The sequence below is a fragment of the Cucurbita maxima genome, unplaced genomic scaffold (assembly GCF_002738345.1).
Source record: "Cucurbita maxima cultivar Rimu unplaced genomic scaffold, Cmax_1.0 Cma_Scf00013, whole genome shotgun sequence".
Classification (NCBI taxonomy): Eukaryota; Viridiplantae; Streptophyta; class Magnoliopsida; order Cucurbitales; family Cucurbitaceae; genus Cucurbita; species Cucurbita maxima.
Genome location: NW_019272029.1, coordinates 4,304,402 through 4,375,970, shown reverse-complemented (window position 1 = coordinate 4,375,970; position 71,569 = coordinate 4,304,402). Strand labels below are relative to the sequence as shown.

General features: G+C 35.3%; 7 protein-coding genes and 1 long non-coding RNA gene across 18 annotated transcripts; 3 read left to right on the top strand and 5 right to left on the bottom strand.

The window, feature by feature from the left end:
• Positions 1 to 5,890: 5,890 nt before the first annotated feature.
• LOC111488635 (metal tolerance protein 1-like) lies at positions 5,891 to 12,345 on the bottom strand. Its single transcript, XM_023136493.1, has 2 exons — positions 12,220 to 12,345; positions 5,891 to 7,295 (listed from the first exon to the last, which is right to left on the bottom strand). Exons 1-2 carry the CDS (start codon positions 12,232 to 12,234, stop codon positions 6,024 to 6,026), a joined length of 1,287 nt encoding a protein of 428 aa, XP_022992261.1. The 5' UTR covers positions 12,235 to 12,345; the 3' UTR covers positions 5,891 to 6,023.
• Positions 12,346 to 18,452: 6,107 nt separating this feature from the next.
• Positions 18,453 to 21,435, top strand: LOC111488705 (B-box zinc finger protein 24-like). Of its 2 annotated transcripts, none has more exons than XM_023136613.1 (3): positions 18,453 to 19,017; positions 19,736 to 20,035; positions 20,995 to 21,435. In XM_023136613.1, exons 1-3 carry the CDS (start codon positions 18,835 to 18,837, stop codon positions 21,220 to 21,222), a joined length of 711 nt encoding a protein of 236 aa, XP_022992381.1. In that variant the 5' UTR covers positions 18,453 to 18,834; the 3' UTR covers positions 21,223 to 21,435. The 2 variants fall into 2 exon arrangements, with proteins under 2 accessions (XP_022992381.1, XP_022992380.1); XM_023136612.1 differs by having other exon boundaries at positions 18,456 to 19,017; positions 20,992 to 21,435.
• Positions 21,436 to 24,819: 3,384 nt separating this feature from the next.
• LOC111488688 (RHOMBOID-like protein 13) lies at positions 24,820 to 26,507 on the top strand. 4 transcript variants are annotated; one of them, XM_023136585.1, is made up of 2 exons: positions 24,820 to 24,904; positions 25,019 to 26,507. In XM_023136585.1, exon 2 carries the CDS (start codon positions 25,353 to 25,355, stop codon positions 26,166 to 26,168), a length of 816 nt encoding a protein of 271 aa, XP_022992353.1. In that variant the 5' UTR covers positions 24,820 to 24,904; positions 25,019 to 25,352; the 3' UTR covers positions 26,169 to 26,507. The 4 variants fall into 4 exon arrangements, with proteins under 4 accessions (XP_022992353.1, XP_022992354.1, XP_022992352.1 ...); XM_023136586.1 differs by having other exon boundaries at positions 24,821 to 25,018; positions 25,328 to 26,507; XM_023136584.1 differs by having other exon boundaries at positions 24,821 to 25,240; positions 25,328 to 26,507.
• A 2,933-nt stretch (positions 26,508 to 29,440) lies between these two features.
• Positions 29,441 to 43,119, bottom strand: LOC111488533 (flowering time control protein FPA). Of its 3 annotated transcripts, none has more exons than XM_023136310.1 (6): positions 42,567 to 43,119; positions 37,674 to 37,919; positions 37,383 to 37,475; positions 35,593 to 36,608; positions 32,931 to 34,330; positions 29,441 to 29,758 (listed from the first exon to the last, which is right to left on the bottom strand). In XM_023136310.1, exons 1-5 carry the CDS (start codon positions 42,852 to 42,854, stop codon positions 32,950 to 32,952), a joined length of 3,024 nt encoding a protein of 1,007 aa, XP_022992078.1. In that variant the 5' UTR covers positions 42,855 to 43,119; the 3' UTR covers positions 29,441 to 29,758; positions 32,931 to 32,949. The 3 variants fall into 3 exon arrangements, with proteins under 3 accessions (XP_022992078.1, XP_022992079.1, XP_022992077.1); XM_023136311.1 differs by lacking the exon at positions 29,441 to 29,758 and having other exon boundaries at positions 31,105 to 34,330; positions 42,567 to 42,813; positions 42,891 to 43,117; XM_023136309.1 differs by lacking the exon at positions 29,441 to 29,758 and having other exon boundaries at positions 31,105 to 34,330.
• On the bottom strand, positions 38,884 to 42,550 carry LOC111488786. The gene is made up of 2 exons (XR_002719270.1): positions 41,043 to 42,550; positions 38,884 to 40,915 (listed from the first exon to the last, which is right to left on the bottom strand). It is a non-coding gene; the product is annotated as an uncharacterized LOC111488786 (long non-coding RNA).
• A 1,057-nt stretch (positions 43,120 to 44,176) lies between the features above and the next one.
• LOC111488574 lies at positions 44,177 to 48,252 on the bottom strand. 5 transcript variants are annotated; one of them, XM_023136394.1, is made up of 5 exons: positions 48,169 to 48,252; positions 46,741 to 47,705; positions 46,298 to 46,561; positions 46,079 to 46,170; positions 44,177 to 45,258 (listed from the first exon to the last, which is right to left on the bottom strand). In XM_023136394.1, the coding sequence occupies exons 2-5, from the start codon at positions 47,668 to 47,670 to the stop codon at positions 44,379 to 44,381; spliced, it is 2,166 nt and encodes a 721-aa protein (XP_022992162.1). In that variant the 5' UTR covers positions 47,671 to 47,705; positions 48,169 to 48,252; the 3' UTR covers positions 44,177 to 44,378. The 5 variants fall into 5 exon arrangements, with proteins under 5 accessions (XP_022992162.1, XP_022992160.1, XP_022992161.1 ...); XM_023136392.1 differs by lacking the exon at positions 48,169 to 48,252 and adding an exon at positions 47,913 to 48,156; XM_023136393.1 differs by lacking the exon at positions 48,169 to 48,252 and adding an exon at positions 47,944 to 48,156.
• A 6,355-nt stretch (positions 48,253 to 54,607) lies between these two features.
• Positions 54,608 to 55,762, bottom strand: LOC111488339. The gene has a single exon (XM_023136032.1). The coding sequence runs from the start codon at positions 55,760 to 55,762 to the stop codon at positions 54,608 to 54,610; it is 1,155 nt and encodes a 384-aa protein (XP_022991800.1).
• Positions 55,763 to 60,208: 4,446 nt separating this feature from the next.
• LOC111488338 lies at positions 60,209 to 61,966 on the top strand. The gene has a single exon (XM_023136031.1). It carries the CDS (start codon positions 60,209 to 60,211, stop codon positions 61,964 to 61,966), a length of 1,758 nt encoding a protein of 585 aa, XP_022991799.1.
• The last annotated feature ends 9,603 nt before the right edge of the window (positions 61,967 to 71,569 follow it).

Below are 71,569 nucleotides of genomic sequence, written 5' to 3'. Positions count from 1 at the left end.
AAGAGGTTATGTAGGACCTATTAGCGAGCATTAGCCTATGTTTTACTTCTTTGGTCTTGAGCCACATTTAGAGTTCGTTATGATGACATGGTCGACTAGGTCTATGTAGGGACGAAATATCTAATCGTGAACTCATCTTGACTAGTGAGAGTCTACTTAGTATATAGGTATGAAATGTCACCAACTTAAGACCGTGGCACATTAGAGGATACTACTAAGGTAGCTCAAGTTGAACCTAATAGGATACTGAATGGCGTAAGAATAGGGAGCATTGTTAGGTATCATTAAGGGAGCTCCCAACTATCACTAAGATACTTAAGAAAGTTCTACTTGTGCCTACTAGTGAGTTGACCTCGCACTGTTCTAGCTTGTAATGATGTAGCAAGACGGAGCATTGTTAGGTGCCACTAATAGACCCAACTAGACCCTATTGCGAGCGAAAACTGCTGCATACTTGTTAGATTACCTTTGAGCTTGAGACATATGAAAGTATCCCGACCTATGTGCAGATAGCACGAAAGACTTGATGGGCCTTATGATAAGGATCACGGTGTTTCAAATGTTCTAACTGGATCTATTACATGATCCAAAGCCAAGAAGATTTAGCAAGCATTCATTCTTCATCTATAAAATTGGATAGGCTCGGTTCAACAATTATTTCATGTGTTACAAGCTGATTTGATTGAGGAATGACCATTTGGAGCATCAAAAGTGAATATTTGCATGGTGAAGTTGGGGATAAAGTTGCTATAAAGTGCACTTGATTGATAAGTTGTTAACAAAACTTTATTTATCATTTTTAATTTCATAATTCTTGTAATGGGCAAAAAACGTGGAAGTTATTGGTCAAATTGACTTCTGTTTTTGTGAAATTTAAAGAATCCGAATTAAATTATGGCTACTAACTTTTTAGTGGGCATCTCAATGATTGGAAGTTTGTAGGGAGACTGTAAATACCCACAAATTATTATGTAAAAGGCAAATTTTGGAGGAATGAAATTGAGATCTCAAATTGAGACTTTTACTCTTAAAAATTCTTCCATATTTTTGTCATTTCTATGTTTCATACAATTCTTGTGTTAGATTGTATTGAGTCATTCAATGAAACCCTGATCAAGTTTGAGTGTAAAACGACTCAATTTAGAGCAAGATTTCTAATATTGCTTCTAGATCTTTGATCTTAAGAGGTAATCTAATTCTAGTGTTATCTCTTAGTTGATCCGAATTTTGTAAAATGAGGTGTTAATTTCTTTGATTGGTTCTTGCTTCAACAAAAGCTTGTATTGTTGGACTAAGGATTAGAGTTGTCTTATCAATTTGGTATCAGGGCCTAAATTGCATCATTGTGCCCTTTCTCTATAATTGATTTTATCTTTCATGTATTGTTTTTCTTTTCTTCAAATTTGTCCATGCCATTTCCACCATTTTTTGTCATCTCACTTTCTTCTCATTTTCTTCCATAATTGAATAAGTCCATAAGAAAGAGGAGGAATTGGAAGATAGAGTCATTTGACACTTATTACAAGAATACTTCTTAAAACTCAAGATATGGAGAATGATGTTGATGATCAAAGAGACAACTTGTTCCACACGCAGTGTATAGTCAAGGGGACTCCATATAGTCTTGTCATTGATAGTGGAAGTTGCACCAATGTAGTAAATACCATGTTGATCAAAATGTTGCAAATTCCAACCCAACACCATACTAAACCTTACAAGCTTCAATGGCTCGATGATATTGGTACAATGAAGGTAATTTCCCAAGTTTTAATATCTTTTACTTCGAGAAAATATAAATATGAAGTTATTTGTGATGTATTACCAATTCTTGTTGGAGGCATATTGTTTGGTCGACCTTGCCAATTTGATAGGATTCTTTTATAAAATACAAAATATGGTAGAAAAACTATTGTTGTACCTTTGAGTTCTGCAAATGTATTTGATGATCCACTAAAGTTGGAGGAAAAAAAAAAAGAAGTTTGAGGAAAAAAAATTTTGAAAGAAATGCGAGAATGGAGTGAAAATATAGAGAAAAATCAAAGAGAAAAAAATTATGAAAAGAAAATGAAAAAAGAGATGTAATTGAAAAAGAAAGGAAGTGAGGTTATTTGGCCAGAGTTGGAGAGGTGAGAATGACAATGTTTCCACAAAATATATCTTTGTACAAGGAAGGATATTTGATCTCTAACTATAACAATTTGGTTTTGGCTTAGTGTATTTCAATCTCTTGTATAGGAATTTGAACCTAAAATAGACTTCATTTGGAGTTGTCATTATTAATGAGCTAGTTTATAGATTCAATCCCACTCCGACTAAAGAAATTCAAAGGCAAATAAAAAAACTCATGGAGAAGGGCTATTTACGAGAAAGTTTGAATCCATGTTCTGTATCTCTTATTGGAGCCAAAAAAAGATGAAACTTGGCGCATGTGCTTGGACAATAGAGTCATCAACAAAATCACTGTAAAGTATCGACATTCTATTCCTAGGCTAGACGATATGATCGATGAATTGCATGGTTCATGTCTATTTATAAAGATTTTTTTGAATGGTTCCTACCATTACATTAGAATGCATGTAGGAGATGAATGGAAAACAACTTTCAAAATTAAGTATGGATTGTACGAATGGCTTGTTATGCTTTTTGGGTTAACTAATACTCCTAGTGCGAATAATATTTCGAGAGAATATCTGGAAAAGCATGTTGTTGTTTATTTTGATGATATTTTAATTTATTTAAAAACTTTACATGAAAATGTGGAGCATATAGAGAAAGAGAAATTTTATGCTCATTTTAATAAAGGTAGCTTTGAAATATAAAAAAGTTAAATTTTTTTACTTAATATTGGTAAAGAATGGAGTAGAAATATATAAAGAGAAATTTAAGTCATTAGGAATTTTCCAACACCAAAAAATGCAAGTGAAGTTCTAAAGTTTTCATGGGTTAGCTAGCTTTCTACCAGAGATCCATAAAAGATTTTAGCACCATAGCTACACCAATGACTTAATGAAAACGAATGTTGTTTTCAAATGGGGGAATGTAAGAGAATGCATTCAATGAGTTTAAGAAGAAATTAACCAATACACCATTACTTGTCTTGCCTAACTTTGATAAATCTTTTGAAATTGAGTGTGTGCAAATGGTTTGAACATAGGTGTTGTTTTGATGTAGGATAAGAAAACGTGTATTTTAGTGAAAAACTAAATGAGGCAGCATTAAACTATCCTACCTATGATAAAGAATTGTTGAATTGTTCGCTTTAGTTCGCACATTATAGGTGTGGACAACACTACTTATGGCCTAGAGAATTTGTGGTCCACTCTGATCATGAAAGCTTGAAGTATGTTAAGGGTCAAAGCAAACTGAACCGTGGACATGCAAAGTGGGTAGAGTTTATTGAAACATTTCTGTATGTCATCAAATATAAGCAAGGTATGGATAATATAGTATGCATCAAAAGTAGGTTAAGGGTCAAAGCAAACTGAACAGTGGACATGCAAAGTGGATAGAGTTTATTGAAACATTTCTATACGTCATCAAATATAAGTAAGGTATGGATAATATAGTATGCATCAAAAGTAGGTTAAGGGTCCAAGAAAACTGAACCGTGGACATGCAAAGTGGGTAGAGTTTATTGAAACATTTCTGTATGTCATCAAATATAAGCAAGGTATGGATAATATAGTAGCTGATGCATTATCTAGAAGGTACAATTTCTTTACTTCTGTACCTAAAATATTCTTGAACTTAAACACATTGAAGAATTATATAGAGATGACCAAGACTTTGGAACTATTTATGCATCTTGATGATTATTATGTGTTTCATGAATTTTTATTTAAGAAAAGTAAGTTTTGTGTTCCTAAATGCTCTATAACAAATTTGTTTTTAAGAAAAACACAGGGTGATAGCTTAATGGGACATTTTGATGTTTATAAAACTTACAATATATTGCATGAACACTCCTTTTCGCCGAGGATGAAGCATGATGTTCATAAGTTTTGTAGTCAATGTTTTAAATGCAAAAAAGCTAAATCTAGATCACAACTCAACGGATTGTATACTCCTTTGAATTTAACTAACTAACGTTAGACTAATATATCTATGGATTGTGTTTTTGGTTTGCACCACACTAAAAAAAAAAGTAAAGATAGTATTTTATAGTGTGGTATACAGATTTAGTAAAATTACTTACTTTATTGCATTATGCAAAACATGTTGATGACTTATTCTTTAATAAGATTACATGGAATCTCTATAATAATTGTTAGGGATGAAATATCTAGAATAATTGTTATGGACAGGGATGTTAAATTTTTAAGTCACTCTCGTAAATTAGGTAACAAATTGTTATTTTCAACGATATGTCATCCTAAGACTGGTGGACAAACTAAGGTGATTAATAGAACATTAGGAGTTTTGCTTAGGACTATTATTTCTAAGAATATTAAGTCTTGACGAATGTTTGTCATTCGTAGAGTTTGTATATAATAGAGCAATTCATAGTACCACTCATTGTTCTATTTGAAGTTGTTTATGGATTTAATTCATTCATGCCTCTTGATTTGCTTCTTATTCATTCTAATATTTTTGTCCGTGGAGCAGCCACAGGTAAGGTGGATTTGATCAAAACATTGCACCAAAAGGTGAAAGAGAGAATTGAGAAACAAAATTTCAAAATTGCTTCGAGAATTAACAAAGGTGGAAGGAAGTCATTTTTCAACCTAGTGACTGAGTTTGTATACATTTTCGCAAGGGGCGATTCCCATCTCAAAGGAAAACAAAGTTACATCCAAGATGGGATGACCCTTATCAAGTTCTTGAAAGAATTAATAATGATGCCTATAAAATTAATCTTTTGGGAGAACTTTCAATACATTCTACTTTCAATGTTGCTAACTTGAGTCCTTTTGATGTACATGATGATTTTTGTGATTCGAGGGTGAATCCTTTTAAAGAGGGGGAGGATGATAAGGATTACGATATTCCAAATCTTTCTATTACACGATCCAAGACCAAAAAAATTCAACAAAAACATATGCTTGTTCATGTGTTACAAGCTAATTTGATTGATGAATGACCATTTGGAGCTTCAAAAGTGAATATTTGCACGGTTGAATTAGTGGATAAAGTTGCTATAAATTGCACTTTATTAATAGGTTGTTAGAAAACTTTATTTAACATTTTTAATTTTATAATTCTTGTAATGGGCAAAGGGGAAATTACCAGTCAAATTAACTTTTCTTTTGCATAGATTTAGGAGATGAGGATTAAATTATAGTCACTAACTTTGGGTATGGAAAGAAAGGAAAGTTTATTAAGTTGAGAGATTATAAATACCCACAAACTATAATGTAAAAGATAGATTTTGGATGAATGAAATTGAGATCTCGTTAGATTGCATGTGAGTCATTCAATCAAGCCTCATCAAGGTCGATTGTAGGATAACTCAATTTAGAACCAGATTTCAAATCTTACTTTTACATATTTGATCTTAAGAGGTAATATAATTCTACCGTTATCTCTTGATTGATCCGAATTTTGTATTCAGAGGTGTTACTTATTTCAACAAAAGCTTGGAGTGGATTGTTGGGCATGGTTACCTTGTCAATTTGGCATCTTACTCCAACAAAACTTGAATGGTAAGGTTGATAATTATGGTTACCTTATCAATTTGGTATTAGACCCTACATTGTATCTTTGTAGCCTACTACAAATAGCATTATTTCTTGGTTGATCTGAATTTTGTATCGAATGTATTAATTTCTTTGATTCAAGGCATCTTGCTCCAACAAAAGCTTAGATCGTTGGGTGACGATTATAGTTACCTCCCCTAGAGAACAATTTACCACCAAAAGGCGAATCGTTAAACAAGTTGTACAAGCACATCTAAACGATCCTAATAAACTTTCATTCAATAGTAACTAATTTTCCTTCTTATGAGATAGAAGAGGATGAAAAAGAAGCGAAGATGAAGACATTTAATACTTGAGAATCCAAAAGAGATCCCTACTAGCATTTATCTACTGGCGCTCAATCTGAATGGTGACATGGCTAATGTTGTACTCTCTTCTAATATAATCAATAACATTATCCAATACCATGTCTGCATTAGCCTCCGGCTTTATTATAACATGGCATGCCAATAGAATCTTCCCAACAGTTATGGCCCAGATGTGCAGTTCATGTATTGCAACTACCTCATCCATCTCGCACAAACCCTTCTCGAGCTTTGTTGCGTCAATCTCTCGCGGTGTGCTCTCCATTAATACCTCAAGGATATTTCGAAGCATTTGAATTGTTGTGCACAGAACAATTGCAGAGAAAATCAGGGCGGATATCAGATCAAGAATCATGTATTCGGGTTTATACCATATGATTGCCCCCCCGATCATCACCCCAATGCTTTGGATCGAATCTCCGAGTACATGAAGATAAGCCCCTTGTACATTTATATTTCGTTGCTTCTTTTGCATCTTGATAACCTTTGGTGAATGACTTCTTCCATCTTCACAGCAAACCTCAAGCAAGGATGTAGTTACTGATTCCTTGTGAGCATGATGATCGCTGGCAGCTCCCTTTCCTTCTTCATGATGGTGGTGGTGGTGCGTAGTAATACTTATCCCATGATGATGCCCATGACCTTCACCGCCATGTTCGTGTTTGCCATGACCATGTTCGTGTTTTCCATGACCATGGTCATGCGCGCCATGTCCATGACTGTGACCATGAGAATGGGCATGACCATATTCGTGACCTAGCAGCAGAGCCATACCTATGTTAACAACTAACCCAAATGCAGACACAGCGAACATGAGAAACCCCTTGACTTCACTCGGACCATTGATAAGTCGGACAATAGCTTCATAAACAAGGATTCCAGCAAGAAGCCAGATCATTTGAATGGAAACGAGAGCACCAAGAATTTCGATGCGGAAGAAGCCATATGACTGACGCGGAGTTGCCTCCCAACCAGAGGCCCAGAGTGAGAACAAAGAAATGGCAAAAGCAGCAACATCTGACAACAAATGAGCAGCATCAGTCAATATTGCAAGACTGTTTGCTTTAATACCTCCCACTACTTCTACACTCATAAAAACAATGCAGAGAACAACTGCTATGGAAAGCCTCCGCATGGATGCAGCTCGCTCCTTTGCATCATTTGAACTATTGTTTGCATCAGAAAATCCACAAGAGGGTGCATCCCCACAAATTTTACTTCCCACAATGCTAGGCCCTACAGCTTGCACATCCCCACATACTTCAATTATGTGACCATGATCTTGCACTTCCATCTGAGATTCAATAAGAAAAAATGTTTACAGAAGAACTCAAAGATATCGAAATAAAAATATGAAACACAGACTAACAAGCTAAAACAATCATATTTACTTGGATAGGCTCATAGGCAAGGGCATAAAATCTCGGTTGTGAATAGTATTCTTAATCCTACAAGAATTTAAGATGAGAACGATGCCTACTACATGTATAACGTAACAATGCATCATGATTCATTTAGCTCATGATAAGACTACTATGTCAAGGCAGCTGAAAGGATGATCAATTCCATCACATATATAAACCTTACATTCCATCTCTTACCCCATCAATCCAAAGTAACTTAAAACAATTCCTTAGTAATTTTAAAATAAAATTAAATCAAATAAATTCACCCACAAATCATTGCAAAGGGATTTCAAGTGTAAAAACACAGGTAAAGATTTGAGGGGGGAAAAAGTGAGAAACGTGATAAAAATCAAACGCATTCAGAACAATCAGACAGGAAATTTGAACTACAAAAACATAAAGTCACTGAAAATCATAATTTCAAAATCAATTCAACATGCCAAAGAACTTCATTAGGCAGAAGGCAGTTCGAAAGGAACTTGGTGCTTCAGATCATGCAAATAAGTTATCCATTTCCGATTTCCGATTTCCAATAAAAAAGGCGGGGAGATCTATAGGAAAGATACAAACACATCCTTCACAAGCAAAGCATTTGAAAGGATCCAACAGTAGAAACACTATTATGCAATTAAGTTTTCATAACGATATTGGTTAGTTACACAGAAACTAATGCAAACTATATACATGGGATACCGTAATCGTGAAATGTACTTTATTTTAACAACAACCATTGACCAATGTAATTTGCAGTGCATATTGTTTGTTGATCAAAATTCATTAACCTAGTTACTATCTCAAAATAATTTTAAGCAGTTATTAAGTCAGCACTAAAGTAGAATCAAATATCATTTGCTTCAAATGCCAGAATTTGGGAAGGGAAATGAACAGGGAGAAAGGATCCGTTTTCTCATTGGACTAACAGCACCATAAAAAAACTAGGTAAATATGTAATTCTAACAATTTCTTTTATATTTATGAGTGTCTAGGCCAACTTGCACATACCTGGACTATTCTCACAGGATAATTGTCTAACCCCCAAACACAGCACTCGCATGAGGAAAACAACCAATGTACTGACAGAAACAGAAATTTTAACCGACCAACAAGCGTAGAGGACAGGTGAGAAGAATAATGATGGAAATTGGAAATGCATAAAGATGAACATAGCAAACATTGCATGATTCCTTAGTAAACTCACAATTCTCTATTAAAAGAAATGTTGGAGCAAGGGTGTTCAGTTTCCTGCATGAAGGGCATTGCAACAGTAAAATAGAATTTTACGATATTCAATTCACTAGAAGGGATTTGCAGTTGGAGAATCAATAAGTTTACGTTCAAAATCCAAATTAAAGCAATCTACATGGAGTTTGTTGTATTCCCTAGTAGACAACTCTCCTAATAAAATTATCATCTCCTATAAATGCATAGAATTATAAGACTACTGGGTGAGCTACCCTTCAGCTGAACAAACTACAAAGCTCAATGTTAATAATCCACTCAACCCCCTTTTATAAAATCCTACTCTTATAGTTTGTGTAACATATTTTTAGTTATTATAGAGAATATCATTTTTGAGAAGAAAACAAAAAAAAAAAGAAATAACAGCTAAATTCTTTTTTTTTTCCCCATCCTCAAGCATTCAGACCAAGAAAGAATTACATAAAGCTCATTATATTAGAGGCAGAAGTTCATTAAAAATGCAAACAAAGAGAGTAATTTTCAGCAACGAAAAAGAATAAAAGAACAACTAAATCAGAATTTTAAGGAACAAGGCAAAAAGTATCATAACAAAATAACAATAAAGATACTCAAGGGCCAAAACCTAACATTACTACTCGATCAAATCAACAAAGCAACCAATGTAATCCAAATACTCTCTGACAAACGACTATCATGGCAATTCATGTTAGAGATAAGAAAAAATAATAACTCAGGAAAAAAAAAATGAAAAATGCAACACCCAATACGATTATCCAAAAAGGATTGCAAACGAATATCTGCAGAATCCCCAAAAGCCTAAGCATCAGCAAAACGAGATTGATTCCATATGATAAAATAAATAGACAAGAGCACAAAAAAGAACACCCAGAGGAAAAGCGAGAGACCTTAGTAAAATGTTGATATACCCTGAAAAAGGAAGAGAATAGGCAAAAAGGGTACCACTAAAATGAGTGCAAAGAAAAATGGAGGAGTCAGACTTTTTGGGTTTCTTGTAGGCACAGTGTGTATGAGATTCAAACAATAACTTGATTTCACCTTTTATATTTTGGAGGGAGAAAACCAAATAGTTGTGGAAGGAGGCATAGATATAAATATGGCAAGGACACATTTATTAAACTATATATTGTATATATACAAAATAGGAAATTCAAAGTCAAATGAGTTTATGTATCTATATGCTTAGAAAAATGGTTTGATGCATTTCACTAGAAAAAAAAAAAAAAAAAAAAAAAATTGTCATCTATGTGTCTATTTAGCATACTTAACAAGTGTTCGATGCATGTCTAACAAAGGTTGGACCTATTTTCACTTGGCATAACTAGTATCTAATAACACATCTATTGCACTATCAAGCCCAATACATAAGGAAGAAGTGTGGAGTGTCCAAGTTTTCAGCACGGACATGTTAGCCAAACTAAAGTATTCTAGCTTCTAAGGAGAACATTCAACAAGATCAATGACTCTAGAGCCAAATCTTTACAAAAGTTGGGAATGATTCATTGAAGAGCCAATTTGAGAGAGGTTCAACCGTTCTCTCTAGAGGATCATATTGACTTAATCAGAGAGAAATTTGACTAAGCTAATCTTTTGTTTTTGTTTTTGTTTTTTTTCCTTCCTTGAAAATGGCATGGTCTATTTGGCACGTACCATGCTCCTTACTTATTGACATTACATTTGAGAATACTTATGTACCGTGTCCCAATTTGTCTTTAACGTGATCAGAGATAGGACCAATACTTCTTTTGGGAGGTTAGGAGGTTGGGGATAGACCCTCATGTCCTTTGTTTCCCCATTTATATCAATTGTCTTCATCGACAAATCATACGAAAAACTCTATTCTTTCTCTGGCTGAGACTCCAATTCTCCTTCTTGGGGTTTGTCTTCCATTGACTAATAGAGAAATGACAGATGTGTTGGCTTTGTTATCCTGCAGACTTTTGTTTCATGCTTCATATAGGGGATGTCCGTCTTTGAGTCCTAGCCCCCTAGAAAAGCTTATTTTGCAGCTCCTTTTGTTGTATGGCTAGCCCCTCTCTGTCAAAGGACTATTTTTTCCTCCATGTGGAAGGTTAAGTTATTTGTGTTGCAAGTTATGCATGGAAGATTTAGCACCTTAGATCAAATTTTCTTCTTTGTTGTATTCTTTGCAAGAGGGCCAGGAGGATCTTAATTATTTACTTTGGAAATGTGATTTCACAAAGTTGTTTGGGCTGGTTTCCTTGAGGTTTTCAGTTTCAACTTTGTTAGCTTGTAGAGTTGTAGGAAGACAACCGTGGAGCTTCTTCTTACTTGCCTTTACGTGAGAAATGGTTGTTTTCTGTGGCAAGCCAGAGGTCTATTCCCTTTTGTGGAGTTTTTGGTGTGAGAGAACAACAGAATCTTCAAGGGACAAGAGATCGTTTAGCAATGTTTGATCCCCGATGACTATATGTTTCCCTAATTATTTGTTTGGCCTTATTATATGGGATCGGAGCCCTTGTTCATAATTTGGGACCTGGCTTCCCCCTTTTTTGGTGAAATTCTCTTCTTTTTTTGTATGTCCTTGTATTTTTCATTTTTTTCTCAGTGAAAGTTCAACTTATCATTAAAAATATTACATTTCTTGTTATCTAAAAAAGAATGAAAAAACTTGTTGATAACTATTTATAGTTTAAATAGAATTTAGTACATATAATAACAAGCTGAATGAGACCTCCCTCTCTAGAAAAATATTTAAGGCACATTAGATGTGGAATTCTATGGTTCTTATGAATCGAGAAGCTATTAACAAGCTGAAATGGTAAAACTGCGAAGGCAATCAATAGCCAGAGGAAGAAACCACAATAATACAAATCTCGAAACAGGATCTCTACGAAGCATTATGATGAAACACACACCTTAAGAAGGGAATAAACGGTTAAACAAAACAGCATACAACTGACAAAACAAAAGGGAAGTAAACAAAACACTGTTAAATTACACTGCTAAGAGAACACATATTATGAATGTAATAGAAACCAATCCCTAAATTCACGATAATTCACATATTACACTGCTTAATCATAATTCCGTATACATGTTAGACAAAATCATAGCCAAATCAGTAAAAAAACCAAAAGATAAACCAACAGAGCTCCGACATAAGGGATATATATATATCTAGAGCAGCAGTAGCAACGCAAGATGTGTAAACAAAGGTAAAAATTGTCAACTTTCCGACCCAGAAAACGGATTGTATTTGATTATATGAATATGGAAAAAGAAAATCTAAATAAAGAATAATGTATGAGGAGAAAACGCCAAAAACAGAAAGGAAAAAGGGTTATTGAAGATCATTTACACAGAACACAGAAACGGGAATAAATTATCTGAAGCATACACAGTTATACGATCAAACCCAAGGCCATGTAATCGGATACTTGCAAGTGAAAATCGATTATTATTCCATGCATCAGTTTTGAATTCAAGAATCAAAAATGGTCGTTGAAGATTCAAACTACGAAAATTCAAAATATTGGTTGGAAGAATGAGAGGCACACAAAGAAAGAGCGCAAAATCGAATTGAATCGGTGGAAAAGAAAGCCGAACAGAGCTTAATCGAAGAAAGATTACCTCTCTCTTTTGCATGTGCGGCCAACTTGAGAGGAGATGAAAGCCGCGAAAACAAAACCACAGAAACGTCAAGGAAAGAAGAGGCAAAATGGAGAAAGTGAGTTGAGCCTTTAAAAAGAACTATCAAACAAAACAAAAATTAATAAATAAATAAATAAAGTAGCCTTTTTATTTATTTATTTATTTGTTTGGTTAGATTTTTTTTTTTTTTTTTTTTTTTTTTTTTTTTTACCTCATTTTTAACACATGCATGTATGTAATGCTCGACCGACAATATTTTAAATTTTTTTTTCTCTCACTAATATATTTATATATTCTATTACTAATAAAATATATAAATAGACTTTCTTTTTCATATGTTTGTACGTTATCCATCAAGGTTGGAAAGCGTTCGAGAGCGTAATTAAAGATGAGATCGTTTTGAAGAGTCAATTCGTCTAGTCTTTTGTATTTCATTTTGCAATAAAGTCGTGCGACTATAGAGGACGGGTAGATCCAAGCCAATTTTTATTTTGTTTTCCTTATATTTTTCATGCTTATGTAGCCGTTGTCTTTGTAACGTATTTCTTTTGAGTACTTATAAATAAGATTAATATGTAACTATTTCACTCATCTTCGGATTTAATAGATATTTTTTTATTAAATCTTTTAAATATGGTGTATTTGGTAGAGATACGTGGCTTCAATAATTCACAAACATATACATTTACTATATATTCTAATTATATGAGTGTAGGGTAGCCCATAAGCATAAGGAGTAAGTTAAAAGCTCGAAATACTATACATCTAGCTACACTTAGGAATGAAAATAGAGTCCCGATCATGAAATAGGGTCCCTTAAGTCATGTTGAATGTAGTATGACTTGATTATTGTATGTGGCTCGGAGAAGAATGAGCCATTTAATGAAATATTCATTTTTTCCTACATAAAGACGATATCTTTGGTAGGATGTTGGTTTTTATGGGGACCATGGAAGACTATATTTTTTCATCGATGCTTTTTGTAGGGGTGTACATGGGTCAAGTCGAATTGGGTTGAGGGATTTTCTTGGACAAATCTAAAAGTTTAGGATGGTTGGATCGTTATCCCAACTCAATCTTCAATTTTTGGGTTGGGTTTGAGTTGGGCTGTTAGGTTGTTAAAAAAAAATTAGTTTAATGAAGAACCGACGATGAAACTGCAAACTAGAGTTGAAATGAAGAAGAACGAAAGAGTGAAATTGAGTAGCAAATAAGTGAGATTTTCATGTCAATCTCGATGAGGTGAGTCGTAAGGTGAGTAGCAAAGAATGAAAGAATAAACTGAGTTGAGTTGCTAAAGAATAAAAAGAAGCAACTGGACGAAGGAAGTACGAGTGAAGAAGGAACGGGATGAACGACAAAGACAAATGAAGAAGAAGAACTAAGAAGGAAGGAAGAAAAAGCTAGACCAACGATAAAACTATTAGATGATTAGAAGATAAACAAAGAAGGACAAACGACAAAGATGAATGACGAAGAAGAACTAAGAAGTAAAAGAAGACTGATAATGTGACTTTGAGAAATGCATTGCAGATAGATGTTTAACACATCAAAACAAGTGCACGTGCAGCACAAGGTAACTGACACCCGAATCTTGACCCCAATAAAGTTGGGCACCACACTTATTCCACACTTGACAAGTGGGAAACAAAATGGATAAGGATTCCAAGATATTTTGTGTTTTGGACCAAGATTCCGACAAAAGTAGAATCAAGTAACGGAAAGAGAGATTGAGAGACCAATTTTCTAATCTAGTGGAGGAGGGAATATGGATAAGGAATGGACAAAACAAATTAAATTATATTTTAACTTTAATTTAAATTTAATTTCTATAGTTTTAAAAGTGTTATTATATTCTCGTTTCGATTAAGTTAATAAATCCTTCTAAATATAATAAGTTCCGGTTACATATTTGTTTTATAGAACTCTCTATCTGGTTGAGAATATGGTGTGTGCTGGTCTACTTGTTATCCATGGGAGGTTAGCTGGCGAACTCATCCCAGGGATCATCTAGTCACCCAAAGTTGGGGGAGCGACCCCCTGTGCGTGCTAACTTTAATGACTATCGCATTATCCATGTCCCACTCCCCCATAGAACGAATATGTTGTGCAAGGTAATCTAATTGAACTTTCAGGTCACACCCCCCTAATCGGCCCTATACCTAGCTCGACAATACTGAAACTAGAGTGGAAAGGGAAATGGAAGCTTTGTAGATGTCGTACCAACTACCATTGGCCTGGACACTACCTTTGTCTTCCTAGGTTGTCGTGGTGGTCTTCTAGGTCCCTAGAGTGGCTTGGTAGCTTGGACATGGATTCATATCTCCAAGATTCTCTATTATGACTCCTTGAATCTAGCTCGTGCAAAGAGCATTAGAGATTGGATTCATTGATCGTCACTCATGATCCTAAGGTGCTCGGACATTCTGTCCTAAGTCATTGTCTAGCCAAGATGTCTCTAACGTCCTAGTTTTATTTCATTATTGAGACTTACACTCAACATGGAGATGATACACTCAATCACTTGGAGCTAATGTTCAAATTATGCAAACAGTCAGACATTATCAACAAGGCGATAACATCTAACCATCAGAGCGCTGATCACAAAATTCTCATCCTTCTTTCTAGCTAACTATGTACTAAGTCGTAGTAAATAGTTTATAACAACATTCAAGGTACATTTCTGAAATACCTACATCAAGTGTGACTAATTATAAGCTTAACTAGTAACTTTAATTTCTAATCCGGCAGAGAATATCGACCTAAGGTTAGTTATACTAGCATGCATGAATATCCAAGTGATCCCTTTAAGTATTACGTACCTTGGATCTTGTCCTTGAGACCCGCAATGAAGCGACTAGTCCTCATCTTCTTAGTACTAACAAACTTAGGAGCAAATCTCCCCAACCTGTTAAATTCAAGGTCGTAATCTTTGACCAATCTGTCTCCCTATTTCAATTCTAAGAAGGCTGTCTGATTCTTGATACAGGTGACTATGGGATAGTACTTTGGAAAAAACATCTCCACGAACTAACACCACGATACGAGACCCTCATTAGGACGGAGTATCTTATGGACACTCTTCCACTGTAAGTGTGCTTTGTCTTTCAGCATAATCCATCGAGTAGTTTATATAGCAAAAGGCTGTCTCGACAACCTTCAACTAGTCCTCAAGTGCCACTAGATAAATCTTTCTACAGTCGAAGGAAGAGAGGTTAAACTTTCGAAAGTTCCTCAAGTAACGAGATTCAACTGTCACACACTCATTACATTGGAGGCTACGTGTAAACGACTAATTGGTTACCAAAGGCTACAACAATTAGTTGGTCTGAGCCTGAGTTTCTAACGTGGACTTCATGAAAGTCTTTAAAATCTCCAAGGTGAGAGTTGTGGATGGCTGAGTGGGCGGCACTTCAAGGATCAGTACCGGTGCCAGCGGTACCTTCCTTGACACTGGTACCTGAGGATCTGCCTCTGAGGGATCTCAGGTCAGGGTCCTCTACCTAACTCTCCTAGGCACTTGTGCCTTTGACATAGCTCTATCGGCATCAAGAGGAAACTCTCTAGCCTCATTCTGAGGTGGGCACTTGTGCCTTTGGCATAGTTCCAAAATTGTAGTGCCATCTATGGCTCTTCACCTAGCCCGTCTTTGGTGCAGACTCGATTACGGTCCCTCTTCGCTTAGGATCCATTATATGTCATCAGAATGAAGATTCTTAGGTTAATACCATTCTGACACACCATTAAATCAATTAAAGCATAAACGTAACCTAAAATAATTGACTAGGTCACATGGCACGAACTCTTAAAAGTTTATTCTACTACTCAAGTTCATATAACTTATCTAACCGTGGTGGGATGTATCGGCAAGTTGAGCCACAAAGGTTTATGACTCTATTCTAAATGTCTATAGGACCTAGAACCTGACTACTCTGATACCAATATGTCACCATCGAAGTTTCGAGGCTTCAAAAAATAGATTGAGACCAACCAACTAGGATGTGAAAACATGTGTTGATGAAATCAATGAAAATTAGGATCAATTTCAAGTGATTTAAAATCAATTCATCACACTTCAGAACCGGTGTAAAATATTTACAAGTACATACATATTAGGTGTTTACAAAGATGAAAATGAGTTGAGGATACATATATATTAGGTGTTTACAAAGATGAAAGCGAGTTGAGGATACATATATATTAGGTTTTTACAAGGATGAAAATGAGTTGGGATACATGAAATACATGATATTACACCCTATATGGTGTGCAGACACACTAGATGCCCTAGGCCAACACTTTTCTGCGGCTACATTGCTCCTAACATCAACTCACCTCGCCTCGACCGACAACATCATTGACCATACTAGTAAGCAACATACTTGTATGCTCTCATCATATCCTTAACCTAGTAAGCTTTTCTTTAGGCTCTAGGTGTAACTGTTGCTACTCACAGACTTAGGTAGCTAGCTTAGCCTATGTAGCGATTAGCCAGTGTCTGGGTTGAGGCGCTATCTCCTAGAACTCTCTCGAGTGAGGACAATATGATTTGTGCTAGCTTGGTCATCATCAAAGTTGGGGGAGAGATCCCCTATACATGCCAGCTCCAATAACTACCCACATTATCCACGTCCTCCCATAGGACGTATCTACCATGCATAATAATATCTAATTGAATTGTTAGGTCACACATCCCTAGTCAACCCTATACATGGCTCGAAAGTACTAACATCAGAGTGGAAAGGAAAGTGAAAGTTTCGTAGACATTGTATCAACTACTATCGACTAGGAAGCTACCTTTGTCCTCCTAGTTTGCATGGTGGTCTTCTAGGTCCCTAGAGCGGCTTGACAGCTTTGACATGGATTCACGTCTTCAGGTTTCTCTATTCTTACTCCTTTATTCTAGCTCGATCGAAGAGCATTAGGGATTACTAGAGACATTCTATCCTAGGTCATCATCTAGTCAAATTGTCTCTAACACCCTAGTTTTATTACGTTACTCACACACTCAACTTCCTGAACTAATATTTAATAAATCAGGTTCGGATTTTAGATTCAAAGCTAGTTAGGGCCATATTTTCCTCATATTTCTTCTTTTGTGATTTTTTTTTCTTCTATTTACCTCTATTTGTAGCAGATTTGTTGCCACTTTTGATCGATTCTCGACCCTTTTGATGTCAATTCATAATAATATTTCCTAGAACACAAAAGTTTTTGGTATTTATTCTTCTAATCCAAATCGAGATAATTGTAACCAAATTTGTGCAAATTGAAGAAAAAAAAAATTGAAAATGTAGTTTCTCCAAACGACAATCATTCCTTTATCGATACGTTACGTATATTATTGTGAATTCTATGCATTCTTACATCATTGCTACACAACCAAACAAATTTTTTGCACCGATCTTGGAAAATGTAATTGATCCAAGTGGAGCCTTAGAGTTCCAACTCAATCACGAGATAATCGATCCAACTAATGTAGCTAATCGGGTTAGAAACCCAACAAATGTTATTCATTTAGCGAAAAACAAAACCATTAACAACATATGCTTATGGAATACTTGCAATACAAGCGGCTAATTTTGATTTAAAGCGCCAATTCCATGGACTACCTTCAAAAGATCCTCATCGGTAGAAATCCTTCTTAGGAGTCAGTGATTCTTTAAAGTGTTTCAGATATAGAGAAGGATGTAATATAAGGGATTCCCTAAAGTCATGGTTGAACATGCTATGTCTCGGACCGATACTTTCCACCAACCAAGAATGCTAAGTTCAAGAATAAAAGCGCAAAACCCAAGGAGATTTTAGCATGACGGGTCAATGATAGTTCAAGCACAAAGAAAAGATGTCCCACCACCTTTGAGTGATCTCATAAACTAATTTTATTAGCTAATCTTCGAGTGATCTCATAAACTAATTTTCTTAGGATCCCTAAACAACGCATACACTAAATCGAGATGAACACAAAAAAACAGTAGAGATAGAGTAATATAACCGATTTAATTTAACTATATAATCTACCGAATATATATATATATATATATGGATCTTATTAAATATGTTTTCTAGATACGTGTCATATATATTTATACCATATCTGTTAGGCATCGGGTTCCATATCCCAACCTATTTAAGTATCACAAACAAATGGTTAAAGCTCCTCTCTCATCAAAAAGCAAACACGGGTGCAGAATCCTAGCATTGCCTAATCTCTTAGCCTTCCAAAGTCCTCAGCCACAAACCAATCAAGCTCCACAGCCACACAAATGGCCTCCACTCTTTTCCGCCTTCTTGTCTTCACCACCTTTCTTCATCTTCATTTCCCCAAATCTCTGCCCTTCCTCTTTCCTCTTCAATCCTCCACCATATACTTCCTCTTTCTCTATCCCCTTCCTTCCCGATTTTTCTCCTCTAACACCCTCTTTACCTTCTTCTTGGATTTATCCGGCGGCAGTGTTTTACCGGCACTGTGGCGCTTTGAGTTGCTGCTTTTCCTCCGAATTTCGTGGAGTTGATGATCTCGGAGTAGGAAACGGGAGAAGAGGGATTTCCGGGAATCTATTCTAGATCGCGGTGGTAATCTGGAGTGTGAAGATGAAAATACAGTGTGATGTTTGTGAGAAAGCTCCTGCTACTGTGATTTGTTGTGCGGATGAAGCGGCGCTTTGTGCGAAATGCGATGTTGAAGTTCATGCTGCTAATAAGCTTGCGAGTAAACACCAGAGGCTTCTCCTTCAGTGCCTCTCCACCAAGCTCCCCAAATGCGACATATGCCAAGTAATTTCGATCTTTTGATGCTGTACTTTTGATTTATTGCTCGTTTATTTGCTAGTTTCGTTCATCTCATGGTGTTTGGTATGATATAATGAGTGTAGATTAGCGATTTCGAGAGCGTCGATGAGTATCTCAATAGCATTTACTTAAATCACTACTAAATCCGAAGGTTTAAGTTTATTTGTGAGTTTGAAATTTAGAAAGAGCCTCAACAAGTGAAAGAAGTTTGAACACAGGATCTTCAGTCTTTACTTCAATTTTAGTAATAGGGATTTGGATTTAGAATCTTTGATACCGATGACATCTTAATTTATCTCTATACTAAAAGATTTAAGCTTATAAGTTATGGCAAATTTTTTCCTTAACATATGACATGATATGATATCAATTCAAATCTAGTCGTTTTATTGCGTGGTTGCTGTTCCCTAGAGAATCATTTCCTCTGGTATCTGATCAATTAACTCTCCTGGATTGCCAGTTGATGCTAATGAGATTGATTTTTGAACGGCTTCAAGATCCAGAATTGGTATTTGTTTTGAATAACCAAGAAAATCAAATAAGTAATCATACTTTGTTCTTATGATACTTTGATTGTTATAAATTATCATTGTTTGTTAGATTCAAATAGTTTAATTGTAGTGAGTCGGTATTGAAATATTCAAATTTTGCTCGAGGGATGTCATTCGGTATGCTGAGTATTCTATATCTCATTCGGTGTCAGGACAAGGCGGCTTTCATTTTCTGTGTTGAAGACAGAGCACTATTTTGTCAAGATTGTGATGAACCAATTCACTCAACTGGTAGTCTTTCAGCAAACCACCAGAGGTTCCTAGCCACTGGAATCAGAGTGGCTATGAGCTCAAGTTGCATGAAGGACGTCGACAAGGTGAAGATGGAACCTCCGAACCCGAAGAACCCCCAGGTTCCTGCTAAAATGTCTCCCCAGCAAGTTCCTAACTTCACATCCCCATGGGCTGTTGATGACTTTCTCCACTTCTCTGATCTCGAGTCCTCTGACAAGGTAAAGAAAAGCTAGATACTTCACCTTCTACGCATCCATTTGTATGTTTTTTTGTTGATCATAGTGCAACAAAGGAAGTGAGCTTTTTGTTCTACTTTTCATGAAAAATAGTGGAGATGAAGTGAAAAGTAGTTTATACCCACATCTCCTGTTTAATTAATTCTACATATTTAAAAACCATAACTTTTTGAACCTTCCTGCATATGTTCAGAGGTACTCTGGCATTTTCTCCCAAAGATGAAACTAGTTTAGCACAAAGTTTCTAAAACATCTAATCATCTGTAACGGCCAAAGCCATTGCTAGCAGATATTGTCTTCTTTAGGCTTTCTCTTTCAAGCTTCCTTCAAGTTTTTAAAATTCCTCTACTAATGAGAGGTTTCACATCTCTACAAAGAATGTTTTGTTCTCCTCCCCAAACTAGATGTGGGATCTTTCAATCCACCCCCTTCGGGACTCAGTGTCCTCGTTGATACTCGTTCCATTCTCCAATCGATGTGGGACCCCAATCCACCCCCTTTGGGGCTCAACTTTCTTGCTGTCACATCGCCTTATGTCTGACTCTGATACCATTTGTAATGGTCGAAGCCCATTACTAGCCGATATTGTCTTTTATGGGCTTCCCCTCAAGGTTTTTAAAACGCATATGTTAGGGAGAGGTTTTTACACCCTCATAAAAAAATGTTTCGTTCGGATCTCACAACATCGGTTAGTTCATATCGTACACCGTTTTCCAAAATTTGGTTACTCTGATGCAAAACTGAATTTCCAATGGGAAGCGGAATCTCCAAAACAATAATAGAACATTGGCTGGCTTTAGTTTGGATCCATGCCTGTAGTTTCTTTAGAGATTTCTGTTCCTTACTCTGTTTCTAACACAGAGGCAAACTTTTCACGAAGAATTGTGTAATCATGATTATTGGGTTGTCACACTTATCCCCAAGTTTCATTACCGCAGCAGAAAGAACAACTAGAGTTTGGGGAGTTAGAATGGCTAGCAGAAATGGGACTCTTTGGCGAGCAGGTTCCTGAAGAAGCTTTAGCTGCTGCTGAAGTTCCCGAGCTTCCTACTTCGCACGCAGGTAGTGCATTCACATGCAGACCGACAAAGTCGAGCACGTCATACAAAAAGCCGAGGATCGAGATGGTAGACGATGAGGAGTTTTTTACAGTTCCTGATCTTGGATGAACGAAGAATGCACAGATGTTGAATTGGTATGCTTGTGAAAGATAGAGTTTATAATCTTACAAAATGTTTATGTATAGTATTGTCGCCATGGGCATGTGATAGTATGCGTTATAGTAGTTTGCTTTGATTTTGTACCTTATTATAACTTTTGGATCTTTTATGAAAAATATAAGATTATGATAAAGAATGGTGACTCGTGTTGTAAAGATTAAAGGGTTGTTTGGTTTGATATGTTTGAAATCATAATATTTGAGAATAAAATGCGTAGGTTATTTCATTTAAATAAATATATATATTTTTTTTTTCGTTTCGTTATTATATTATTTAATTTTAGATAATTAATATTTGTTAAACTATTTTGTATTAAGTTAAATTATTAAAATAATTTTAACTAATGTACCATATTAGGTTTTTGAGTTTAGTTTACCATCAATTTTAATAATTATTTTCAAATAAATTATTTTAACAAAATTATATAAACTTTTGATTGCAAATACTTATTAATTGTATATAATTATTATAAATTATTACTAAAATAATTATTATGATAAAATATTTAATTAATTATAGTTGATTATTACTAATTTTAATTTTAAATCGAACCAATTAATTATGTTTTAAAGACATGATAAACTAATGAATGAGCTAATTAAAATTAGTGCTAATAAACAAACGATTATAATTATTCAAAACCAACTTTTTTATTGAGGTAAGCCACTAATTCTAATTAAGATATTTTTAGCTAATTAATTAAGAATTTAGTAAATAACTAATTCATTTATTTAATATAACTTTTTATGTCCAAATGAATTAAAAGATATATTTAAATAAATCACTATTGATTTATTGTAATTAAATAATTAAATATATTAATTTTGGTAAATCAACGTGGGGACTTTAAATCATGGATTTAATTTTCCGTCCAATGCGTGTTTGACACTCCTGCCCTCTGCTATTTGTTGGGCATGTTTATATCTATTAACTAAATATTTGATAAAAATCCGTGTGTGACGTTCAGAATGGTTGGAATTCCACGTTGACTAATTAGGAGCATGGATATGTAAGTAAAAGACACCAAAACAAAGCCGAAGATTCACTCCCAACATTTTGTAATTGGTAAATTCCTTCCAACGAGACGTTCGTCTATCTCGATCCTTATAGTTCCATAACTTATTTACTTCGATTATGTAGCTTAGTTTCCATTTGATCTTTTAGTACAAATAATTTTCAATGTTTATCGAAATTGGATCCATCAAGCTTCTCGATTTCAATCTTTGAGCTTTTCATCTTTACAGATCGTGGTGAATTTTGTCTAGTTCTGATATCAGTTGTTAAAACAACACAACAACTCACACTCGATATAGATGAACACAAAGAATATGAGAGAGAAAATGCAATGAGAAATGTTAGATTTAGGTTTATATTGATAACTTCAAGTATGTATAGTAATAAAGAATACAAAGAATGCAAGAAGGTGCATCTTCAAAACACTATCTAAGGTATATATATATATACATATATAACTGTTCTAGATATCGTCACTTTACTATACATGTCATTTTCCATATATACAGACTCCATAACCTTTGACACTCCTCTCTAATCCCCATACAATAATAAGTTAACCTCAAGTCAATCTTAGAGAATATTGACACCTTGAACTAGTTAAACAATTTATTTATTACGGAGAGTAATTCTTGATAATGACCTTATTTTACTCGCTCTAATATATGCTCAAACATTTAGATCCATATTTCTTCTTACAAACTACACACGAGCTCCCCAAGACGATATGGTAGGTCATATGTAGACTTATTCAGCAACACCTTCAACTATTCTTTTAGTTCCTTTAATTCCACGGGTGCCATTTTATAAGGTGCTTTTGAGATCAGTGTGATTCCTAGTTCAAACTCAATTTCGAAGTTGTGGTACTAATGATATTGTTCGCTCTATTTTGTTGATATTCGTGACACTAGCTATACATGCTCATGCATCATAGCTTATCATCTTCTTGGCTTTCAAAAAGGTAATAACTTTAATGGTACTCTTGGAATTAATCCCTTATATGTGAACCTCTCCCCTATCGAAGGTCTAAAGGTTACACAAGCATTAAGTATATCAAAGCGTGGTTTTCATCTAGTCAGTCTATCCTTAGGATGATCTCGAAGTCTTGCATACTTCAGGACAATCTGTGTTACCTTTAGGACTCATCTTAAAATTGTCACACCATCTCACTTAACTTTATGAGTGACCAACAACAACTTATCCACATTTATCTCTTAGAGATAAAAGAGTGCATAGAACTAGAATCAAACAACACAAATGCTAAATGATCAAAGATGGGCACCGTATCTATTACTACTTTGTCGGACTCATCTGCCTTCTTAGTCATAGTTGTAGGGGCTATTGATGGCCTATGTTGCTGAGCTTCCCAACCTCTCAGTTTTACATTACCAATGGGTTGGCGTCTTGATTTTTTTGATATGGACACTTTACATCTTTGTGGCCTTACTTGCCACATCCAAAATACTCTATTGTGCTAGCAGCTGCACGTAGGGCATGTTGTTCTGCCCCATCTAGTGCTCGACCATAATTACCTAAATGTCTGTGAAAATGTCGGTCAAACTTAGAGCAGTTCCCATCTGACCTCCTCCTTTAACTTGAGGAAGCTTGAACAGTCTCTATCTACTTTCCCTCATGCATGTGCATGTCCATCAGGGTAGCAACGCAGTTCCTATCTGCTTTCCCTTCTAGCATATATATGGCACAGTACACCTATTACTTTTCTAAGCTGTTCATATATTGGAAGGTTGTCTCTATGGCCTCTAACCATGCTTTGATCTACTTTCTCACCGTCGAAAGAGTGTGAGTTGTACTTCTAGAAGTCCCTCACATAATTGGATCTGTGGTCATTCCTCTTGATTTTTTGGGGACTTAAATTGTCTGACTGGCTGCCATCGTTTATAACAGTTGGGTGGTCTGGGTCTCCAATGTAAACCTCATAAATGACTGGACTCTAGCATGGAAGTTACAATAGGCTATGTCAGTGGCACCTTTAGGGTAGGCACTGACACTTAAAGATTCCCCCTCGCTGCCTCTTGAGGTTTGATCGTTTCAACCTTAAAGATCTTTGCAGTGCCATCTACAACCTTCTTTCTACTCCTTTTAGGTGTTACCCTGTCAATTGATCATTCTCTTAGGAGCCATGGTCTATTAAAAGACAACAAGTTTGGGTTACAACTCATCCTAACACGTCAATTAATTGAGAAAATGAAAATTGAAGTACTATCTCATGAGACTTAACCACTGTTCAAATTTTGACTTGCTTACCTGGTCGAAGCTAGGCATGTCGTAGTGCTAGGGCATAGTGAATGTACGACTCTCTACCTAGACAAGTTTACAATATCTAAAACTCGATTGCTTTGATACCAATCTATTTGAAACTTCAAATTCTGAGTCATATCCATTGAATCAAAATTAAAATTTAAGGAAATGACTAATAAATCCAATGAAGCATGCCAAAATGGATATGACACGATATGAACTTAAGAAATAAATAAATAAATGACTATTAAGAATGTTAATCTGAGGAATAACAAAAGGTGAAATAAAGGGAGAAATGCACATTTGGGAGCAAGCCAAGTCTTCGAGAGCCTTCACGAACGTGAATGTGTGCTCCCAAGTAAGAAATTTCCCGAAACCCTAATTTTGCTCCTCTCCTCGAATCCTTTTCCGTCGATAATACAATCTGAATCTTCGCATTCGCCCATTGCTCAACTCTCCAATTTCCGATCAGGTTCTCCTCTGTCGCAGATTTGAATTTCTTCTCACCGACAGAAATTTCTGGAGTGGTGCCTTTTATTTCTTGGATATTGTTCTGTTTTGATTTTATCGTTCTGTTCTCGATCTGGTTGCCTTTCAGTCTCTTAATTTCGTGATTGGGCTTCGATGAAGAAATTGGGAAATTGCGAGAATTCTTTTATGATCTGATATACTTCAAGAAGTTACTTAATGGCTGGTACTAAATCTTTGTTCATTTTCTGATTCTGATGAAGAAATTTTAGTCTCTGTATGAGTAGTATTGATTTAGGAATTGTGTAAACAGGGGAGTTTTGAAGGGCAATTTTCAGATGGGGAAGCCTTTATTTTACGAGATTCTTGAAAAACCAGCCACAAGTGGGATTATAGGGATTTGCTGTGCTATATGGTTTTACATTCAGAAGAAAAACATTGGATATTCACATGTGGGGCTGAGTTATGAAACTGCCATGGAAGGACACCATTGGAGGATAATAACTTCTGCCTTTTCTCATATAAGTGTTATTCATTTGGTTTTCAACATGAGTGCTCTTTGGAGTCTTGGGGTCTTGGAACAGCTTGGGCATATGGGCTTAGGTGTTGCATATTATCTCCACTACACTCTTGTTCTGGTCATACTCTCTGGTATCCTAGTGTTAGGAATGTACCATCTCTTAATTCAGAAGTTTAAGCTCGAATACTTTCGGCGAGTTACCGCTGTTGGATATTCTTGTGTTGTTTTCGGGTGGATGACTATACTTTCTATGAAGCAACCATCTTCGAAGTTGGAACTCTTTGGCTTTCTTTCGTTACCCATCAGCTTTGCACCATTTGAATCACTGATCTTTACTTCCATTATTGTCCCACAAGCAAGTTTTCTTGGACATCTATCTGGAATAATTGTTGGATATGCTATAGCTTGGGGTTTGATCCATGGAATGAATAACTTCTGGGCACTTTCCATGCTAGGATGGGTTGTTCTTGTCTTTATATTTAGCTTGAAGAAATCTAACACCTACGACTTCGACTTTCTGGAGATTGAATCTGTGACGGACCCTTCATTGCCGTCTGTTCGATTTCTTTCAGCTGGAAATGGTAGGACCTTGCAGATGAATGCATTGCCAACAGGAGATGTCGAGATTGTATGAATTATTAGGAGTCATTTGCGTACTTAAGATGTTGAAGTTGACCGTCGAATCCTGTTGTTTGTGCCAGGATAATATATTCGGTTTCGAGATGCACTCTGTTTGAGATCTGTTCAAATTAGCAAGGTTTTATCATGCTTACTGGTGTGCAATTCTTCCATTCTTTGGGATTGAATTGACTGGGGATTATCGGTTGTATGGATTAACAACAATGGTCCAGCCAAGAAGTTATACAGAAATTTAATTTGTCATTCACATATGTATCATAATTTGCAATGCTTGAGGCTGAAATTTCATCTTTGCTTATTTATTTCATTTATTTATTTATTCCCTTCTCTTGTAGTTTAGCCCCGTGTTGTGTGGATTATTGTTCAACATTTGATATCACTGCCTAGCAACAAGCTCCCTTGTTTAGAGTTTTTGATGATTTTTAAAGGGCTTTTCAGTGAGAATAGTTTGGGTTCTTTTATGGTGTTTTCAAGTTTTTTTCTTTCAAAATTTCCAAATTAAATGCATTTCTAGTAATTGGCGAAACAGCGTTATGAATTTAAGGTTAAATTACTATGTTCGTGTCTAGTTAGCATATAGAGAGTCAGAGCTTGGCTTTGATTTGGTGTCTGGGGGATAGTTTCATACCTTTGGTTATAATTCCTATAGGTTGGTTAAACTTTGAAAATGTTTGCGCTGCTACTAAATGTTTAATAGTTTGCTTAAGGTTATATGAAGTGTTTGAATGTAATTGAATTTTATTTGTATGTAATAGATATCTAAACTTTAGAGGTGTTTGATGGATCTCTCAATTTTTAGTTGTCTTGAGCCATTTTTTTTTATATATTCATCAATTTTTTATAATGAGTGATTTTATTATACACAACTTTTTTTTATTTTATGTTTAAATATTCGGAGATCTATTAAGAGACATTTCATATATTTTTCAAAAGGCGTAATTTTCAAGAGATTATGTGAGAATTCTATCTCCAAATATTTGTGTAATTTCTTCACATTTTCAATCATTTTGAGGGAAAAATACAAAAATTGCATGGGAACATAGGGCCTTAATGTAATGACACTTCCAAACTTTTAATTTGAGTAACCATCTTTCAAGCTTATGGAATTCAATTAATAGTCAAAGGCCAGCTCTAAATGGTAAGGATCGGTAATATCCACTCCTCCGGGGAATGCATCAAACCCAAAAAAATAGAAAGTCTAGACCATTCTATAGAACCGAACAAGTTTAATTCGAGTTTCGGATTTCAATAGATTTTTTGGGCCAATGTTGACACAACTCCAATTCGAGTACTGCTTCGATCTTTTGAGAAAAGAAAATTGATAATTGAATTTATCATTTTAGTTTCTAAAATGAATGATAATAATTTATTTATCTGATTTTTTATTCTTCAATTTTTGGAAAATTGCAGAGGCCTATGGAGTTCTTTGATTTATCAACTTTCAGGAAGCCTTTGTTGGTCGAGAGTTGTTTGTTGTCTCTGTTGGAGTTATTTGTGGTAGTTATGTTCATGAAGGAGATTACCAATAAAGTCGATACCATTAATGCACAAGCTGCCTTGATGGGATACCCAACCACGAATTGATGTTGAAGGTTGAGATCCTACAAGACAAACCCATAAGCATATGGATAGATCAACCAGACTCTATTGCCTAGGAGAGGCCTGCTAAGAGTTTAGACAACTCCCAAAAAAAAAAAAAAAAAAAGGGAAAAAAAAAAAGCGATTATTTAGACAATCTCTCAACTTTCTGAAGATGTAATCGTTGTTCTTGATATAGTTTAGATTGAAGTGGCATATTTGAGAGCGAGATGACCAAACCCTGATAGAGGGTGCGGTCCAATATAACAGAGTCAAAGTACTGAAGCTCAAATCTAATTGGCCTAAGAATCAAAAAATCACATTGACAACAATAGATCTAATTGACGATGCAAAGTTGTAGTAGATATCTAGATGTATGGACATTCCAGACAGTCGAGGTATCGTAGATAATTGAGAGAGATTAAAGGAAAAAACTTTGTTCGAAGTTTTGCCGATGAACGTTGAGAGATTTGAAATATACCAGGAATATCTAACTATGTCAAGCAGTTCGGACGTGTAACAAGCATGTGGGCATGTGTATGAGCGCATGAGGATGAGGATGAGTTTCTCCAACTTCTTTTTGCTTTTTTTTTTTAAAAAAAAAATATTTTATTTTTATTTTTTTATTTTTATTTCAATCTCAATGACCTTTCTAATTCGTAGGACATTTTGGAAGAAATCGAGAGAAATTAAAGTAAGTTCGGGACTTTTTTTTTGCTTTTTTTTGTGTGTAAAAACATAATACCTATACGTATAAGTAGCGGTTTGGTTTAGTCTATTCAATAATTATTTGTAATACATGAATGTCATGTTTTATTATTCTCTCATGTCTTAACCATGTTAGAAGTTGAACTTAAATAACTTTGGTTGGACTAGTTAAGTGTATCGACTATAGTAAAGTGCTAGTTTTAAGTTTAACATAGTGGTGTTAGTATAGTTCATATGATTCATGCTATAGCATGCAATTAAGTAAATCATATGATAAAGGAAGGCTTGTGTTATATTATGTTTCTTGTAATGTCATATGTTTGTGCGTCGTGATAGCTATAGGTGGATTGTTAGACAATCTTCTATAATAGATTCACTACTAGTGATGAGAACCATTATAGCACACAATCTTAGTAGGATGTGGATGCACTTAATAGTGCCCTACGATCCCTATGTAAGTGCGATTAAGAAGTTATCAACTAACTTGTTAGTCGTGCTCTTGCCAGAGCCGTGCAAGGGACCACATAGAGTCAACAAGCATGAAAGTTGCTCCCTCTGGTGTCACCTTCGTATTATTAGTTTATTTGTAGCAGTAAACATACTCCAAACCAACAACTTCACCAGAATGTGGAGACAAAATATTCAAAAGAAAGAATCAGACCATGAGAATTTTAAATCGAAAAAAAGTACCGCTCAAACTGAAATTAGAACCGTTTCAGTTCCAAAGCAACAAGAATTAGGTGTCAAAGTTAAAATCCAGATTGTTATACAGTTAAATTATTACAAAATTTGAACTAAATAGACTAAATTTTTAATAACTAAATTTTTGAAAGTTAGATAACTTTCAAACTCTTCCACTTTTCACATATCCTTTACCAATAATAGATAACCAAGAAAAACTCATATTTCCATAAAATTTAAAAAATAAAGTAAACACTAATGGTATGGTTAGGTGGCGTCGGCGCAGCATGAAATAACAACTTAGAAAGTGGGTTTTCAAGCCATCTTCAGCAATAACCAAAATTAATTGTGGAAGTTTAAGAGTAATGTTTGTAAAAACTACTAAACTATGCTACATAGATTGTAGAAAACTTAAATTCCAAAAATTGATAATACAATCGCACGAGGTGTTGATGAACGGGCAAATGAGAAAGGCACCATGCGACACGTATGTACATTAGTTTGAAAGGAGAAAACGAAGGTGTGCAAGAACGGAACGAGCGCGTGCGTCCAGCCATCGACTTCTTCTGAAACGAATTCCATAACTAAACTTGTTTCCCTTTCACCCTCGCACTTTACCTACATGCATTTTCGCTTCATTTTAGGGGAAAAAAAAAACATTTGAACCATTTCAACTTTGCTAGGTAAAAGAATCACAGTTTCATCACTACAAACAGGCACATGCCTACCTAAATTAAAGGTCGATACAATACCCTTTTTATAATATCGAAAATTTACTCCTAAATGCTATGTTTTTTTAGATTCAAGAGCAGAGAAGTTAGGCCCGAAAGATAGTTCAACACTTGCTATGCATTAACCCGGTTTAATACTCGTCTCGACTTTGAATCACTCCACTCAACACTTTTATCTACTCAATCAAAATCATGCATATATAATAGCTCAAAACATTCAAAGTGTGTACCGTATACGACGAACACTATTCTAAACAGAGAAAGTCCATGTTTCCTAGTTTTCAAGGGATTTATTTCTTTCTCCCTTCCAGGTAGAACCAAGTCTGCTCAGAAGCAAAACAAGATCTCCAAAATGTTCACAAAATCTCACTTTTTTCAGCAAAAAAAAAAAAACAAAGGAGAAAAAGAAATAGCTAATAACGATGGGCGCAAAAGATATCCTCCATAAAATTCGTACGCAATTACCACAGCTAATTGATGCATTAAAACCTTACCTCATAAAAGAAAAACGGTTGCCCCCTGCACAGTACAATGGAACAATTGCAAACGAAGACTTGCAGGCTAGCTAACACAAATTTTATCAACTTTTTTGTTTTTTTGTTTAATGTAAATCAACAAGTCAGAACAACGAGATAGCATTGTCAAAACTAGCCAACTGTGAACAAAGAAGATCTTATGCTTACACGGAACTCTCACGAACTAGCAGTCGAAATTCTGAAAATTCGCATCGATATTTTTTAATTCATGTTACGTAAATCATTGTGAAAGGAAGTCCTGTTGCCTTCTAGGGTATAGAGTAATGGAGGTTGGTTTACGAAGGTAAGGCTGTCAAGCTAAGGATTCTACACGAGATTAAAATAGTGCTCCTGGTTGAGTTGATTCAATCTAAGAGTGATGAATATATATATACACCAAGACTTGTAAAATAATGATAAAAATTTCCGTTAACTTTGATGAATCTTCGTTTCAACCTATAATATTTAGTATCAAGAAACTCAAGATATTTCGAAATCAAACGTAGGTGTCACTATGGTTTGTACCATAACCGCAAAGAAACTAAGCTTACGACCATTGGGCCAACGTGTAATGGTATTAAGGGTGGAACGAAAATTGGAACTTTATAACTTCTCATATTGAGCTTCTCGATTAAGATATAAAGTAACATGTATCCTTCAAAAATTGGTATTTAAATACTTTTATGTTTCATTTGTATGCATTTTGGATCATAGTTCATAAAGGTAATGGAAAAGAATGTCAGCTACACATTAAAAGTATTGTACAAGACTAAACATTTTACTACCCTCAAAACAAAATCCTTCTTACATAAAGTTTTACAGATGCTAACAAACTAGGCAAAAGTTTTCACAGGAAAAGAGCTAATAGGCCACAAATAAGTAAAACTAAGCGTGTCAGACATGGCCAATAAAGATATGAATGCATGATACTAATCAAGATGCCTTCAAGAGAGATTTAATAACATATATCTCAAAGAATAACAGGAGGCGGTTGTGATATTACGATTCATTATATGCACAACGGAATGGACTTCTATGAAATCAAATTACTTAAACCATCTACCGGTTCCTAAACCAATTATCACACTGAATCTAAAGATTATGTCATTGCCACCAGTTTCAATCCGTTGACATCTGATTTAACTCAACCAACCCAGTTGACCAGAGCTCGTTTCATTAACCACTTTCTATGTCATTTCTCTGCTTTTAAAGAAACTAAGCCCATCTGCTTAACTCTTAGATTTTTTTTAAATTATAGTTTTTTTGTCTTACATCTCTTTACATGATTTTTATCTTTCCTAAGAAAAGATTTAAATTCTAAGCCAAATTCCAAAAACAAAAATAAAAAGTAATTTTTTTAGCTTTCAAAACTTGGAATAGATTTTTAAAACATCTTTAAAATGTAGATAACTAAACAAAGAAACTCCTAGATAGAAGTAATGTTTATAAACTCAACTAAAGCCTCGTTTGAAAACCATTTGATTTTTGAAAATACGGTTTTCATCTTTCCTATAAATATTGAACCATTAGCTAAATTCCAAAAAAAAAAAAAAAAAAAAAAAAAGACATGTTTTTAAGTACTTTTTTCAAAATTTGGCTTGGATTTTAAAAATACAAAAGTAGATAACCCAAGAAATCAATACATGAAGGTAGAATTTTTAAGCTCAATTTTGAAAAACCAAATGGTTATCAAATGGGGCCCAAGCATTTTTAGTAACAACATTGTGGGTTTATTTGCTAATTTCTAAAATCAGTTCACGAAAACTAGATTAGATTTTAAAATTTTAAATACGTATAAGAAAATAAGGAAACACATCCAAAAATGACCTCCAAAAACCATAGAGCAACAATGAAAAACCATCAATCAATCTCCCTACTACTTGCTGAATGAAATTTCCAGAAGCATGGAAACTAAAATCTAAAAGTATTTATGGTTACATAAGTCAATTTCCTAGGTGGTGGTAGGAACTTGTACATCTTGGAATTTGTTCCAAATTCAGGATTTAGCTATTTCTTGTATCTAGAAGGAGAAATTGGAAAGCTTTCTTATCACTCCCGTCACCTACTGACTAGTTTTATTTTGTTCCATAAAAAGTTCCACGCCTAAGTCTATATTGAAAAGCACAAAATGAGAGAAGTTAGATACCCCCAAAATTCCTAAACAAGTGCCTAGGATTAGGAAGAAAGAACCTCGATGAAGATAATTAGATCATGCACGAAACTCTTCAATCAGCAATGTCATTCTAAACTCTTTAATCAGCAACTTCAGAATGACAACAATAACACCTAATTAAAATCCTAAACACTAGCACAACTTTTAAACAACCTACACACAAAGTTAAAGCAGTGGATCATGTATCATATACCAGCTATAATAAAAAGATGCTAAAGAACCCGAAGTCATACGAATTAAAACATACTCTATTTCAGCCAACAACAGAAACTTGCATTTAAATAGAAAATCATAAACCAATCAGAGCTCATGCAAATATCTACTAAAAGAGCTAGGCCATCGAAGAATAAAAGTAAAGTATGAGAGATTACCTAAGCAAGGGGCAGCTCATTATTGATTTCCTGAACCCCAGCCTGCTTGCTTCTGCTGCTGCTGCTGCTGAATCTGGAGGAGTAAATTGGCAGCAAATTGGAGTGTAGATCGATATCTCTGGTCCTTGCCTGCCTCAGCATCACTACTCCCAGTGCCAGTGCCAAGGTTTGCAGATTGCAAATGCTGCATCTGATAAGGAGGCTCGGAATTCACCCTATCAGATGCTAATTGAGTAATAGGTTGTGACTGTATCGTAGAACCCTGACCTTGATTAGATAAGGTCACAGTATTTGCTGATTGCTGAATAACTGGTGCACCATAGCCAGATGTGTCAACTCCATTGACCGACCCATAACCTCTCTGGCTAATTTGCGAATTATCATGATGATACTGAGGATTGACCAAGGGCAGACCAGAAGCTTGTGCATTTTCAGGAGGGGCAGAATACGTAGATAAAGGCCTGTAAGGAATAGGTAACTGCTGCTGCTGCTGCTGCTGTGGCAGACTGACAGAAGCTTCTTGGATTTGGGTGGTTCCCGTGGCCTGTGGTGCAAGCTGGTTAGGTGTCTGAGGGAGAGGTGGATAAGGTTGAAATTGAGAAAGGCTGTGACTCTGAGGATTATAATGATTTCCCATTTGCTGAAATGGCTGACCGGTTTGATCAGAAGATTGATGACCTACCATCCATCCCTCAGATGGAGCCCCTTTATTAGAAACAACAGGAGGAACTGGAGGTTGTGGTGAGGCTGCCGGTTGTTTGGCACTTTCTAAACTAGATGACTGTGACTTACCAGGCAGTAAGGAAACCAAGGTAGCAATAAGCTCGGGTGTTAATGTTAACCCAGCTTGTGAGATTGCAGCCGTATTATTGTTAGCAACATATTCTTGAGGCAAGGGCTGAACTGCTGATGGCTCACTTGCGGGCAGAAGAGTTTTTGGGGGCTCCTTAATTTCATCATGCAAAACCCTATTATAATCCATCGGAAGTTGCTCCTGCTTTGAAGGCACTGACCCATATTCAGTTTGTGAAGACAAAACCTGCTGTCTCTCACCATAGTCAGATGTAGGCATGGGTAGATATGATTGTTGGTGAGTAGGTTCACTAATAGACACCTGAGGAAATTTGAGAACAAGACCATAAAGCCGTTCTGGACCAGAAACTTTCAAGACTTTTCTCAAAAACTCTGAAGGAGGAACCAAAAACATTGTAGTTCCATCATCAAACTTAGCAACACCTGCACGATCTTTTGCACCTAGATAACGCAGGAATTCGGTATAGGATGCAAAATCATCCTCGCTATCTGGCAAGAAAAAGACGATGTCGAATCCAGTGGCCTCAGCATAATGTTTAGTGAGCTGATCCAGCCCAGTTCTTGCTGAACAATTGACTACTTCAGGACTGCCAAATAGTAGACAAAAACATCAAAATAGATGGTTAGTGAGAATATAAGATTCCGAACACCATCACCTGTACCAACTAGAAATTGATCTTTAGTTGGAATCTTCAAGTTCACATCCAAACTAGCTTTTCTAACAATGTTCCGTTTATAACAAAGCTATGCAGCAAACATCTGCTAATTCATTAAATAATTATTTTCAGATTTCTTGGTTTAAACTCTAAAGAACACAAGAATGTGGAGTTTCCCTTTAGCTTCTAAGATGGGGTGTTGATTTAAGCATTATCAGAATAATCTCTATTATTTAGGAAACAAGTATGGACCTCCAGTTCCAGTACCCCTTTGGCAAAAGGTAGTGTCTGTGTTTTTGTGAGGAAATTATGCTTGCAAAGAAACGGAAGAATTTAAAGATCCTTCGAGATTGGACACATCAATTTTTTTTGCAATCATCCTTCGTTTCCTAACCAACAATTGGGGCTCGTTTCTACAATTTCTACTAATCATGGGGTTACTTGAACAGGATCTGTTTTGTTTAAATTCATTCAATTGTATAGGTTGTTCTATAATATCTGCTAATTCACTTAACAGTTATTTTCAGGATTCTTGGTTTAAATTCTAAAGAAACCAAGAATGTGGAGTTTCCCTTTAGCTTCTAAGATAGGGTCTTGGTTTAAGCACGCTATCGGAATAATCTCCATGATTTAGGAAACTTGTATGGATCTCCATTTCCAGTAAGGATCATATAACACTTTGGCAAGGTAGACTCCCTGTTTTTGTGTGGAATTTATAATTATAAAGAAACGGGAGAATTTAAGGTTCCTTCAGGACTTGGCTCATCAAATCTTTTTTGTGATTATCCATTGTTTCCTATTATCGACAATTGGGGCTCTTTTCTATAATTTCAATTGACCACGAGCTTACTTGAAGATGATTTGTTTTTGTAGGTTGTACAACTACGTCCTTGAGTTCTTTTATAATTTCTATTAATCCCATGTACGTAGGCCCCATTTTTTGTACAAATACAGTTTCTCTATATATAAAAATAAAATAAAATAAAAAAGATAAAAGATAAAAGATGAAAGATACTTTAAATAGACAGCATTCAAAAATATTTATACAAGTGGTGTGCACCAAAACATTTTATTCCCAGATACCGCATGAATTAATCAACTACATGGCATGAGAATCATCCTACGGAAGTGAGAAGCTAATATTAATACGAAAGTTTTATTTAAAAAATATCAGGAAGAAAATTGATACTTACAGCTCACTTCCTATTCCTTCGCCTATTGGAACACAACGAGCATGACAAACAGGCGTTCCTCCCTTGGCAATTATTCCACGCCATACAAAATCATTTTCAGCATGGCTCTGGCCACGTCCACTAACTGGAGCCCTTGCAACTATAGGTATAGCAGGAGTCTTTGCTGGAGCATTGGAATATGGAAGAGAAGAACCTCCATCACTTATTGGACGAACCCCATATTGCTGATCAAAACCCATGCTCCGGTTATCCATTTTTCTTGGAGGAAAAGCAGCATCATCTAAGGATGTTGGACCATCTATCCTTGAACGTTTAGAATCCCTATGGAATTGATTTACATCCAAAGCATCCCACGTACTTGGAGTTGACCTGACCGGTGGAGGTGGACGAATACCAGTAGCTGGAGAAGAAAGTATCCCTGGTGTCGGAGGAGATTGCCTTCTCCAATTTGGACCAATCATATTTTTTGAATTTGCATCCTGAAAACTATGAGATGTCACCAAGTCATTAAATTCTGGGGGGCCTGAGATACCCTGCAGAGGACCAAAGGGCGGTGGTCTTACTGCCGTATTTTGTCCAAGAATGCCACTAGATGGCAGTGGTCCAGGAAACTTATTTTGCACCATTGGGTGAGGATGTCCCAACAGGTCCATTTGTGGAGGACGGATTTGATGCTCATTGAAAAACATATCAGGCCTAGTCTCTTTACCACCAGGATAAAAGCCAAGGTTCTCTTTCACAGGTGCCGGATCACTGTTTGAAAACATAATAGTAATCCGAGGATCATTAAAAAGCCGTCCTTGTAGACCCTCCTTTGCACGCCGTGCTTCATCAACACTTCTAAATTCTACAAATGCAAAATGCCTAGAATGGAAACTTGTGATTCTGTCTATCTCACCAAATAAAATCATCGCATTGTGGAGCATTTGCTCATCAATTTGAACAGATGGAGGATAACCAATCCACAAAACCTTACTGGGAGGTCCATCTCTACGCAACTCCGAAGATTGAGCATGCTGCAACGATTATCAGATGGTTATATTGCTATGATAACAATAAACTAACTATAATTCATAAAGTGAGCTTTTTTCTTTTTCTTTTTCTTTTTCTTTCTTTTTTTTTTTTTTTTTTTTTTTTTTTTTTTTTTGCTAGAGAAGAATTTTGAAGTTTTATTTCATTTCCTCTATTTAGGGATGTCAAATTTCCCATGGGGTCTTGTCTTGCAAGTCTCNTTTTTTTTTTTTTTTTTTTTTTTTTTTTTTTTTTTTTTTTTTTTTTTTTTTTTTTTTTTGAGGAAGAATACAAGAACAAAATGAAGCAAAAATCAGAAAATCCACTAGCATTACGTGGGAGAGAGGGTGGAGAACGGTGGACCCATGATGGATATGATTCTAACCAAACTTCTAAATGGATCGCTCAACAAGCATGGGTGGCTAACAAAATGGCTACCTCATTTCCATCTGTAGGAGTGAGAAGAATACCCCATATGTGATGGTTCTTAAGATGGTCAATCAAAGGGTCAATTTCATTGTATTGATGATCTTGATCCATGAGAAGCTTTTAAAAGTGAGAAAAAGATTATCTGATGTAGAATTAGTCCTTTATCATATCTTAAGAACAAAACTTAGAAAATAACATCCGGACCCAGGTACATTTGTAGTTACTTTATCACAAACAATGTGCACAGGTACGTAAAAGCTTCCACATATTTGTATTTGTAAAGTATTACCAACTATACATAGTGGTAAGACATCAATGATTACATAAGGCCACATGTCAATAAGACTCACCAGTGGTCTTTTATAACCAGATTGGAAATCACCCATCCCCACATTTCTACCCTGAAGCTGTCCATGCCCATCTCTGGTGTCAGGCCACTGATCCTAAAGAGATTCAGATTAATTGCATTAGCGAGAGAAAGAAGAGGTCACATAAACTAATTTCAAAATGAATAAAAAAAAAAATCACAAAAGGTTTAGTAAAAAACCAAGGGCAAAGTCAATACAAAAAGTAATTAACTAGTTGTAAATGCTGCAAACATATTTAATAGAACACATTGATGTTCATTGAGATTCGCTTACTCTTCTCATTGGCTGTGACCGAAGAAAATCAACTCGAATCTGGTCTCCACCAATGCGTTTTCCATTCATAATTCTCAAAGCTTGTGATGCATCTTCCAATCGAACATACTCAATAAATGCTGTATTCCGATCTCGCAAAAACTTAAATTCATCAATTTTACCAAATTTGGAAAATTCCTCTTCAAGTTGCTCCCTTGAAACAGCTGGGCTAATACCACCCACCCACAAATTCCTACAAGGTTTGGCCTGAAAACAAAAATTGTCAATTCCAGTTTCTAGAACTAATCAGTAGAAACCTAATGCATGAATGCGTCTCAATGACATGCAGGCATGCATAAAATTAAAGAATAAATAAAAGAATTTTTCTCAATAACATACTCAAAAGATACAAGATTAACTTTAAGCAACTAAAGGTAATACAACACAAAGTTGAAGATGAGAAATTGAATTGATAGAACCACCAAGAATATACGTGATTCATGGAACTACTAGACAGGCCCATTAGCCTCATAAGATGTGTCCAATAGGTACATTTCAAGGCAATTCAATCCTGAAGCATATAGTAGCTGTTGCAACATTGATGCTTTTTTTCAACATCGAATCCAATATATTCCTTCTCCAACTAGATGATCGATAAAGGAGAGTGTAATGATCACTTCTCTCACACAAACACGCTGTGTATGAACTATTTTCTAAAGACTTTAAACTTTGTTTCACAAACAAAACATTTAGTTCAAATTCATAAAATTTCAATAAGAAGATTTACAATCTTCAAACGGTTCACAAAAACCCCAACTAACATGCCTTAAAGACACAAAAATTTTAATTCTTTTATTTTTTTTATTTCTTTGTTTCTTTGTTTCTTTGTTTCTTTGTTTTTTCTTTTCTTTTTTTTTTTTTCTTTTTTCTTTTTTTTTTTTTTTGTATAAGGCATAGTATACAGCAATTATCCTCAGAAAAGCCTATCCAATATGCTTGATGACAGCAATACGTTGTTCATACTCAAATTGAAGGTAAACATTATCAGTGGCCAAAGTACAATTAGACAAACAATTTGGCAGTAATAATTTCAGCATCAGTTAAGACAGCCAGATACCACACAGTCCATCCTGAGTGATTGATTGAACTTAATAATAAAAATAATTATTTATAATCATTTTTCTTATTTTAAAAAAATGTATTCCTTTAGACAAGGTATACAGACAAGAANTTTTTTTTTTTTTTTTTTTTTTTTTTTTTTTTTTTTTTTTTGTATAAGGCATAGTATACAGCAATTATCCTCAGAAAAGCCTATCCAATATGCTTGATGACAGCAATACGTTGTTCATACTCAAATTGAAGGTAAACATTATCAGTGGCCAAAGTACAATTAGACAAACAATTTGGCAGTAATAATTTCAGCATCAGTTAAGACAGCCAGATACCACACAGTCCATCCTGAGTGATTGATTGAACTTAATAATAAAAATAATTATTTATAATCATTTTTCTTATTTTAAAAAAATGTATTCCTTTAGACAAGGTATACAGACAAGAAAGATTCATTAGAAACTACCCAACATCTATTCAACATCAAAACTTCTTAAAAAATAAAAACAGTATTGCATCCCAACAGACCTAAAGAAGTTTTGTCTAATAGCGTATTCAAACACATGTTTTCACATATTGACTAACCTAATGAAACTACCATACATCCTACATTTTTATCAAAAGACGTGGAAACCACAGGATGCTGATGTTTTAGAAAAAGGACAGGCACAGCCTGACCAAAGATCTGAGTTAACAAGTTTTCCTTACAATCGCTAGGCTTAATATGGCTGTTAAATCATACGTAAATATAAAGGATACAAGCAGCAAAAGTCACAATGGTTAGAAGCCCAAGGAAAATACAATTAGAAAAAGATTGTATAAGCATGGTAAACTTCACCAATGGCTTAGCAATCCCAAAGGGAAATAGTCACACTCCCAATTTATAATGTAATATAACTTGTAAATCAAAGCAAGTTTATTAATCATGAATAATCCGTCAACATATGTACAGAATAACATACATATATATCAGTAGTCTTTACACAAGAAAATTTCGCAAAAACAAGTGTGGCTTTCCAAAAGAAATATGAAAGTTGAAAAGAATAAAGATTACAATCTCTCATAAACAGTCTTCCTTTTTCTACTTTATTGGGAAACTCAAGAGAAGGTACTTACCAAGAGGGTAGACTAGAAATGTCACCGATCCAAAATGCAAACAGTACTCTTTTTTAATCAATATCAAAAAGATGAGAACATTGAGAAAAAATTTAGCCCAAAGAGACAGGTACAATCATACTCTTTTCCCAACATGGTCCCTAAACAAGCATCACATGATATTTTCAACACAACCTACTGGAGTATTATCTATTGATCAAAAAAATTGTCACCACACACAAACCAAATAAAATACTCATTATTAATAAATTAAAGAGGTACTACATACTTTGGTCTCTCAATATGCCTCCTCAAAAAGGTTGGAAAAGTGTTGCTCGAGGCTTTGATGGGAACTTGTTTTAGGGAAACAAACAAATATCCTATAGGGCTGCACTGTTAAATCTACAATATGGACGACATGAAAGGAACAAAATCTTATAGACTATTTGAAGGTAGGAGGAGCTTGGGAGATTCCTTTATCTATAGTATATAACACTTGACTTCTTGGAAGAGTTCAAACCACAAAGATTTTGGTGGTACCGATAGCCTTCCTTAAATTATTAGAAATTGGCATCAGTTCTTTTGTTTGGGGGAAGGGTTGTCTCTACCCCTAGCCCTTAAGATTTGTTCTTCTTCTTCTTCTTCTTCTTCTTCTAATTTTTTTATTTTTTATTTTTTAATGAAATATAAGATGTCTTCTTTAGTGCTTCCTCATGGTATTTTTGTCTTCAAAGTTTAAAATCTCTCAAAATTGAAAAACACGAGTAATCGTAGGTGTCATCCTTGAATCTTTCTTATATTATATTTTGTTAAAGGGATGCAGATTCCAGAATTTCACTAATGTCTCATCCTGGAATCATCAAAACAATGGAGATTTTGTTTATATTTTTAGCCAGTAGGTCAAGGTCAAAGTGCTGTTCAATGAATGATATTAAGAGGAAAGGCTATTTGCATAAATATCAAGCTTGAATGCATAGCATGCCCAGAAAACATTACCAAACAGGAGTAGCTTATCTACTTAAGTGTTCCAAATTAAAAACACTTGCACAAATGAACTCCTCTCAAAGTAGGAACATGTCAAATGTCTTTTTAGGCAGACAGTTAGCAGAGCTACGACAACAAGACTAATTTCTATTTTAGCACAATTAGATACATAACCCTTACTATTCTAATAAGTCCTTAAACCTAATAAATTTGGTACTTTTTGAATCTTAAAATTCTTCTCATCATTATCCATCAACTAGTAGAATTGGCAACAACTAAATAAAGAGAAGAATTGACCCATCCTTGTGGTCTCTTACATGATGCATAAGGGCAATGTTTATTAATGAACTAATGCTGCAAATAGCATAATAAAAAGAAGAAAAAGTTGAACAAGAAACTGTTTGTTCATGTCCTTTATTTAACCTTCTCACTCAAAGCTCTCTCCCCCCTTCCAATACTTGGGGAGAAACATGGAAATATGCTTCTCTATACATATCTTGTCCAAAAAAAAAAAAAAAAAATAGAAACTATGCTAAAGAGGAAGAAGTTTAATGATGAGGAAAATTGAGATAATGACCTAATTAGTGGTAATAAGTTTTAACTTGTAGGTTTGCAACATCGTTTTGTAGTTTCGTGACTTAATGGATTTTTAGTTATTGAAAATCCTATGATACTTAAAAACTTGTTTTTGATTGTCTTAAAGAGTTCATTGTTATTCTCTCAGGCCAAAGCTTCATATTAGTTTGAATACCATGTATATAGGTGTTCATATTTGTTTCACTGTGTGCTTAACCTTGTTGGAGCCATCGTATCTTCTTTTCCCTAAGTTGCACTTGAGCGCTTGCTCTTCAATCCGTTTCACGCTTTATAAACAATACATACGATCTCGAATATTTGCTCCAATATATAACATTACTAGACTGATTTCTAGCACTTCCTGATCTTTACACTGATACCATCTTCCATACATCATATGAGTTGACCTTATGAAAATTCTTCTTGTAAACCAAAGAAAAAGCTAAGCATAAAAAATTAAGCCTATTTCTTCTCTAGATAGTACCAATAACATGTTTAATTAAGAGGGAAGGATATACAAAGACCACCAGAGAACACACCCACCCCAATCTCATTACTTCTAAAACATTTAATAGCAATGGAATCATATAATACTTTTGAAGAGTTTGTAATTTTAGTACCACAACTTAAGCAAGAAATTCAGATTTTCCCGAGGTTGGATATAATTGCAAGGTTTATATCATTTTGGTCATTAAAATATGCATAGTTTTAATGTAGCCAAATGCTATCAGGTTGAAAGGTTTTAATGTAGCCGAATGCTATCAGGTTGAAAGGTTTTAATGTAGCCGAATGCTATCAGGTTGAAAGGTTTATATCGTATGATCCTCCTGAGCTATATCAATTATTGATATGTTCTCCCAATTATTAAGATTCTTTCAAACATGCGTATTTGATCGTTATTTATGCCATGAATGTCGGTGTTGGGTTTGTTATATTCGATATTGAATATCAACAAAAGGAAAAACCTTCATCATAGGAAGATTACGCCTATCTCGACGGTTGTCGCATTATCAAACGGGAAGGGTCCAAATGAAGAGTAAAATTAAAATCAAGAAATTGCAAAACAAAGCGAGTAATTAATGGCACGTCAGTCATGTACGCCAATCCAATAAAACCCAACACAACACAGAGATCAGAACAAAAACAAACCGGTCTCGCAAACTCGATCTTGATAGAACTCCCACGCAGAAAAAAACCCTGAAGAGCATCCTTAGCCGCTTGGGCATCCTCCATATGCTTGAAGTAGATGAAAGCGAAGCTCCTGGAGGAATAGGAAGTAACACTATCAAGGGCACCAAACTGCGCAAACAAATTCATGAGATCCGCATCGGTGACATCCATGGACAAGTTTCCGACCCATAAGCTGTTGGAAGACATCTCCGCAACGTCCGAGTCCCTGTGCAGTAGTGGTCGGCTCAGTTTGGGAGGAAGCGGCATTGTAATCAAAAACGAAGAAACAGAGACTAAATTCACCTTTGGGCTTTTGTCACCGAGTTTGCAGAGCGAATTAATTAGTGCAAAGGAAATGTGTCGACGAGAGAGAGGATTTGAGGTTGAGGTTGAGGTTGAGGTTGAGATTGAGAAAGAATTCTTGTATTGAAGATAGGGTTAGGTTTTGCAGAGGGAAATAGGGATTTGGAAATGAAATTTGGGGGAACGGTTTGGCTGTTCAGCAAGATGGCAAAATTACCATATTAGACGCCCTTCGTTGGTTACAACCTTTTAGTTCAATGATGAAATGAAGGGTTTAAAATGTAATTTTGAAGATTTTTTTCTCTCTCTTATTTTGTCTATTAATTTATTTATTTATTTCCCTTTATAAAAGACACATTTATTAATAATGAATAATTGTTAAATTAAAAATGCTATCAAATAAAATAGTTATAAAAATATTTTAAATTTTTTATTCGTTATTTTTTTAATTAGTTAAAAATATTGGAAGGGTATGTTTGTAATTGTGATATACATGATTTTTATTCATGGTATGGACAACTACTAATAATGTGAGATCTCATATCAATTGGAGAGAGTAATGAGTGTCAACGAGAATGCTGAGAATGTTGGGCTCCGAAGGGGTAGATTATGGATTTCTAAATCGATTGAAGAGAGGAACAATTGCCAACAAAGATGCTGGGCTCGAAGGAGATGAATTGTGAATTCCTACATTAATTGGAGAGAGTAACGAGTGTCAGCAAGAACACTACACCCCAAAAGGGGTGGATTGTGAGATCCCACAAGGACGTTGGGCCTTAAGGGGATGGATTGTGAGTTCTTATATTGATTGGAGAGAGTAACGAGTGTTAGCAAGAAAACGCCCCAAAAGGGGTGGATTGTGAGATCCCACGAGAACACTAAGGCCTGAAATGGATGGATTGTGAGTTCCTACATTGATTAGAGAGAGTAACGAGTGTCAGCAAGAATGCTGCGCCCCAAGAAGTGGATTGTGAGATCTCACATTTATTAGAGGGAGCAACGAGTGTTTGCGAGGATGTTAGGACCTGAATGTTGGATTGTGAGATACATCAATTAGAGTGAGGAACTAGTACCAACGAGGACGATGGGCCCTGAAAAGGGTGTACAGTGAAATCTCACATCCGATGAAGAGTAGAATGAAGCATTCTTTATAAGAGTATAAAAACTTTTCTCTAGCCGACGCGTTTCAAAAATCTTGAGGGAAAAGCTCGAAATAAAAAGTTCAAAGATGACAATATATACTACCAATGGATTTTGGCCGTTGAAATAAATTAGATTAATACAAATGGAATAAGTCATATGCTTATTCAAGAACATCAACAATATGCACTCTCACTAACATCTGAATGTACAATTGAATGTATGTATAATCCTGAACTGAACAAACCCAGATCCGTATACTTTCAGTAATCAAATCACATAAATTAAGAAGATGAGAAGGCAAATAGCCACTTAGCTTCTGCTATGTACATGTGATTTAAACAACACTCACCTTCTTGCTTTTGTTTCGGTTGCCTCGATCTGCTGTGGCACTGGCTGGGATCCCCCGCCCAGTGCAGCGGCTGCAGACTCGACGTGCATCAGAAGATACTCGTAGATCTTCTTCCTCAGCCTGTCGATTGTCTCGGTTTGAATGTGAGCTGTGTCTTCTTCATCCTTGCTAAACCAAGCTATTCCATCTAACCAGTCGTTTACACTCTTCAGCTGAGTCAATATTCCTGCTACTTGTCCATTATCTGACAAGGCTGCAGTGTCCACACCTGCATCCAAGAACCTTTCCATGAATCTCAAGAACCAGTCCTGGGATTGCACTCGTAATGTCTCACCCAAGTCAACTGCTTCGTCAACCCCGTTTCCTCTTATCCATTCTGCTGGAGGTTGAGGCTGCACCTTCTGACCGAGTGTCGTCGCTCCTTCCTTTGTTCGACTTGGATTTCCTGATCCAACGGGTTTAGTGCTTATCATCTGGCGGATCTTCCCTTGGGATTTTGACGAGCTGTTCTTAGATGAGTTTTCTAAAACCACTATAGGATGATTTGCAGATGTATTCTTTTGGTTTTGAGATAGACATAAGGTCGGGTTTAGAGTCGAGGGTGGATCACGGCTGTAAACTGCAAAAGATGAAAGGTTGGTAGCTAAAGCAGCCTGAACCCAAGCAGATGCCTGTCTTCTTGCCATTAATGTGACCTTCATTGTTTCTTCCGAAGCGGTTTCTTCGGTCTCATTGTTCGAACCAGATGGAGTAGTTTTTGAAAGTGATTCAGCTACCATGTGAGCATTGGTTAGGCTAGCATGAAGGGTCAGAAACTGTTCTACCGCAGGCTGTGGGTTGTGCTCCTTCGCAGCAGTATTTAACTCTGAAAATATACTGCAAAACAAACAACATAAGGCAACAGAAGAATGTTTCAAATCTTTTCTGTCCTCTAATTAGCTCTAAAGAACTTTTGACTAAAGATGTAAAGATGTAACCATGCAAGCCTACCGCTAGCCAATATTGTCCTCTTTAGAATTTCCCTTACAGGCTTCCCTTCAAGATTTTTAAAACACGTTTGCTAGAGAGAGATTTTCACACCCTTCTAAAGGGTTTTTCATTATTCTCTCCAACTGATGTAGGATCTCACAATACACCCCTCTTCGGGCGCTAGGGAGAGATTTTTATAAAAGGTGTTTCATTCTCCTCAACCGATGTGGGATCTCACAATCCACCCCCCTTCAGGTGCTAGGGAGAGGTTTTCACACTCTTATAAAAGGTGTTTCATTCTCCTCCCCAACCGATGTGAGATCTCACAATCCACCCCCTTCGAGCCCAGCGTCCTCGCTGGCACTCGTTCCTTTCTCCAATCAATGTGGGACCCCCACCAAATCTACCTCCTTCGGGGCCAGCGTCCTTACTGGCACACCACCTCATGTCTACCCCCTTCGGAGCTCAGCCTCCTTGCTGGCACATTACCCTATGTTTGGCTCTGATATCATTTGTAACAGCCCAATCTCACCGTTAGCCGATATTATCCTCTTTGGGCTTTCCCTTTCGTACTTCCCCTCAAGGTTTTTAAAACGCATATGCTAGGGAGAGGTTTCCACACCCTTATAAAAAGTGTTTCATTCTCCTCTCTAACCGAGGTGCAATCTCACAAAAGAACTACAATGCAGATAGAGCTACAAGTGAAGCACCAAGTAAGCTTTCATACCTTAAACATCGTAGTAAGCTCTCGGCCGCCGAAGCTTCTTGCATAGCCTCTATTGCTGCTGTTTGTGCAGCATCTCTGTGCCTCATTACTTCCTATTGTAGCAGACACAAAAGAACAATGGGAAGAAAGCAAGACAAAAAGAAGACATACATTAACACTTCATTGATTACCACTAAAAAGAGCTTATCTTTGGCTATCAAAACATCAGATATTCCATACCTTTCCAAGCTTGGCAAGAGATGATGGAAGTGAAGCCCATGAAACACTCCCTTCAGTCAATCTTCTATGACTAAGAGGAATCTTCACCAAGTTCCCGGGGAACCTGACTGCATCGCTTGAAGATGATTTCTTTCCATTCGAAGATTTTTTCCTATTCGACCTTTTCTCATTATCTAGAGCTCCATTGGCAGCATTCTTCTTTGAAGAATCATCTTTAGATGACTTTGCTGGTACCTTGTCACTCAATGTACTTCTTCTAGGAGTCTGAAAAATATAAGTAAGTTAAGTCAATGGACTTGGCTGGATCTTTTAAGCTCATCACATGAAGAACAGGCTTTGAATTCCATGGTTATTTCACATTTTGGCAGGACAAATGAACAATTTCCATGTTAAACACAAATCAAATATGAAACGATGATCGTATTGGGTATGCTAAAACTTACAGTAACCCGAGCTTCGGGCTTGGCATCAAGTTTGCTAGCTCTTAATATCGAATTGTCTCTTCTTTTTGTCTCCATGTTGTTCCCTTCCCAACTCTTCCTCAGACCCTTGGCTCCAACCTCAATGCCCTGAACTAAATGTTGGATCTGATGTCCCATTCCCATCTTCTTGGCAACAGGACTAGCTGAACGAATCGAGTTCTTCTCGACCGCTCCTACCTTGGTTGTTACATTAGCCAATGGCTTAACCTTCCCCTGCTGCTTAATGCTATTGGAAAACTTCTCAAATGAAGAAGGTAACGAATAACAGCTCGTCGGAGATGAAGGCATCGACCGCAAAGGCTTCTTCTTCACATCTATATTCACTGTCAATTTCGACGACAACTGAGACTTGGATCTACACAAGGGTGAGGCTCTCTTCTCAATTTTATCCTCCTTGGCATTGCCATTGAGCCTCTCAGCCACAGATTTCTCCTTCTCCCCACTAACGCCAATGCCAACTTTTGGTGTTGGTTTCAATTTATCCATAGGTTTCAGATTAGGATTATTATTAAGAAACCCAGGAGAATGAGTAGCAACAATATCTTCAGGGGTACCCACACAAGGATGTCGACCAGGCACAGGTCGAACTCCATGAAGAATGGGGACAGGGGAAGCAGCCTCAAGGCGTTCGATATGAATAAACTGACCCAATTGAATATTATCACTAAGAATCAGTTCACCATGTTCATCAGGGAGTGACACATATGTGGCATGAGAAGAATCAGAGACTTTGAGATAAAAACCTTGATTCGGAGAGAGATCGCCGCCGGCCAATGCCGGAACTATGCTCACAACTTGCAACAGCGCCGACCTGTGTTCTCCAGCAACCTTCACATCTGTGTTCATGTGCTGTAGCAGTTTGAGAAGCACTCCAGGAACGAGATTCGCCATTGTTGATACCTTCAGAAGGCATCACTCTGAAAACCCTAGAAATCTCAAATCAAAACGAAAATGATGGATATACCCTTAAGATAGAAATTAAAATCATTACCAAAAATAAATTCAAACAAACAAAACTCCAGCAAATAAGATGAACACAAAGCTTATATCAAATTAGATGAAAAACCAGAGAACCCAAAAAAATGCCTCTCAGAAATGGAATGAATAGAACAGGGAAGAACAGGAAAACTCACAAACCCAGATGAGAAAACGACTTACACTTACAAACCCATTTGGCAGTTTACACAAAAAGGCACAAACAAAAAACACCATGTAAAAAGAAAAAAGAAAAATTGGGAATTTCTGGTGAAATTTAAACCCTTTTTTTAAGAGATTGAGACAAAGAACATGGGATGTGGGGATGGTGAAAAACGAAATGGAAAATCTCACAGAGAAAACAGAAAAGTAAGACATGATTAAGTAGAGAAGCTGTCAGTGTCTGACACCCACCATACACATACAACATACATACAAGTTCTTCACAAATTTGAACTTCACACACTGGTTCTTCCCTTCAATTTCTAAGGGGATTTTTTTTTTTCTTCATAAATTTGGTGTCTCCATCTCTAAAGCAAAGTTGGTCTCTCAACAGGCCATTAGTGTTCGATCCATTAAACATAGATGGTTTAACTTTGGTCGATTCGACTATACTCAAGTAGATAATATATAATGTATCAGCCTAATTAAAATAATTTTCATTAAGTTGGTAGTATTAGGCAAAAATAACATTTTAAAAAAATGATTAAAAAAATTAGTGAAACACTTAAATCCAAATTTTAGAATGAACGTTTTTTTTTTTTTTTTTGTGCTTTTAACAAATTTCCATAATATGATTAAAATATTCTCCCATTATCTTTTTTATTTTATTTTATTTTATTTTATTGGATAATAAGCTTTAGTGACAACCAATCGTTGGTAATAATTTGACATTTGTAGAAGTATTTTGAGCCTACAATAAATAAATAAAAAATTATACAAAAAGTATTTAAAAAAAAAAGTAACAAAAGAAATTAGTGTTTTAATTATAAATTGTTTGCATAAAAGAAATGTTTTAAAAATGTATTTCGACAAATTCAAGCCCTAGTGGGTGTGATTTGAGATTAGAATGTCATGTTATGCTATGTGATGACGTATGATGTTATGTTATATATGTATGTGATGTTCTATTATGTTATGTTATGATATGTTGAAATGAAATACTATGTATGTAATGTTATGTCTTGCCATGAGAAGTCATATTATAAATTATATGATGATGCAAGATGAAAGTCACGATAATTACTATGCATACATGACTCATATGTGTACTATGACATGGATGAAAGGAAGAACGAAACGATTCCTATTATATGCTACGATTTTAAACCATGGGAGCATGCATTTATGTATGTCATGTGCATTGGGATATTTCCGCGTTATGTTATGTTAGTACGGATGTGTCCTTCTATATTTATGTTTGTTATAATATCATGCATATATTTGATAAGAATCATGGTGTTTCAATGTTCTAACTAGACCTATTACATGATCCAAAGCTAAGAAAATTCAACAAGCATTCATTCTTCATCTACAAAATTGGATAAACTCGGTTCAACCATTAGTTCATGTGTTATAAGCTGATTCGATTGAGGAAGGACCCTTTAGAGCTTCATTAGTGAATATTTGCACAGTTGAAGTAGCAGATAGAGTTTGAAAGCATCATTTCATGAGTTGTTAGAAAACTTTATTTATTATTATTATATTTTTAATTTCATAAAGTTTGTAATGGTTAAATTGACTTCGTTTTTTATGGAGATTTAAGGGGATCGGGATTAAATCACTACTAACTTATGTGTGGGAGACTATAAATACCCACAAATTATTATGTAAAAATCAGATTTGTGATAATGAAATTGATCCCTCAAGTTGAGACGTTTTCCCTTATAAATATAAGCATCATCTTTGTCATTTCTAAGTTTCAATCAATTCTTGTGTAGATTGCATTCGAGCCATTCAATCAAGCCTTAATTAAGTTCTACGAGAGAGTGCCGTTCTACAATGGAGTGACTAAATTTAGAACCTTAATTAAGTTCTACAATGGAGTAGCCTTAAATAAATTCTACAATGGAGAGACTAAATTTAGAACAAGGTTCCAAATCTTGCTCTATCTTTTTTTATCAATTATAGCTTTTTCTCTTTGTTGATTCGAATTTTGTATATGGACGTATTAATTTCTTTGATTCAGAGTTCCTTGTTTCATTAAGAGCTTGGATCGTTGGGTTTAGGGTTGCCTTCTATATTTATGTTTGTCATTATATCATACATACTGGTCTTTCCCTCTATGGTGTCCGACGACATGCTAGTGCGTTTAGTCCGACGAAGCCAGAACCAGAGGGTACGTATGCGGCCTGCCTGGTGAGTTTACGTGCGCGTGCATGAACCGTGTGTGGGGAAGTACCATGCATCTAACCCTTCTCTAACTGAAAAGAGCTAAGATCATAATATGTTGTTTTTAAAAGATATGTCCCATCATATATATGTGTATGTTTGCATTACTTGACTCCAACTGTGAGATTAATTATCGAGTATTTCACTATACTCATGTTACGTGCTACCTTTGTTTTTTAAATAAAGCGCTCCTACCTAAAGAGAGAGAGGGGTGTCAAGTAGGTGAAAGAGAACCAAACAAATACCCATTTTGACCGAGAAAAAAGAATAAGGAGAAAAAGAGAAAGAATCAAAGAAAAGAGTTACGTGAAAGAAGACAGTAGGAAAAACCGAATGAATCTTCTTGAGTTGAGTGTTTACTGTTACAGTTAAAGAAAAGAGAACGAATGAATTTCATATGCGAGTGAAGGAGCGGATCAGCCAACCCAGCCTAGTTACCTCGTAAAAGAATGTTTGAAGGTTCAGTCAGGAGCCGTACCGAGTTCCATCTAGGTAAGAAGCAAAAAGGGTGACTTTCTATTTGTTTGTATTCACTCAAAAAAAGACCCAAAGGGACCAAAATTGGCCAACTCCTATTACTTATTCTCTCTTTATCCTTCCACAAATTTCACTTCTTTAATTGTTCATTTTTTTAGTAAGGCCACAAACAACAAAGGTCATCATCATATGCTTGCCACATCTATTGGTGGACCCTACTAAACTCTTCTTCTTCTTCTTTCTTTAAATATATGCCACATTTTTTATTTATTTTTTTACTTTTTTAATCTCAAACATGTTTCCCTTAGTTGGCGTGTGCTTCACGTTTATTCCGTGCTTCACGTTTTTATTTTTTTAAATATGCATTTGGAGCATTTTTATGCGCGTGAAAGTTGGTCTATGAGGATAGTTTTTACTCTTAGAAATATTTTGAGATAAATAGATAACCAGATCATATTGTAGGAGTGAAGTGAGCACACATGGAAGGTGACCGTGGTTCCCAACATAGGGCATTGGCCCATGCTTTAGCTTTCTCACGGCCAAATTGGGCCTTACGTATGGTTGGGTGGGCTCGAGCAAATCCACACACTAGGATTGTTTGAATTATTGGGTTTGTCATGAAAAACCGCTTTCATGTTTGGATCTTACCTTTTCTTTTCTACCTAGTCGTCATCCGTACATAGGAGTCTTACTCTATGTATGGTTCACGTATGCACGAATTGTAATGACCATATATTTTTTTAATAAAATAGAGATGTTAGTATATGCATGACATGCCTATATATGCACGGAAAAAATTCATTTAAGACATTTAATAAATGAAGTCATAGACTTAAAAATTTACGGAATTCATTTAAAAGATCAGTAAACATCAAAGAAAAATGTAAAGGAAATAACATTAAGCTTAAAGTAATGAAATCACTCTGATCTAATCGAAGTGTTACACCATAAACAAAAATGCAACTATCTTAATTTCGATTTCATGACCGTTACAACAACACCATCATCCATATAAAGTGTCTAACATTTACCTTGAAAATAAGAGTAGCACCTGGTTTGAGTATTTTAAGAAATACTCGCCAAGTAATTCCATTATTAGGGTCAGAAAATATAATCATATGTAATCATGATTGGGATCTATCATTTCATCATTATCGTGACCTTGATCTCACTTTCCACTCCGAGTCCAAATTGGATGTGCAATACTCCTCTACACACATCCCACACACACTCGCATGAGACCCCAGACACGCTCATATATGTACCCCATGGACCTGGCCTTTAAGTAGCACACACTCGTGCAATAGGAAAAATTCGGATGGAAAGGAGGGCACATAATATCATAGTGTACTTGTGCTTACTAATCATAACGGGGAAGTATCCTATAATGACCTTAGATTTCTACTCACTAAAGGGAACTAATTATCTTTATTAAAGGATAACTACGGCTTTTATAAAGCTTTACAAAACAAAATAACAAACAAACCGAATAAAAAGCAACAAATCAACTCCTACAAATTAGCTATTTGAGAACAAATAGAAAACTACGGCCTATTAATTAACTATAACATTGCAGACCAAGTCAGAAACTCCAACAAATTCCTCCCGTAAACTGAAGTATGCTGAAACAGTATCAGTTTACTCAAGTTGTCAAACTTCAAGCATGCCTCTGAATTTCACAAATTGATCTAGCTTAATTGGTTTAGTCATTATGTCTCCACTTGATCTTCAATTCCGCAAAACACTAACCTTACAGTCCCATTAGTTGACAAATTACGCAAGTAATGATACCTGACATCAATATGTTTTGTCCTTCGATGCATAACTCGGTTCTTAGACAATTTGATTGCTGAACTACTGTCATACATGATATCGATGCACTCGCTACTTAGAACACCTAGCTCCTTCAGAATTCCCTTAAGCCAAACACCATGACATGCACTTGCAGTGGCAGCTACATATTCAGCTTCTGTAGATGATAGTGTAACAATTCCGAACTCTAACATATTGCTGCTCCATTTAAAAAGAATACATAGCTTGAAGTGCTCTTCCTGTCGTCAATATCTCGCGCATAATCACTGTTTGTGTATCCCAAAAGATTTACATCCTTACTCCATTTGTAATAAACTCCAACATCTAATGTGTCTTTTAAATACCTCAGTACCCTTTTAGCAATCAACATATGTTTTTCTTTGGGATCAGCCATATAACGAGAAATCAAGCAAACCACAAATATTAAGTCGAGACAAGTTTCCATAAGGTACATTAAGCATCCTAGTTGTTTGTGCAATGTTGCATCGACACTTTTGCTACCTGATTTTGACCAGAAGGTGCCAGGGACTATCGGATTCTTTACAGTATTACAATTCGACATATTGAACCTTTCCAATACTTCCTTAGCATACTTCTTTTGGCACAAATGAATTCCTCCTTTGTTTTGATAAGCTTCAACTCCAAGAAAGAACTTCATTTTCCTTAAGTCTGTCATCTCAAACTCTTGTTGCATTGATAACTAAACTTTTGCACATATTCTCATCATCTCCTGTGTAAATCAAATCATCAAAGTACAGGCAAACCAACGACAATTTTCTTTCAATTCTCTTCAAGAACAAGGTGTGATCATAATTACTTTTCTCAAATCCTTCCTTCTTAAAATAACTCGATTTTGTTGAATCAAGCCCTCGGTGCTTGTTTTAGACTGTAGAGAGCTTTTCTCAGTCGATGAACCTTGTTCTCTTCTCCCTTTTTGAAAAAACCTTCAGGCTGATCAACATATACCTCCTCATTTAATTCACCGTATAAAAAAGCACTTTTGACGTCAAGTTGATAGATGCACCATCTACGTTGAGTTGCTACTGCCACTAGAATTCTGATTATATCCCATCAAGCTATTGGTTCATAAACTTCATTGTAATCTACTCCAGCCTTTTGCGAGTATCCCTTAGCGACGAGTCTCGCTTTACATTTGTCTGCGAGTATTCCTTGATGCGGCAATGTGACAAGCTCCCATGTCTGATTTCTTTCAATAACTTGAATTTCAAGCTTCATAGCCTCCTGCCACTTCTTTTCCTTTACTGCTTCTTCAAAGTTCACAAGATCATCATTGGAAATGTGAAAAGCAAACCCCTCCTCGACTTCTTCTTCTTCAAATAGGTGTTCACCTTTTTCATAATCACGCATCCAAACTGGCTCTCTCCTTTGTCTTGTTTGTTGTGGCAACTCTGGGGAAGATTCATCCATTTCTTGGATTTCTTCTAACCTGTCATTTGCTTCTTCATTTTAATCTCCTTCTCCATCAGTCTCTCCTCCTTCCGATTCTTCTGCAACAATATTATCATCATCTCCCCAAGCCAACACATCTTGCTCTACATTTTTTGTACTTGAATTCCAGTCTCATTTTGCACCTTCTTCAAATATGACATTCTTGCCACAATTATCTTCTTTGTTGCTGGATCATATAGGCGATAGGCCTTAGATTTATCACAAACTCCAAGTAAGAAGCATTTGAGACTTCTACCATCAAGTTTGGTTCTCTTCTGTTCGGGAATATGAACATGTGCAAATGAACCAAAAACTCTGAAGTATTCCACATTTAGTTTTATGCCCGACCACTTCTCCTCAGGAACCATGTCCTTGACTGCCTTTGTGTAACTGCGATTCAGAACATGAGCTGTCCATCTAGCTGCTTCCGGCCACAACTTCTTCGGCATCTCTTTCTTAGATAAAAGACACCGTACCATGTTCATGATGGTTCAGTTCCTTCTTTCTGCAACTCCGTTTTGCTGGGGAGTGTAAGCAACTGTTAGTTGTTGCTTGATCCTATTATCTTTGTAGAATTTTTTGAATTCATTTGATGTAAATTCTCCTTCCTGGTCAATTCTGAGTCCACGTATGACTGTTTTTGCTTCATTTTCAACAAATTTTTTGAAGATTTTGAATGTTTTATCTGCAAGAAAATAAATCCATGTCTTGCGAGAAAAATCCTCTACAAGTACCAATAGGTACCTTTTACCACTGTGAGAGGTTGGAGTGATGGTCCACAAAAATCTCCATTAATCAATTCCAGTTTGTTTGATGCTCTCCATTTGCTTTTCTTTGGAAATTTTTTCCGTTGTTGCTTCCCAACATTGCATTCTGTGAAAACTTTGACAACTTCCTTTAATTTGGGTAATTCTTTCAAAATTTGTTTTTGCGGCATGATTTGAATAGATTTACTATTCAAATGTTCATACCTCTTGTGCCACAAAGCCTCCAAGTCTTCATCTTGGATTTTCAAACATTGGTCAACCAATGACTTCATCTTTGCATGAACTGAGAACATGCGATTCGCCGTCATTTTTGTGTTCATTATCAGGCCTCTTTGGCCTCTTTGTTGATGATAGATTCTGCAGGTTTCTTCTTTGATTAAAATCACCAAGCGCTTCTCCTGTAGCTGCCCTATGCTTAGCAAATTGTTGGTGAGATTGAGGACATAGTAGACATTTGTCACGGTTTTTGTGATACCTTTAACTTTGAATCTGACACTACCTCTTCCTTCAACTGCCAATTTTGAGCTATTTCCCAACCTGACAGTGTGTTTGAAACTTTCGTCAAGCTCAACGAACCATGTTTTGTCCCATGTCATATGATTTGAGCACCTGGAATCGAGAAACCAAATGACTTCTCTTTCAACTTTACTTTCCTTTGTGTACGCCATCAATAGTCGTTCTTCCTCCTTGTCAAATTCAGCATAATTGATAGCCTCTTTTTCTAAGCCCGGACATTCAAATTGGTAATGTTCTTGCTTTCCACATTGAAAATAGTTGATGGCTGACAGGTTCACAAAAGATCTACCTCTTTCCCGCCCTCTAGAGTAACCTCTTTCTCTCTGAAATGTCCCTCTGCCTCTTCCTTGTCCATATCTTGGTACATTCTCCACCTGCAAAACCTGCTCTTCACTCCTTTTATCCATCATCTTTTGTTCATGTACAAGCAAAGATGCCTGTAATTCATCTACTATTAATTGGTCAATGTCCTTGGATTCTTCAATTGAGCATACTATGAAGTTGAGTTTATCGGTGAGACTTCGAAGTATTTTCTCAACAATTTTGATATTCGGTATATCTTCTCCGCAATTCCTCATGTCATTAGCAGTAGACATAACTCTTGTAAAATACTCAAAAATACCTTCTCCTGCTTTCATCTCCAAGGTTTCGAATGTTCTGCAAAGTCGTTGTAGTTGGGCTCGCTTCACTCTAGCATTTCCTTAATACTTGAGTTTCATTGAATCCCACAATTGCTTGGCAGTATCCTTTTGAATGATAGCTTTCAGAATACTCTTATCAATGGATTGAAAGAGATAATTCTTTTTTTTGAGATCTTTGAGCCTTACTTCATCGATTTCCTTTTGCTGGGTTGCGCTTAGTGCTTCGTTTCCTTTTGATTCATCGAAACCAGATTGAATAACACTCCAATATTCCTTGGAACGCAAGAGATTTTCCATGACCAAACTCCAATGCTCGTAGTCTCCATCGAATTTAGGAACACATGGCGTAACAAAGCTTCCATAATCACTTGCCATTTATTCAGTGTTTTTCCTCTCAAACACTCAATTTTTGTGTATTTCTTTTTCACGTCCTTACTGGCTCTGATACCAAATAAAGGGAACTAATTATGTTTATGGAAGGATAATACGACTTTTATAAAATCTTACAAAACAGAATAACAAACAAACATAATAAAAAAACAAATCAACTCCTACAATTAATTAGCTATAACGTTGCAGACCAAGTCAAAAACTCCAACACTTACCTAGTGTCGCTACCGTCATCATAGTGTAAATCATTTATGTTAGGTTTTATGTCCTAAAACTCATAGTTTGTAAACAAAAACATATTCTATTTTCAATAAAGTTATTATTGTTATTTATTCAGTAAAGATTGTTATTGAATAAAGTGAACTATACGATCATTAATCTAAATTCAATAAACTAAGAACACTCTGGCTATAGTATGATTACTTGAACTATATGTAGAGACATAAAAGTTGATTAAGTTCAAGTATATAGTCAAAATGATCTATAGTATAAGGATAAGGCTGAATACCTTATTCTGGGGACACTATGGATGTGGCTCACTTTTGTATATGATATAAACAATGTGATCACTAAAATTGTACATGTGGAGACATGTGAGTGGGGGCGTCCTATGCAATGAGTATTGCATAAGATCGGACCATGAAGAAAATCACTCTCACTTTATAATGTCGTTTACTGTTGAGACTGATTTTCTTTTCATTCGATGACCTAGGTAACTCGATCTTAATCCTGAGCTAACCATGAACTCCTGTTTATTCGAAATTATCCTTAGATTTGCATGGGTGAGAGTGGCTCAAGTTCGCCGACTCAATAGGCCTCCCATTTTAGGGGTAAGAGAGGTAGTTTCCTTAAGTACTGACTCCAAGTCTTGAACAAGGGGTCCCACCTTCTCATTGGCCTGAGAGGGATTCGGTTTACTGGTTGGACCACAAACCAATTGTTCATTAGAGGATCAGTGAGACATAAGAAACAAGAAGTAACTTCAGGGGTAAAACGGTAAATTGACCCAGCTCTAGTTACGAACAACCTGTGAAGGATCGACTTACTAATCATGGTTATATCAAATGGACAGAAATATATCTATAGTGAGGGAAGTGCAACTACTAGGTTATAGTGGAATGTCCTAGTAGTTAACGAATGTTGGTTAACAAGATTAATGAGTTTAACAGGTTAATCTTGGATCGTTGGAGCCCATGATCTATAGGTCCATTAGGTTCCTTTGCTAGCTCATATCGGACTAAACCATAGAACAGTGTGACGAGTGAGTTCGAAGTGTTCGAATTCAAATTAGGGAGAATGTGCTACATATATACGATATATTTAACCGCATTTTTGTTTTATTTACGAATTAAACAAAAAGAGAGAATCTGAGATATTTAAATAAGATTTAAACATCTTAATCAAATATGTGTCGGAATTAATTGAGATTGACATTTGAATTAATATTAAATATTAATTAAATAGTTTAATTAATCATTTAATATTACTTTAATTTGAAATTAATAAGTCAAATTGATTGTTAAATGAAGAAAGTTAAAATGTTGACTTCATTTAATGGAAAAATCCATGTTAATGGAATTTTGAGGTGTCAAAATTTGGTTTAACCAAACTTGCCTGCTCGCCAAATAAACCCCACAAATTTGAGTTTCAAAATTTGGTGATCTCAAATTTGCAAGAACATGCAAACATGACTCTATAAATTAGAGTGATTATAATACATGAAAGGTTTTCTTGGTGAAAAACCTTGAGAAAAACCTCTCACAAACACTTTCTTCATATATACAAAATCCCTCCAAGTTTAGTCACTCACCGGATTCCACAATCCCGTTCTAAGGCCAGAGGATAGTGGAGAAGACACTAGTGGTGGTTCGAAACCGGTTCGTGAGAAAAAAGGAATTTGAACTACAAAAAGTTAGTATTCAAACTCATTAAGTTTTAATACTTATGAGCATGCTAGTTATTTAATATAATTGATGTTTTAAAAGTGTCTAAGATCCAAATTGCTTCCGCATGTGTTATATTAACACCATCAATTTCTATGTAGAGATTAACATTTAAACTTCTTCATTAAACATAAAATTTATCATAAAGCACTATCATAGATTTATGTGTTCAAAAACATATTTAAAACAACACAATGAAAAACTAAATAAAATAAATAAACATTTATATAAAAAAACATTCTATTTTAAAGTCTATGAAAATAGATGCATCTACCATTTGCATATTCTTGAGTTGTAGTGTCGTCGTTAGTTGTACAAGAATGTCTTGTCTTTACCTCATATAAAAGTAACATATAAAAGTAACACGTGACCCACTATTGGTGTTAAATGCAAAGACACATTTTGATGAAATGGGACCTATCATATCTCTATTTTTTCTTATGGTGGCTATCCTAACGAACAATTTGGATGAGTACTTAATTTTCCTTTCACACATGCGATATGGACTCATCAGTCGATTCGACACCTCTTGCTGGTCGGATGATCATTCTCTGTTAGCTGTTGATGTTGAACACCCATTAGGAATAGCAACCATCACAACAACATTATGATAAACATAATGATCATTCCCCTGCCTCGTAACGTACGTGTCCGTACTATCGTGAAGAGTAAAGGGTATCCCCGATGCATGAACACACAATAATCCATGTGGTCCCAACTTTTTTCCATTTTCATTATCAAATAATACAACTCTCTTAGTGTGCCGAATGAATTTTGGGTTATGGGTTATGGGTTATGCAGGCCATTGGGTATCGATTTGGATTCGTCCCGATCGAAAGTTCATGGACTTCGTCTACTCCACATGATTTTCTCGACAAACTTTCTCTCTCTTCCCTAAACGCCGTTTCGACTTTATTTCTCGCCATTTTCCTTTTGTTCTTCGTCGTTTTTTTATTCCTTTTCACCTCCCTCGTTGTTTTATGGATGATAAATATGCCTAAAACACATAGATTTGTAAGAATTTAATTTCCAAAAAAAAAAAAAAAAAATGTTCTCCTTTTGACGACCGACAACATGAATAAGGTGTGGAAAACTTACCCCCTACGTGCGTACACTCTTCGGTGATCCCTTTCGTGGCAAAACTTGGTGGTTTCGACGCCGGTTTCGTGAGTATAGCGTCGTCGGAGCTTTCGTGGCAAAGATGAGTTTCCCTCTTTGATAGACGATGTGTATCCTCCTTTGACGTTTGACGTGATTCAAACATGTGTATTCTAGGTTCCTCCGTTTTTTATTTTTCTATTTTTTTTTATTTTTGGATTTTTTAACTTTTTCTAAGTAACTCAATTGAACTCAATTCCGAAAAATAAATGTAATCAAAGTAGATTAAGAAACTAAAAACTAAAAAAACTAAGGCTCGTTGAAACTCCATCTTCTGACACGTGACACGTTTTACTCTGAGATTTCTTCACAAAAGTTGTGCAAAATGTTCTTTAAAACAACTTATTAGAATTTCAAATCCTAATTCCTCATAATTCTCCCGATTCAGGAGAAAAATTGAGAATGAAAACTTAATGAAATCTACCATTATTAGATGAACACGACTCTCTCCATTGTTAGATGAACACGACTCTCCACATTATAATATTGTGATATGCTCCACAATGATATGATATGAAATTAAATTCCGTGTTCCTCCTCTTATAAGGATTTAAAAAGAGTTTTGAAACCCTACTTTTATTACATAGAAAAAAACAAAATGAAATCTACAATTATTGAAGTAGCCAGCTGCGTTGTTTTGTCATTTTTTGAATTATATGAATGGTGATTATATCCAATGGGTGAGAGGTCCCCCAAAGTCCACTCTTGGCCTTAACGTTTCTACACGTGAGGATTTGGAGAGTAATAATGATTGATGCATTATTACTTGCCCCATCACCAATTATATGGACACCCACCCAAAATCCATACCACTGTTCTTCATCCCATTACCCTATATAAACACCCTCTTCAATCCACCCCCAATTCCACCAAAAAATCACCATACCACTCACAAAAAGAACCAAAAAAGATGAACCTTTTGAGAGGACTAGGCAAAGCCGGGACGGACACTCTCGGGGGAGTTATGAAAGGAGCCGGTAAGCTGGTCGAAACTGTGGGGGACGTCGCCGAGAAGGCCCCGATCGTCGGTGGCATTGGCACTGTCGTCGAGGCTACCGGACAGGCCATTGAAAACATCGGCGAGAAAACTGAGGACTTCGGAGAAAAAATATTTGACAAGAATGAAAATAACCCAAAACAAGGTTTCGACCAACTTGACGACGACGACAATGATAATGACAACGATATAGATGAAGCAGAGAAGAAGTTAATGAACGATGAAAACAGAGCTGTGGGAGACGATTCTGATTCCGACGACGATGACGAAGCCATTGCAAAGGCAATCCCCAGGAATTTCTCCCTCAAATCCACACGTAACAACAAATACCTTCGCTACATTAGTGAAAGCGAAGACTCCGATGGGCTTCTCCGATTCTCCGGCAAGAACATTGTCGGCCCATATTCAAAATTTGCAATTCGCGCTTCGAAAACAAAGCCGGGATTGGTTCATATAAGATGCTGTTACAACAACAAATTCTGGGTTCGTTTGTCAGAGGATTCCAACTATATTGCAGCCATTGCCAACGAAGAAGAAGAAGACCAATCAAAATGGTCCTGCACTCTGTTCGAACCCATTTTCCTGCCGGACAAAAAACAACACTACATCCGACATGTTCAACTCAATACCTTTCTATGTATGGCCGAATCAGACCCTTCACCCTACAACGATTGCGTAGCAGCAAGAATTGAAGACATATCCACCATTGACGACAATCTTGTTCTCTTAACCGCCATGGATTGGGACTCCATATTCATACTCCCAAAATACGTAGCCTTCAAGAGTAACAACGGCGAATATCTCGAACCCTCTGGAAAATACCTCAAATTCTCTGCTTCTAACGTGGAGGATTCATCGATCGTGTTTGAGATCATATCCAAACAAGATGGGTATGTTCATATCAAACATGTTAATTCAGGAAAGTATTGGGTTCGAGACCCGAATTGGATATGGTGCGACTCCACAAACCCAGGACAGGACAACCCCAATGCTCTGTTTTGGCCTGTCAAAGTGGACAGCAACATCGTGGCACTTCGCAACAAAGGCAACAACCATTTCTGCAAGAGGCTCACGACGGAAGGAAAGACCAATTGCCTTAATGCTGCCGTTGTGACCATTACAGACACTGCACGTTTGGAAGTGGTGGAGATTGTTGTTGCTAGAAGCATTGAAGATGTGGAGTATCGTGTTAATGATGCGAGGGTTTATGGGAAGAAGATACTCACAGTGTCAAAAGGGGTAGCCATTAACAACACGGAGGTTGCTGACAAGGTAGTTATGAAATTCAGGTACGAGAAGAAGGTGGAAACCAGTTGGAGTTCATCTGTGTCGTCGACATTTGGGATTTCCACGAAGGTGTCAGCGAAGATTCCAACGGTTGGGAAATTGAAGTTTGAGCTTTCGTTGGAGGTTTCTAAGGGCAGCAGTGAGGCAACGAAGGAGGAGGAGAAATCATTTGTAGAGACAACAGAAACCATAACCATACCTCCGATGTCAAAAGTGAAATTCAGTGCAGTGGTAACTCAGGCTTGCTGTGATGTGCCCTTTTCGTACACTCAAAAGGACACTCTAAAGGATGGAAGGCAGGTGAGCCATCGTTTGGAGGATGGGATATTCAGGGGTGTCACCACTTATGACTATAAATTTGAGACTGAAAAGTTGCCACTTTGATGTTTGTGTAAGCTGTTGTGGGGTTTGGTGTGTTGATTTTGTATTGGTTTGGATCATATGTGTTTGTATGGGGAAGTGTTTGAGTTGGAGGAAGGAAATCCAAGGGGCGAAAAATAAAAGGCAAGTGGATGAGTGTTTCTTTTTACCTTTTCAGTTTGGAAATCAATAAATGTTTCAATAGCAAAGCAAACATGATTATGTCGTCAACGTACACGGACGCCGTGTCTCTATCTAAAAAATGATGTAGCATAAGACCTGAGTATTTAAAGAAATATTCAGTAAGGGACTCCATTACAGAGGCCGTAAAAATGCAAACACATGCAATAATGTTCTAGAGACGTATCATTAAAAACATCCTAGGGGTGGCCTCTAGTTTGGACTAAATTGGATGTGCAGTACTTCTATACACATGACCTGCATATGTGAGCGTGAATTCTCGCACCCTTGGACCCATCATAGTCGAGCTAGCTGTCTGTAGCGACGCTTGGAAGGTCAGTAGACCCCTGAGTTTCATGCTCAGCATGATCACCATCATCATCGTAGCATACACGTTCGTACTCATCATCATAAATGGGTGAGGATCCTGATGCTTATGTACATACAGAAATGCATGAGGTTCTTATAGTTTCTCGTCTTTAAAACATTTTTATGACACAACCCTAGTTTCATCCTTATTTTACTATAAGTAATATATGTGCATTAGCTTTCCATCTTATCATTATCATTAACGTTATCTAGGGTTGTGTCCTAGGCATAATTATCGTCATAATGAAATATGACATTCAAAGCATACTTCTCAACTTAATATGGAAAATAACGTTATATTAAGAAAATAAAATCATCTACATCATCGTATCATTATGCATCGTCATCATCATATATAACGTTATTGTAACATGTCATAATCATCATAAAACATCATCAAACGTCATCATATAACTCATACACATCATCATAAATCATATATCATAAGTGATACGTTATTGTAACATGTCATAATCATCATAATACATCTACCACTTAGTTTGTATTAGGTATATCTATAACATATGATATAGGTACATCTTAGCCTAAACAAGAAGTGCTAATGCGTTAATTAATTAAGTGAATGTGTCAATTTTCTGAAGATCCTTGATGAACTTTGTAACTTATTGTACATGTAAAAATAGGAAAAGTAAATATCATAAAGTTATTTGTATATAAACAAATGAATAATATTAATAATAATAATAAATAAGTACATAAATAAATATATATTATATATATTATAAAACGACAGCCCCTTGCTGCCATGGGGTGACAAGAGAAAGGACATGTGGTTGGAGATGAACAAAAGGAAAGAAAAGAAATGGAGATGGTGATTACAAAGAGAAGGGTTAGATGAGGGCGGAAACACGTGGAATTGGTTGTTTGGGCGTGTGACGGTGCGTGCTAGCTCCATTTGACCTCATGTTCGTCTCCTTTTTTGACCTGTTCCATTAAGATTGACCTATACTTATCTTGAAAATTGTGAAATGTTGGTCCAATTTAGAAAAATGTTGTATGCCTCTCGGTTATGCTTATAAGTTGATTATGTTATGTGCTATAAATGAGTATTTTTAGACTATTAATTTTCGCAAATTTTTTGACCGTCGCACTGTATGCTAAGTTAGGGATAATGAGAATTCCTAACCATAAGATTAAAAGATGACTGAAAGCGAGTATTACATACGTGTCAAAAAATTGAGATCACCATATTTTCGGATGAGACGGCGTTACAATCTTACTCCTATTCATGAAAATTTGCACCTAGTCGAGGAGTCGAGCCACTCTAACCTAAGGTGCCATGATGATAGATGGGTAGTTTTTATAAAATTTTTAATAAATTTTACCCCCAACGGGTAGACTTGATTTTCGAGCTGACCTTAATTTAACTTGAATTAGAACCTACCAAAAAAATTAAAAAAAAAAATAGGAGCTCCCACCAAGGAGAAGAACAAGCTTAGGAAGCCATACATTACTCAAGTAATAAGCCACTCAGACCTTTTTCAAGAAATACTTATAGGAATCGGGGCGTGCTAGCATGCGAGCATATTTTGCCTTAAATGGTTAGAATATGCATGTTTAGGACTTTATAAGAGAAAATTTTGATGAGAATGCAATGTATGTTATAAAAACTTACCGAAATACCCTTAAGATGATAATTTAAGATGCACGTTGATTTTAATGCTTTATGATATAGTAAAAAGAAGGATGAGATATTGTGATTTGTTCTCCTCGGGATGGATGAATGTTATTTTCCAAATGAGCTTGCATGAATATTTAGTTTATGAATAATGTGTTTAGGTGATCGATAAGATTATCTCCCTAACAAAGCATGCATGAGTCTACCAAGTCAAGTTTAGGCTGCTAGAGTTTGGGTGGCTTCACGTTGTTGATCGAGCACCTTAGGATCGTGAACAAAGATTAGTGGTGAAGACCTTAGTACTCAAAAAAATTAGATTATCATAAGGAACAAATCCTTAGCATTCTAAAAATGTGAAATGTCATTTAAACGGCCTAGAAAGTCTAAAAACCTAGTAAACCTCCACGACGACATAAATAGTCTTCAGAGTTTGATAGCATCCTATTTTTTCTAGTATCTCAGTAGCACTATTTGATGACGTAGGTCCAACCCAGTAGTAACCTTGCCAGGCAATATGCATCCAAAATCCTAAACGGTAAATCTTGAATAAGGTCAAATAAAATGGTACATTATGACGACTTAAAAAGTTACTATTGTGTGTAGAGACGAGTCTAGAACCTAGATCGTGATTTATGGTGTAGACTCTTTATTGAAATCAATATCTTGTACTGACACAAGAGAGCTACGAAATCTTAACTACCTAATTCAACCATTCCAACTTCAAGATGACTTGTGTTCTTATTTCAACTATACAAATGGTTTAATCAATTTCATGTATTACTTTGACCTCCAAACTCGATCTTCCCGACGATGGCTTTTAAAATTTGAAAAGGAAAAGCAGACAAGTTTGATTTTTTTTTTCTCTTTGTAAACTTTAAATAAATAATTATAAGCAGAAAAAACAAGTAGTTGGATGCTTCAATAGCTTCAAATAAATTAAATATGGAATTGCTAAAAATATGTGTTGAGATTTTTGCCAGCAAATAAAGAAATATCATCCACAAATAATTTCCCTTCTCCAATATTAAATTTAAAAACGGAAAGATGACGAAGCTATCATATCTTTACTGATCTAAGAGATTATCTCATGGGTTTTCGCTTTCGGTATTGGTAAGGGTTACAACCTACTCTCTTTATAGTATAGTATGACATTTTTCTCTGTTTGAACTAGTCATCGAACTTTTTGACCTTGACACTCTCTTTCACTTAATCTCAATATCGTCTTTGATAACGATCTAACTTTATCCTAGCTGTCGACAAATTCATTGAAAAAACTTGCTTCAAAATGAATACGAAAGAAAATAAATTATGTTACAATATAATGCTACTCAATGTGGGGTAAATGCCCATCAACTCAATTATTGAAATTTTAAATTTTATCTTTAATGTATTAAAAAATACGCTAACGCAATATTGATAAATAACTTTATTTAATGTACTTGATGATAATATTGTGATTGCAGACATCTGAATTTTCGAACACAATTTTTTTCGTGTCGTATTCATATATATATATATATATATATATATTTTTGGTAGATCTGAGATGTGGGTACAGTGCAACAATAAAATCAATCACGTGTACTTCCAATAATTGTTTTTTTCTTGACATTTTGTTTGTCATGAAGCAGCACATTATTGTGTAGAACATATTGGCGATGATACACATTCCATACTCTTTGATACTCATCCCTTTGTCTATTTCGATAAATCTTCCCTCTTAGCTCTCTATTGACTACCAATCTGACAAAAGAGATAAAGTGTTAATTTTCTTGATTTTCATGTGTGCACTTCAAGGTTGATATTGGTCCTAAATTGTTGGGTTCTAAACTACTTTTGGCCCACTTAATTTTTTTTATTTATTCATAATTTATTTAGATTTAAACTTTTTTTTTTCCTTGATTAATATAATATTTTATTGATATAATTATAGTGTCATTTTAAAAATGGTTAAAAGTGTTAGATCTTTGTAAATATATGATTTTAATTAAAAATTTCCAAGAAAACATGGAGGAGGATTGAATCTTAGTGTACATTCAAGTATAAAATATTTAAACATTGATTGAAAATTCCATAGGTTGGAGATCGATTAAGATTATTCTTTTAAAAAAGATATACCGACATTAGAGGTTTAACTTTGAATCTAGGTAGATACTCTTGGTTATAAATGGGCAAAAACATATACTAACTCATCATCGGTAGTGTATACATCCGTACTCATTATCATAAAAGGAGAAGTATCTGATGTTTATGTACACACAGAAATGCATGAGGTCCATATGGTTTCTCATCATTAAAAACATCTTTATGACATAATCCTAATTCTATTCTTATATTACTATCAGAAATATACATGCATTAGTCTTCTTCCTTTCGTCACCATTAATATTAATTAAGGTTGTGTTTGTATGAAAATCTTCATCATAATGCAATATGACATTCATAACATGCTTCTCACCTTTGAGAGGATGGAACCTCACTGGTCAAGTCCCGAAATCAGTAGTTAAGAGAACAATTCACACACTTTCCTTATATCGAAAGAAGTAAATTTCATCTCGTGATATTATGTTCTCAGCTCTTTATTGGCTAGGTCCCCAAAATTGCAAACATATTGAATCAGCTACAAGAGTCATCATAACCTATGCAAATCAAAGGACAAGTCCACACTTGCAGTAGTTTATAACTCACTCAAGATTAAGATCAATCGCATATAATCACCATGTGAAATATTAATCTTCTCAATTAACGAATTTATAAAAAAAGATTAAATATTTCTTGGTCCAATCTTATACAAACTCATTGTATAGGATATCCCACTCACATATCTCCACACGAACGATTTCGATCATATCAAATCATTTGTAACAATTATAAAGTTGGTCATATCAACCGTGTTACCAAAGTAAGACACCTAACTTCATCCATATACTATAGACCCTCTAAGTTATTACTTTAATATAATTCTCTTATTCATATATTTAGACCTTTCAAGTTACTAACATGACCCTCTTTGTCAACCTATTATTGAAAATTAGACTAATAATCGTAGATTTTTCAAATGATAATATTTAATTTCAAATATATTATGAAATCTGATGTAAGATATAAAGTTAGTTGTGAACCAATTTTATAAGTGTAATTGGTTAGAATTTTTCCCTTTTTTACCCTGGGTTAGTAGTATATTTTATATATTTTATCTTATTTTCAAGATTTAGTAACTAGTATATTTTCTCTTATTTTTTAAGAATTAGTTGGCGCTGGTATTGATTGTGAACATTAATGAAGATTATACTTTCAACCCCACTTATGTTTCTCATTCTTTAACATGGTATTAGAGTATTGATATTGATGTTCTTAAATATCAAAATTTCCTTTATGGCAGAATCAGTCAAATTCAGCTTTAAAACTTCAGATATTGATTTAACACATCCTTATTACATTCATCACTCTGATCGGAAGATACTCAATTATTCTATTCAAATTAAATGAGACAAATTATCAATATTGTAGTAAATTAGTTGTGCATACTTTTATTGCCAAAAAGAAAATTTACTTATTGATGGCACAATCGAAGAACTATCTCAAATTGCAAATTCAAAAGAATTTGAACTCTGGAGTCAGTATAACAGTATGATATTATCTTGGTTAACTCATTTAGTTGAAGCAGATATCGTTGAAGATATTGTTCACGTCAAGACAACTCATCAAGTGTGTGTGGATCTTCACGATCAATTCTCACAAAAGAATGCTGCAGTAGTCTTTCAAGTACAAAAGTCGATAAAAATGATGTCACAAGGAACCATGATATTGTCAGCATATTTCAAGAAGCTCAAAGCACTATGGCAAATCATGTGAACATTGCAATAGAACTCGTCATACAATTGATGAGTGTCGAACTCTTAAGTTTCACTATAAACATAGTGATAAAAGAGGATATAAAGAAGATTGATGTCGACTGAAAAATAATTATGGAAAGACGTACAAGTCAATTAATGCATCAATCCTGGATATCGATCATATGTAAATATGACTAATGCTTCTCAACTGAATACAGAAGAATAGTCATCTAATTTCATTCCAAATTTTTCTTAGGATCAGTTACAACATATAACACAAGTCTTAATTGCACTCAATCATCGTTCTTGTGATAATTCTGACAGTTACATCAATGTTATAGGTTTGTTTCCAATATTTGCATTATCTATTAACTCTACTAGTCCTAATTCATGGATTCTCGATAGTGAAAGTACATATCATATAATATCCACACCTTCTGTTATGACTGAACCAAATGCTGCAATCATGTTTACAATAAATTTGACTAATGGAGGGACAATATATGTGGCCACATACTGTCAATGTTTCCTTTAATCATGACCTTAAATTAAACAATGTTCTAGGTGTGACTTCATTCAATTTAAATATGATATTTATCAGCAAATTTATCAATGACTTGAAATGTTGTGTCATCTTTTATCTTGATTCTTGTATTGTCTTGGCTACGGGGAAGATGATTGGCTCGGGTAAACAATTCGGAGGTCTCTATCACATTTCATCTCCAATCAAATATTCAGCTCATCAAGTATCTCAGTCATCTGATTGGTGGCATCTACATTTAGGTCATCCTTCATTTTCTCGTTTTAAATTTCTGGTTGATCAATTGCATATTAATAATACTACTTTTTCTCATAACGGTAGTATTTGCCAATTAGCAAAACAAATTAGGTTGTCTTTTCTAAGAATCTCAATAACAACACATTTTACATTTGACCCGTACATTGCAATGTTTGGGGACCTAATAAAATTTCTACCCATTCTAGTTTGCATTTTTTCCTCACTATTATTGATGATTTTACTCGATGTACTTGAGTTTTTCTTATGTAACATAAATTAGAAGTACATCATTTGTTAATAAACTTTGTTAAATTTTTCAAACCATATTTTACATTACTATCAAGATAGTACGATCAGATAATGAGATTGAGTTCCTATCTTTGCAACCATTTTTTTACTTCTTGTGGCATTGAATTTCAGCGCACTTGTGTCTATACTCCACAACAAAATGGAGTCGTAGAATGTAAGCATCGTCATATCCTAATTGTAGCGAGGTCTCCTTTTTCAAGTCACAAGTTTCACTTAATTTTTGGTGAGAGTTCACCATTGTTATTTAACAAGACACCGCTGAACCTCTTTACAAACAACCAACTACATTTCATCATCTTAAAATTTTTTGCTATAAACGTTATGCAGCTGTAGTGCATTCGAAACAAAAATTTGAATTCTTTGTGTTTTTATAGGATATTCTATTGGCATAAAGGCTACATGTTGTATGACAAACAATCTCACAAATTCTTTATTAGCCGTGATGTTAAATTTTGTGAAGATGATTTTTCTTTTTCATCAGCTTCACAAACTTTGGCATTAGCTTCTTCAGCTCCCATTTTACCACTCTATGATCCATCTTACTGAAACATTCATTTTCCTCCTATTTCGTCATCTCCTTCACCTAATGTTCCTTCTCTAGATTCACCCACTAATTCTAATCCTATCCTACCTGATACATCAGTTCCACTCTGACGTTCTACTCGTACCAAACAGCCTCCAACTTGACATAATGATTATGAGATATCTTATGCAGCCAATCATTTAACCTCTAGCTCAAGTCCCACCACCCACACCAGGTATCCTCTTCATTATTACCTTTCATTCTCCCGTTTTTCTCCTACTCAACATGTTTTTCTAGCTCTTATTACAACCCAGACATAACCTAAAACCTATGGTAGTTGGTGACTCATTATGACAGCAGACTATGAATGCTGAAATTGCAACTTTGGAACGTAATCATATTTGGTCTCGTGTTCATATACCACCTGGCCATAAAGCTATTGGCTATCGTAGGGTGTACAAGATTAAATATAACTCTGATGGTTCTGTTGAATGTTATAATACTCGGTTGGTATTAAAAGGATACACTCAGGTTGAAAGTATTGATTATAAAGAGACATTTTCTTCTACAACAAAACTTACTACACTTTGTTGCTTACTCACTATTGTTGCTGCTCGAGAATGGTTCACTCATCAGTTGAATTTTCAAAATACATTTTTCCGTGGTAATCTAGATGAGGAAGTCTACATTTCTTTACCACCGGTCTTCGCCGACAGCGGGAAAATACTGTATGTCAGCTATATAAATATCTTTATGGGTTAAAATAGACTTCTCGCAATTGGTTCTTCATATTCTCTACCATTATACAGAATGCAGGCTTACTATAAGAAATAATGGATATGATAGCTTACGAGAAATGCTATCATAAACTTTTTATAGCGTTTTTTCAAAGCTATAATAGATGCTATAATAGAATATGAAACTATAGTTTATATACTTTGCTATGAAAATATTTTATAACATTTTATTAAAGCTATAATTTTTTTTAATGTTATAATATAGTATTTATAACTTTAATCTTATTCTATATTAATTTATAATAATTATAATTATCGAAATAACCCTTTGATAGCATTTATGATAGCATTTATTTTTCATTTCATTGTATAAATTTATTTTATCATTTAAATATCTTTTAATAATTATATTTTAATAAAAGATAATTCAAGTACTCATTTTTAACTAAATAAACACACATGAAATATGAGTAACACATTAAATGGTATGAATCCCATTCATAATTGAAATTTTATTACAATAGTAGTATTCAAACATTTTCTAAAACAATGAAGTTATTGAAACGATGCAAGATAAATTATTATCCACTATTTGCAATGGTGTGAACGCCTTGGGGGCCGCTATCACGTCTTTGTGGTGCAAGTCTTCTATCATCTTTAATTTACTATATAATCAACAATCTTAACTTTATATACAAATACTTGTTTTTTTTTTTTTAATAATAAGAAAAAAGTATAGCATTTGTACCAATATGTGTTGGTCATGGCCTATCTTTAGTCAAACACCTACATCAAATGTACATTATTAGTTGAATAACTAAGTAAATAATCAATAATACAAAGATAATTAGATAACCATATAAATCTAAAATATATTCCTATTACCACCCATGGACAAGATCAAAGAATTCATAAACCAGATCAACAATCCACAAAACAAAATAATCTACTTTTTAAGATGCATTTAAAAGAAAAAGTAAAGAACAAAGATTATACCATGAACCATAGAGAATTATGAAACAATCAAATTATATGAAATCAACTAAAAATTGTAAGGAGAAGAGCAGAATTTCATCTTCTTAATGCCCCAAAGACATCAAATGCTTTGTTTGAGACAACTAGAGCAAATTTATATCTACACTTTTAGAGAGTAGTTTCATGTAAAGGCATGGACAATGCTATCTAAGCAAAAAAGAATAGAAATATATAAAACAATACACTAACTTACAACTTAAAGCAATAGCTACAAGTAAGGT

Bases quoted from the DNA above. Each gene is read 5' to 3' on its own strand.
- LOC111488705 (XM_023136612.1), top strand. From the start codon at position 18,835: ATGAAAATACAGTGTGATGTTTGTGAGAAAGCTCCTGCTACTGTGATT. The intron at 19,018-19,735 runs GTAATTTCGATC...ATTCGGTGTCAG, and splicing joins CCAAATGCGACATATGCCAA to GACAAGGCGGCTTTCATTTT. The intron at 20,036-20,991 runs GTAAAGAAAAGC...TCATTACCGCAG, and splicing joins ATCTCGAGTCCTCTGACAAG to CAGAAAGAACAACTAGAGTT.
- LOC111488533 (XM_023136310.1), bottom strand. From the start codon at position 42,854: ATGCCGCTTCCTCCCAAACTGAGCCGACCACTACTGCACAGGGACTCG. The intron at 37,476-37,673 runs GTAAGCGAATCT...GAATCTCTTTAG, and splicing joins GGTCACAGCCAATGAGAAGA to GATCAGTGGCCTGACACCAG. The intron at 34,331-35,592 runs GTAAGTATCAAT...ACTATTTGGCAG, and splicing joins GAAGGAATAGGAAGTGAGCT to TCCTGAAGTAGTCAATTGTT.
- LOC111488574 (XM_023136394.1), bottom strand. From the start codon at position 47,670: ATGGCGAATCTCGTTCCTGGAGTGCTTCTCAAACTGCTACAGCACATG. The intron at 46,562-46,740 runs GTAAGTTTTAGC...TATATTTTTCAG, and splicing joins AGCCCGAAGCTCGGGTTACT to ACTCCTAGAAGAAGTACATT. The intron at 46,171-46,297 runs GTATGGAATATC...CTGCTACAATAG, and splicing joins CTCTTGCCAAGCTTGGAAAG to GAAGTAATGAGGCACAGAGA.
- LOC111488339 (XM_023136032.1), bottom strand. From the start codon at position 55,762: ATGTCTACTGCTAATGACATGAGGAATTGCGGAGAAGATATACCGAAT.
- LOC111488338 (XM_023136031.1), top strand. From the start codon at position 60,209: ATGAACCTTTTGAGAGGACTAGGCAAAGCCGGGACGGACACTCTCGGG.